General features: G+C 37.6%; 1 protein-coding gene and 1 long non-coding RNA gene across 5 annotated transcripts; both read left to right on the top strand.

The window, feature by feature from the left end:
- Window positions 1-13277: 13277 nt before the first annotated feature.
- LOC127814254 (protein TRIGALACTOSYLDIACYLGLYCEROL 2, chloroplastic) lies at window positions 13278-48671 on the top strand. Of its 4 annotated transcripts, XM_052355645.1 has the most exons (6): window positions 13278-13409; window positions 13561-14183; window positions 14277-14606; window positions 15432-15547; window positions 47961-48051; window positions 48248-48671. In XM_052355645.1, exons 2-6 carry the CDS (start codon window positions 13659-13661, stop codon window positions 48338-48340), a joined length of 1155 nt encoding a protein of 384 aa, XP_052211605.1. In that variant the 5' UTR covers window positions 13278-13409; window positions 13561-13658; the 3' UTR covers window positions 48341-48671. The 4 variants fall into 4 exon arrangements, with proteins under 4 accessions (XP_052211605.1, XP_052211606.1, XP_052211607.1 ...); XM_052355646.1 differs by lacking the exons at window positions 47961-48051; window positions 48248-48671 and adding an exon at window positions 18091-18571; XM_052355647.1 differs by lacking the exons at window positions 47961-48051; window positions 48248-48671 and adding an exon at window positions 16912-17002.
- Window positions 23654-46560, top strand: LOC127814256 (uncharacterized). Its single transcript, XR_008026322.1, has 2 exons — window positions 23654-32420; window positions 37251-46560. It is a non-coding gene; the product is annotated as an uncharacterized LOC127814256 (long non-coding RNA).
- Window positions 48672-72089: the final 23418 nt, after the last annotated feature.

Genomic DNA, 72089 nt, shown 5'->3' on the forward strand with positions numbered 1-72089 from the left:
GTAATTTTCCTTAATTTAATGTGTAATATATATTTTTATTATAGTATAAAATATATGTAATATATATATATACAAAATGTGTCTATGCGTGCGTGCTGTGTGTGTCATGCCCTGCAAAACTCCCCATGCCTTGAAAAACTCCCCATGCCTTGAAAAACTCCCCATGCCCTGCAAATCAGTCACGCCGCTATAAGATTTTGAAGGCTTTACACACAAAGAGGTATGGGAAAAAACAGTAAGGAGAGGGGTGGAGTTTGCCTATAAATAGATGGAGAATGGGGGCAAATGAAGCAAGTGAGAGAGGAGCAGAATTCGGCTATAGCAGTTTCAAGCTGATGTGGTAATGGTCGATCGAGAGAGAGAGAGAGAGAGCAAGATTGAGAGATCGTGAGAGAGCCGGAAGCAACTAGCTCACGGCAGCCATGGCCGCGAGCTTCCAGCAAGCTCGAGCAGCCATAGCCGACGGGCAGCAAGCAGAGCAGCAGTGGGGAAGGCGGTTGCGGAGGCTAGCGTGGTGTGGCAAGGAGGAGAGAGCTCGATGGAGGCTTGAGAAGCGGTCGGAGGAAGCTGTCGTGGCCATGGCAGCCATGGCCGCAACCAATTGCAGCAAAGCTGCAACTAGTCGCGACCAACGGTGGCCTCGTGCGGCTGCCAACAGCGGCTCGACGGGAGCGGCAGTGGCTGAGGAGGCCAACAGCAGGCAGTGAGGGCAGCGACAGGCCGGAATTCGCGCAGGCGACAGCTGCAGCATGGTTGGTCCGTTGCAGGCACAAGAAGAAGAAGAAGAAGAAGAAAAAAGAAAGGAAAAAAAGAAAAGGAAAAATGGAAAAAAAATCCCGAAAAATCTTAGAAAATAGGAAATTATATTTCGGTAATATCCCAGAAATTTTGACGAGAAAAACGGCTCGGCACGCGTTTTGAGGATGTGACACGCATACCGAGGAAGCCGGGGAGGCTAAGTCAAGGTAAGTAAAATTCTCTAAAAAATTTTAGAAATTCCAGAATATTATTTTATAAATTTTCATAGTGAAATATTTGAGAAAATATTTTAGAAATATTTAGTTTGGTTTTATTGAGGAAAAATAGGAAGAAATAGAGAGAAAATTAAAGAAAATGCAAGAAATTATGAAAAAATAGGTTTTAATGTTTATTTAAATAAATATGGTGATTAGGATGCTTTGAGGTTTAAGTTGAAGTGACTTGTGCAAAATTTTGAGGTTGACACGCAAATCGAGGCGATGCATGGCACGGACATCAAGGTAGCCCGATAAGCTTGAGAAGATAAGTGGTACTTCTCAATTAAAGTTAGTTTTATGGAAAATGCTTGGTTGTAAGTAATTTATATTTAAAAAACCCAATCCTCGGAAATGTTTTCATCATATTAACATGCCCTGATATGTATCTATCACGTAGACTGCATACATGACATGACTATGAAATGCATATGTACACGTTGGTATCATTGATCACGCGCATTGAGGCTGTAGGGAATATGAACTGGCACCGCTACCAAGGGTGCCCCCAGACACCTCGGCTTCAAAAGAAGTGGCCGTAAGAATGTAGATAGCATGAGGAGTGCAGTTGACACCTACGATGAAAAATATTGCATACACACATGATATAACATTATGTACCCTTACTTAGATGGTTCATCATCTAACTTGGGCTTTGCCCTTAGAATATTCAAACATTCTAGATGGAGATTGTAGCAGATACGAGAATAAATGAGACATGAATTGGCACTTAGCAGAGTGTAGGCGGAATGAAATGTATGTTATGTAGCCCATGTATTTAAGTTATGCTACTTTGAATTCTGAACGTTTTGAGGAATGTTGATGTATATCCTTATGGTTAATAAAGATGTAAGAATTGATTTATGATCAATGTTAAGATATCAGGTTTCGATCATTGCTTCCGCATTTGATGTGTATAATGATTCTCTTTCGAGATTAATGTATGGGAATTTTGGAACATATTCGAGGAATGGTGTGGTGTAGCATTAATGTTTGAAAGAAAAAAAAAATATTGTCCCAAAATTATCCCAAGTTATAACGCGCCTGAAAATGCGGGGCGTTACAGTTGGTATCAGAGCTTAAGTTTATTAGAAGCCTTAAGTGACTCTGATGTAGTAGATATCAGAGTTAAACCCTATTTGGAGATTAGGGAATAGCAATTTGGAGACTTAAGAGGATCCGATATTGATAGAACCAGTTAGTAGGAACCCCAAGTGGAGGCTTAGGGTTCGTAAGGCGAAATCCACATTTGGAGATTCGGGAATTATCGGTTGAAGGCTTAGAGGTTATTGGATTTAAATGTTGTGTAGTGGAAGTGCATGTCTAGGTAAGTTTTGGCTAAGGAAAGACTTGGTATTTAAGTGTGTCCATTTGTGACCCACCTCTCTTTCCTGGGAACTTACCTGGTGTACTATTCACGTACAGACACTATTCTAGTATACGATTACTATTCTCGGTGAATAGTAAAAGCCTGATAGAATCTAGTACAATGATCTAGCTATTAAAGTTAGAAACTGATGATATGATTTAGGTGTAAGGTTGACTTGGTAACCATGATTATGGGTTCAAGAGATTAGAGACTGTTGATTTAAGGTCATTAGTCGAAATCGTTGCGAGAAATGATAGGATAACTGTGGTTATTTAGGATGATCAAATCATGGATGATTACTCTGATGTGACATAACCTAGCTAAAGAGTTAGGATCAAATGATAAGTATTTTCGAGGATCATTTGGTGAGATGTAAGGAACGGGGATTCAACGAATTGGGTCAAGCAAGAGGTCAAAGAGGGCCAAATGATGGCATATGAGTTGCGTCAATTGATGAGGTAACGGTGGTACAACCGATGTGACTCACAGAAACGGGATAAAGAACCCTAGCAGCGTGACGGCACTACTGGTTCGGTGTTCGCAGTGACAGATCTAGATCTAGGGACTCACGTGCAGATGGCTAATAGATGGCGCGATAAGGTACGGGAAGCCCGTCGATCGAAGCATCATAGTAGACTACTTGGGAGACGATCAGATGCTAAAGATCTGGGACTGCCAATAGGGTTTGTGCCTTGTATGGGTCTAAGTCCCAATGATCTAGGGTGTGAGGTGTGCCACTAGTTAAGGTTGAAAGAGGCCAGAAGCCTAAGGAATCAACCCGAAATGAAAGGGATTGAATAGGGATTGAGTGTCCTATTTAAAGAATTGTATCGGGGTTCACGGTCATCTTGGGAGTGGTGACACGACGAACAATGCGAGGCTCGAGGAGTGAAATACCTCGGTATCTAGTATGGCAATGGGATCATGAATGGTCGTGTGCAGATAGTCAGCTAGATCTGAAGAGCGAAATGCAAGAGCTAGTGGATTCTCGACAAATGAGATTTCCGATAGTGGAGACGGCTAGTCTAAAAACCTTGACCATGAGTAGTGAGATAGCCACCTCGGTACGAAGTAGAGTTCGGGTATCGAAAAAAGAAAGAGTGCTTAATAGGTCATATCGACCCTAAAGGAATGATAAGGAGGTCTAGTCAATGGAGGCTGTGACTACGATTCAATATGCCAAATAGACCTGCAGAATCAGGTCAACCTGAGGAGAAGAATTCAGAAGCATCATGATGAATGGTGGATTGAGAGTAATCGTCACAAGAAAATAGAGTTCTCAGAAGATGATTGGAACCAGATATCATGATCTGATTCGAGATTTTTGGAGATAGATCGGTTGGGGATTCTTGAGAAATTTCTTGAAATAATTGATTGAGGAAACTATAGAGTTAAAAAAAAAAAAAATCCAGCAAGGATTGGGAGTACCGTGGGTAATGTAAGTACCTACCTGCTCTAGCTGACAGTATAGTTGTGGATTGTCGTCTGGAAGATTGTGTGAATCTTAGATGTCAAGTGATGGCAGATGTGCTAGGATTACAGGTCATAGTAGGAAAAGCTGCAGGCCTAGATCGATTAGAAATCCAAGATTTTCGATTTTGGAGAATGAAACTCTCGTATGGCTAGACAGTTAGTCTAGGTAGCCTAGTAGGTAAATTGAGAGATGTATAGCTAAATAACCATTAAAGTGATATTAGCAAGTTATGATTACAAGGAGCCTATTGATCTATTGTACAAGCACTTGCAGTTAGTGAAAAGTCGTAAAAAAAATGAAAAATACCTAGTGGTATTCTCGGAAGATTTATCAGAATTATTTTTAATGATGAAATTGTTAATAATAGCTTGAGGTTATTAGATGCTTAGCTATAATTGGCTTGATTGAAGACGTAAATTATTGGATTTTGGAAGAGGTGATAATTAAGAGTCGATGTCTTTTACCTTGGAATTGGTGAATTATAAAACAACTGCAAGAGCCTATGATATTTTCTAGGGTTGATGCGCGATCGAGGAGTAAAGTAGACCATTGCAATATTAAGGTTACATGTGGCGCTCTTCATTATGATGCTTGAGGGTAAATGGTCTCGAGATTTTGATTGGATGATAATGATGTCATAGATTGTGTGGACTAAGAGGCTAAAATAATACGAATAAAGTTAATAGCACTATTACCAAGACAAGTAGACAATAGAGTCAATGAGCAAGTCCGGAGATTGCGAGTTGGTTAGTGAACCTGTGCTACGATTGACTGGAAGTCAAAAGAGCTGATGGTCAAATACGAGGAAAGAAATTAGATGGTTTCCGTATGATAAAGTATGAATGGCATGAGATGGTGCCTTAAGGATCGAGCAAGACTAGAGTTAGTTGATATGAGGTGTTATTACTCGAGGATTAGTTTAAGCAAATTTGAGGATTAAATGGTTAATCTAATGATATAAAATGTTATTTGTGGATTACTTTGAAAAGGTACGAAGACTTATTCGAGTTATGGGTATGGATAAATAGATATTAGTATTGCTAGATTAGAAGATAACGTTAGGTTTCAAATTGATATTAAAAGTTAGATTACGAAAGGAAGATTTGGAGATAAATAAAATCTATTAATTGTAAAAATTTCTTGATGAGATAGTTATACGACATGATTAGAAGATGATTGTGGTCAATTGTCAGAAACTTGAGGTTATAGCAGGTGATGAATACCTACAAGAATGAGGAAACAATAATTTATAAGAAACCTCGAATAGATTTGCACAAGTAAGGATCGAGCAATGATTAAGTTTGAGATGACCTAAGGTGAGGCATAGCTAGTTTCAAGGATATGTGATGACATATATTTGTGATAGGATCCAAGGGTACGTGAAATAGTTGATGACATAAAAATATTTCTTTGAGGATCAATTTGATAAAAGTCAAGATGTATCGAGATCAGGGATTGTTGTGCTAAGGTTGGAAGATTATCAAAGCATGATTGATAGTTCAAGAGAATTGACGTCGTGAAAAATCGTTAATAGAGAAGTAATAAGAATAAGGATATCGATTGGATGACTTGGTGAAAAGTAAATTGAAAATTGAAGATGTGGATATGAGAGTCGTGGGCTCATTATAATGATGTGGGTACCGACTTAGAGGGGAGTTCAAGTTAAGACTCATGGCCCAAGGACCGAGTTATGTGGTTTTGATTCAAAAGGTATGCATGGTTGACAAGTGTACTTGTCTATGGGTTGATGAGCATGGTCAATCCAAGGGTTCGGTTTTGACATGTGCATCAGTATCCACAAGTTTCAAGTAGGATCTTCTCTAGTTATTTGATCAGCTAGGTGTTAATTTTAAGGATGAAAATTTGAGATTTTTAGGACATGTGGAAAATTTCGAGGACGAAATTTTTGTAAGGAGGGGAGAATGTAATACCCCATGTTCGTATGAGGTTGCCACGTAATTTCGATAAGTTTAGAATACCGAAAAATTGGCTTGATAGCAGTTATAAGTACCGAATTGACTGTAGGGAATACCTCGGAGTGAAATTATCTAAGGAAAATTATATGGTCTCAATGAGCGTTTCGAGATAAGAATTATGGTATTGAGAGAAATCTAATCAAGAATGATTTTCGGTACAGCTAAAATGCAGCTGCCATTTAGGCTGCAAAACCGAATCATTGTAGGAGACTCTCGAAAAATCAACGGAACCCTAGGGGGGCTCCAGTTTTTCGTAATAAGCAACCTTTCAGTGGTTTCGGGATGAAACAACAGCCCAGAAAGGACACTGGGGCGAATCGTCCTTTCTGACTAAGTTTTGAGTTATTAATTTTGGATTTTTGGTATCGTAATACAAATTAATTTGAGGTTTAAGGGCATAATTGCAATTAGGGAATTGCACAAGTGTAACAGGGATGAAATTTATAATTTAATGTGTAATATATATTTTTATTATAGTATAAAATATATGTAATATATATATATATACAGAATGCGTGTGTGCGTGCGTGCTGTGTGTGCCATGCCCTGCAAAACTCCCCATGCCCTGCAAATCAGTCACACTGCTACAAGATTTAGAAGGCTTTACACGCAAAGAGGTATGGGAAAAAGCAGTAAGGAGGGGGGTGGAGTTCGCCTATAAATAAATGGAGAATGGGGGAAAATGAAGCAAGGGAGAGAGGAGCAGAATTCGGCCATAGCAACTTCAAGCTGCTGTGGCAGTGGCCGATCCAGAGAGAGAGAGAGAGAGAGAGCAAGATTGAGAGATCGTGAGAGAGCCAGAAGCAACCAGCTCACGGCAGCCATGGCCGCGAGTTTCCAGCAAGCTTGAGCGGCTATGGCCGACGGGCAACGAGCAGAGCAGCAGTGGGGAAGGCGGTTGTGGAGGCTAGTGGCAATGTGGCAGCGAGAGGAGAGCTCGATGGAGGCTTGGGAAGCGGTTGCGGCTATGGCAACCATGGCCGCAACCAGTTGCAGCAAAGCTGCAACCAGTGGCGGCCGCGACAGTGGCTGAGGAGGCCGATGGCAGGCGGTGGGGGCAACGGCAGGCTGGAAGTCGCGCGAGTAGTGGTGGCTGCATGGCTGGTTCGTTGTAGGCGAGGGAAGAGGGAGAGGAAGAAGAAGAAGAAGAAAAAAAAAGAAAAAGAAGAAAAGAAAAGAAAAAGGAAAGGAAAAAAAGAAAAGGAAAAATGGAAAAAAAATCCTAGAAAATAGGAAATTATATTTCGGTAATATCCCGGAGATTTTGGCCAGAAAAACGGCCTGACACTCGTTTCGAGAATGTGACACACATACCGAGGAGGTCGGAGATGCTAAGTCAAGGTAAGTGAAATTCTCTAGAAAATTTTAGAAATTCAAGAATATTATTTTATGAATTTTCGTAGTGAAATATTTGAGAAAATATTTTAGAAATATTTAGTTTGGATTTATTGAGGAAAAATAGGAAGAAATAGAGAGAAAATTAAAGAAAATGCAAGAAATTATAGAAAAATAGGTTTTAATATTTATTTAAATAAATGTGGTGATTAGGATGCTTTATGACTTAAGTTGAAGTGAATTGTGCAAAATTTTGAGGTTGGCACACAAATTGAGGCGATGCACGACATGAACATCAAGGTAGCCCGATAAGCTTGAGAAGGTAAGTGGTACTTCTCAATTAAAGTTAGTTTTATGGAAAATGCTTGGTTGTAAGTAATTTATGTTTAAAAAACCCGATCCTCGTGAATATTTTCATCATATTGACATGCCTTGATATGTATTTTTCATGTAGACTGCATACATGACATGTCTATGAAATGCATATGTACACGTTGGTATCATTGATCACGTGCATTGAGGCCGTAAGGAGTACGAATTGGCATCGCTACCAAGGGTGCCCCTAGACACCTCGACTTCGAAAGAAGTGGCCGTAAGAATTGTAGATAGCATGAGGAGTGCAGTTGACACCTACAATAAAAGACATTGCATACACACATGATATAACATTATGTACCCTTACTTAGATGGTTCATCATCTAACTTGGGCTTTGCCCTTGGAATATTCAAATATTCCAGATGGAGATTGTAGTAGATACGATGATAAATGAGACATAAAATGGCACTTAGCAGAGTACATGAAGAATGAAATGTATGTTATGTAACCCATGTATTTAAGTTCTGCTACTTTGAATTCTGAACGTTTTGAGGAATGTTGATGTATATCCTTATGGTTAATAAAGATGTAAGAATTGATTTATGATCAATGTTAAGATATCAGGTTTCGATCATTGCTTTCGCATTTGATGTGTATAATGATTCTCTTTCGAGATTAATGTATGGGAATTATGGGACGTATTTGAGGAATGATGTGGTGTAGCATTAATGTTTGAAAGAAAAAAAAATCATTGTCCCAAGTTATAACGCGCTCGAAAAAGCGGGGCGTTACATTTACTCTCATCTAATAAAGGTTAATGGATCACATCAGCGAACATCTGCCTCCATACACCATTGTAAAGAGACCATATAGAGAGCGTCCCTACCTTTCAAATCGGATGGTTCCGCTCAATGCAAAATCCCTACCTCTAGTGCGCAAGACAACTCTATCGCTTTTGGTCAAAGGACTAGACACAATCTATAACTAACAATAGATCATTAATCCTTAAAGCCATATGATCTGTTGTAAGTGTCATATTTAGCTGATGTTCATTTAACACCCACATGTATGTCTATTATATGTATCTTATGCAATGTGGCATGTGACTCACCACCCCATCTCATTAGCATCTTATGCTAAACAAAGATAGTTGCCTATGTGCTGGTCTATAATTGATAAATCATATTCATCTTTTGATAAATCTAAATGTGGTGGCTGACGCCTTGAGTAGAAAGAAAATGGGCCAAGTAGCAGCTTTGACATCACAAGAGCCTTTGTGAAAGGAGTTCGACAGGTTAAGCCTCGAGATTGTCGCTACGCCATCTAATTCTAATGCTCGTATGGCAGCACTCTCTGTCCAACCGACTCTCCGTGATCGGATTAAGAGCTATCAGAAGGGAGACCAATTCTTTGAGTACATCAAGGCTGAGGTTAATAGTGAGAAGCGGAAGGACTTCACAATAGCTAGTGATGACACACTCTACTACCAAGGGAGACTGTGTGTGCCAAACTTTGAGGAAATAAGGCAAGAAATTCTAAAAGAAGCCCACTCCACTCCTTATTCTGTACATCCTGGAAGTACAAAGATGTATCGTGACCTGAAGGCAGTGTTTTGGTGGAGAAATATGAAAAAAGACATAGCTAAATTTGTTGAGAAGTGTTTGATATGTCAGCAAGTGAAAGCTGAGCACCAACGACCAGCAGGGTTACTGCAACCATTGGAGGTTCCAGAGTGGAAATGGGAACATGTGACGATGGACTTTGTTGTAGGATTTCCAAAATCAGTAACAGGACATGAGGCTATTTGGGTGATCGTGGATCGACTTACCAAATCAGCTCACTTCTTACCTATTCGGATGACATTTACAATGGATCAGCTTGCACGACTGTATGTTAAGGAAATAGTAAGACTACATGGTGTTCCAGTTTCCATTGTATCGGATAGGGACCTGAGATTCACATCTAACTTTTGGAAAAGCTTACACAGAGCCATGGGAACCAAATTGAGTTTTAGTACAGCTTTTCATCCTCAGACAGATGGACAATCTGAAAGGACAATACAAACTTTAGAGGATATGCTTCGTATTTGTACCCTAGAATTTGGTGGACATTGGGAGAAACATCTACCATTAATTGAATTCGCATACAACAATAGTCACCATGCATCTATTAGCATGGCACCCTATGAGGCGCTATATGGAAGGAAATGCAGATCACCTGTTCATTGGAATGAAGTAGGCGAGCGGAAGATTTTGGGTCCAGAGATTGTGGAACAAATTGTACAAGCTATTGAAAAGATCAAGGATAAAATGAAGAAGGCTCAGGATAGACAAAAAAGCTATGTAGATAAAAGAAGAAGGGATTTGGAGTTTTCCATTGGTGATAAGATATTCTTAAAAGTTACACCCATAAAAGGAGTTTTACGATTTGGGAAGAAAGGAAAGCTTAGACCTCGATTTATAGGCCCGTTTGAGATCTTAAAGCGGGTTGGGAACGTTGCTTATCAGCTAGCCTTACCACCAGATCTCTCAGCAGTACATGACGTTTTTCACGTATCAATGCTCAGAAAGTATGTCCCCGACCCAACCCATGTAATAAAGCATCAACCATTAGAGATACAGCAAGACTTGAAATATGAGGAGGCACCAATAAGCATTGTTACTCGAGAGATACGAAGGCTTCGCAATAAAGATATACCATTGGTCAAGGTGTTATGGCAACATCATTCAGTTGAAGAAGCAACATGGGAGCGTGAGGACGAGATGCGATCCAAATATCCCCAGCTGTTTAATGACGAGAAGTAAGGTAAATTTTCGAGGACGAATTTTTTTTTTTAGGAGGGTAGATTGTAATGCCCAAGATTTTAAAACTGAAATATAATGTAATACTTGGGATTTTTAGCTTCTAATACTTGAGGAAATATGTCCTTTCAAGGGATTATAGAAACCTTGAGACAAATGATCAGTTTTTAAGCCAGTGGCAAAATCGTAAATATTGAAATTCGGGTAAAAATGTAATTTACCTAAAATCTTGGGGTATTAGCGTAATTTATCTTTTCTTCGGGGGCTAAAATGCAATTAAAAAATAGCCTAGAGACTAAGTTGCAAGGGCCTAAGTGCAAATTATCCAAAAATTTTGGGCCAAGGTGCAATTCTTGAAACCTAAAAATATCTCATCAAAATATCTCAAACTAAATAGTTAAAGTAACCAAATATAGCTAACTAGTTAAAGGTGTAATGATGGGATATGTAGAAAATCAAATAACCATGTGGGTGTAATGATGGGAAATGTAGAAAATAAATTAACCATATGGAATAATGATGGGAAGTGTTGAAAATGTAATTAAGCATGTGAGGTTCAAAATATTAAGGACACATGGCAAGCTTCCATTGGTCATTACAAAGATAAGATAAGAACACATGGATATAAATGATTATATGGGACACATGGCACCATTTGATAAGAACACATGGATAGAAATGATTATATAGGATATTTGGCAATGTGAACACTTGGGAGTCATGATGAGTCCCAAATAATTACATGACACGTGGCAGGTTATGATTTGTTGGATAATTCTATAAATAGGACCTTTGGGTGAGTTTTGGGTATTCCAAATCAATCGAAGCTAAGTTTATGCCATATTGAGAGGTGTAAAGGTGAAGCCGTAAACATTCAAATCTCATCAAACCAAGTTGAGGTAAGTACATTATGAACTATTTATGATGTTTAAGCATGTCCATGAACTATGTTATGTGGTCCCTTATGTTATGTTATGTTCACGCAAGTTTCGGGATCGGAGCTCGGTAGCGCTACGCACGAGGGTTCTTGCCCCTGCAAGTTGGTGGAACCTCTCGTGTCTCCATATGATATGTTATGTTATGTCATGACTTGTTTAAATACATATGATGGTTCTCTTGTACTTACTGAGATTTGCATAATCTCACCCCTTAAATTTCCCCCCAGGTGATTATGAATGAGGAGATCGGGACGTGGAGCGTGGTGGATCAATGAAAAAGAATTTTTCAATAATTTAAGTTTTAGTTTCCTTTTGAAACAAAGTTCTTGGGGTTGAACTCTGATCTTTTCTTATATGTATGCTATAAAGCATGTCTTAGATTTTTATCTAATTTTAAGGAAGTATGAGTTTGGCTTTAAGCTCTGGATATTTTTATCTTCTGTTGAAATCATGTTTCCATGTCAAACTTTATATTTACACAAAACGTGCTTTGAATTTTTATTATGTTCTAAACTTTACTTAAGTTTATAGAAGTTTGGTTTCTCCAATTTTTCTGCGCTAAATCTTAAAGTTCGTTCGAATATTATTATTTATTGTTAAGCATGTAAGTAAGTTACGGGTGTCACACCTAATTTTGGCTGGCTTAGAATTACTGCATGCTTTACTATAAATAAGCAAATCCTCATTCCATAAAAGATACATCTCTGATACTAGTGAAATTTTTTTCTACAGTTTTCAGCATCCTTAATGTTTAATTTAAGCATTAGAGTGTTTGCGTGGGAACTTCCTCACGTGCTTTAACCTTTTTTTTCCTTGTAGAGTTAGACAACTCGACAACGTTTCTAGTTAAATAAATTTATTGTTATATTTTGACAACAATAATTGGTATTAACCATTTTACATGAAAAAAAAACTAAAAATATTCGAAACCAAAATGCCTTATGAAGTTTAAGCAATAATATGACAATCTATCTGTATAAAAATAGTAGGACACCATTGTGTAATAAGCAAAGCATTCAATTTTTCTTGATAATCTTTAGACAAACTAATGAATTGTAAGGTGATAATTGAAAAATGGAATAGCAAAAATGTTGGTTTTGTTTGAATTTTATTACCATTATTCAGGAGGGTTAAAAATGGGTTAGTTTTTTTATTTGTTATTTAAATTTTAACTTTATTCTAATCATTAATTTGTTTTTTAAAATTTTAAAAATTAATTATAATATTTTTCAATTTTAAATTTCATATTTTTTAGATTAATTGATTCTATAATTTTGTTTTCTTTAAGCAAAAATTGTGTGAAGGGCATTTTTGAAATAATAAATTAGTTTGATATATTTCAAATACTAAAGTAGTTATTTGCATGTCATAGTTTGAAATTCTTTAATCCAAACACAGACAAAAGTTATTACTCTTTTTCTGGTTTAGAGAAAATAAAATATAAAATAAAATAAAATACTTAAGATGTGTTTGATTGCATTATCTAGAATTTAATTATAGGTAATATTGCCTAGAAAACAAAAATCATCCTACCCCTTAGAAAATGAATTCCATGTAAAGAAGTTTTAAATGTTTGTATCATATATATTTTTTCATAGAAAAATTAAGAGTGTTTGATTGTTTTCTATAAAAAAATGTGTAATAATTACATATTTTTCATGAAAAATGTGTGCAATCGAACACACTCTATAGTGTGTTTGATTGCACACATTTACCATAGATCATTACATATTTTCTATAAAAAGCAATCAAACATTCTTAATTATTTTATAAAAAAATGTGTATGGTACAAGCATTTAAATTTTTTTTTCATGGAATTCATTTTTTAAGGGGTGTGATGGTTTTTATTTTCTAATCAATATTACTTGGAATTAAATTGTAGGTAATGCAATCAAATACACTTTTAATACGAAAAAAAAAAGAAAACAAAAGACGATAAAAAATTAAAAGAATAAGAAATTAAAATGAGAATTATATTCTTCAGCTTATTTGAGCAGATCTTTTGTTTTTAAAAAATTTGAGTTAAACAACAAAATATAATATACATTGTTAGAAAAGAAAATGGGTAAGGAAATGGTAAAGTTCGGTGGTGGATAGAAACTGGTTCGCAGACGAGATGAAGCAACAGAGCTAGGGTTCGAAGCTCAACTTTGCAAGCAGAAACCTCGACCCTCTCATCCTATCATGGTACTCTTTATCGGATGTCTCTGTTTTTTCTGTTTATCATTTGATCTTGATCCTTTTGCTATATCGATCATTTCTTATTTTATCTGCAGCTTAATGTAAAATATTGAAAATCTGACAATTTTGATTGTTTCCTTTGAAATGATTTTTCAAGCTTGGCCGCTCCTTTTTCATTTGAGGTGGGGGTCAAGAACATGTGAATTTTAAACAGGCACAACCATTTTCTGGGAGCTTGAACTTGGAATTCTAGAGATGATTGGAAATTCACTGGTTCAGATTTCTACTTGCCCCACTGTTTTATCTTCATCTTTGATTACTAGGAAACCTAGTTCTACAAATTTCTTGCCTTGTCTGCCCCCGAAATCACAAAAGAAACTTTTTAGCGTAAGAGCTACCCCATCTGCTGATACAGATTATACCCAATCGCCCTCTTCTTCTCCAGAAGAAAGGAACCCCTTTGCGGTTATTCTGGATGTTCCTAGAACCATTTGGAGGCAGGCATTTCGTCCCCTGAGTGATTTTGGCTTCGGTAGGAGAAGCATTTGGGAAGGTGGTGTTGGATTGTTTCTTGTGTCAGGCACTGTCCTCCTTGCCCTCAGTTTAGCTTGGCTGAGGGGATTTCAACTGCGGTCCAAGTTCAGGAAGTATTTGGTAGTGTTCGACTTTGCTCAGGCTTGTGGGATTTGTACTGGAACTCCTGTCAGGATTAGAGGGGTCACTGTTGGTAATGTCATTCGTGTTAATCCATCCTTGAAGAGTATTGAAGCAGTAGTTAAGGTTTAAACTAAAACCCTTTTTAATCTTTTGTTGATTACATATACAAAAGTGAGGACATTTGCTTATACCTGTGCTTCGCCATTCTGTTTTCAGGTTGAAGATGATAAGATTATCATACCACGTAATTCACTGATTGAGGTGAACCAGTCTGGTCTTCTCATGGAAACTCTAATTGATATTACACCTCGAGATCCCATCCCTATGCCTTCTGCAGGGCCACTTGACCCAGATTGTGTTAAAGAAGGTTTGATTGTATGCGATAGGCAAATCATAAAAGGATATCAGGGGGTAAGTTTGGATGCATTGGTTGGTATATTCACCCGTCTTGGACGTGAAGTTGAAGAGATTGGTGTTGCCAACACATATTCACTGGCTGAGCGAGTTTCATATGCTATTGAAGAGGCAAGGCCACTGCTTATAAAGGTATGATGTCCAGCTACTGTTTTTATCATTTAGCAGCTGTTATCCCTGATTTTAGTTTGTTTGAATCCGCAGTTTACTGGAAACTGTATTCTCTGCCTTGTGGTGTACGTGATCAGGGTCCTTACTGTTGTTGTGAATGAGTAGCTACTGGTTTGGTGTGGTTAGGTTTTGTGGAGCCAATGCAGATCAGTTTGGGTTCTGGGCCATGCATAAACCCAAGCCAAACTGGCACATGCAGACCTCATTTGCTGATTATTGTTATTAAAGAGAATTTATGTAAAGTTGCAAACCGGTATAGGAATTAATATATGACTTCTTTTTCTGTCCAAATTAGAGGTTGGGGATTTTAGGAAATGTCAATTCAGGTAATATGCATGCCAGTGCTTGTGCCCTATGCATTTTTGTTTACATTGAATTTCTAAACCTTGTCTAGAGATTGCATATGATGTAAGTAATTGGGAATAATACAATGGGTTTGAATGAATTTGGTGATACATTCATCTGCTAGTTTCACATAATATTCAATGTTATTGATATAGGGTATTTTGTTTGGGCAATTAATTGTTTTAGTGATGCGTAAAAATGATTTGAAGTCAAAATTGTTTCCAAGAGATCCAAGTCATGGCTGAACATATATCTTTTGGTGAAAAGGTCACACATTTATCACTTTTATAGTTGTGCCACCAATGGTTATATGCAAATAGCTTGTGTGCTTATCAGTGTGGCTGGCTGTTGCATGCTTTCTGGTCATGCTTCATGATTTCTGCATATGACGTTATATATCCTAATACACAAGAATTTGTCTTTGATGTAGTGATGTCTCAGATTAAAGCCATGGCTGAAGATGTTCAACCTTTACTATCTGAGGTTCGTGATAGTGGCTTACTGAGGGAAATTGAAAATTTAACAAAAAGCCTGACAGAAGCCTCTGAGGAATTGAGGTAAATACCCTATTCCTAATTCTCATCTGCTTTTGTAATTGTGGATGATTCTTGGGTATGATAATGAACGTGGAAGAAGTATGTGAGAATTTGTAGTTCTAAGCAATGTTGAATGCCATAATGTATTATGAGTTGGTAGACATGTTCAAAAAGATTTTCATTTTAGAGTAGTCAATTTAGCCATTTTAGTGATCCTACTGGATTTAGCTTTTTCTTTTTTAGGGAAAATTATCAAAAAAATACTGAACTTTTGGTATAGTTTCAATTTTAGACTGAAGTTTTTCAATTCTATAATGCCTTCACTATCTGTTAGGGTGCACTATTAAATGATGACATGGATGCTGACATGGACAAGTTGGACACTAACTGTCACGTCATTTCCTCAAAAGATAACTAAATTTCTTCCAAAAATTGAAACTAACAAACACAAGAACTTTGCCCTAGTGAGAAAAAATGAGGCCTTTCTCTCCAACATCGCAACTAATGGAGATTGATTGAGGGGCAAAATTTGTAGAAGGCAACTGAATCTGAAGGGAAAACGAGAAGGGGAGAGGAAGAGTGGTGGGTATTTGTTAAGAAAGTAGTCAGTGAAGGGGAAACGGCAAGTGATATTTGACAGTACACAGCCACAATATGAGTCACAAACCAAGTCATTCTGTTACAGTTTATTTACCTTTTTAATTAAATGAATATACATGGGTCCAATACATCCTTACTTTAGTTACTTGTTCAGATATTTTGTTGTGGACTGGTGTAGAATGGTACAGATTAGAATTTTTGTAAATGAAATGAAGTGCTCGTTGAATGAATTTTTTGGTTTGGCTGTAAACCGAGTATCGGACTGTTTTGAGTGAGATGGATTGTTGGTTCTTGTTGCTGGACAAGTTCAGTTTGGTGGAAATGAGATTTACTTTTTTGGATGTAAATGGACTGTTGGTTGTTTTTGCTGGACAGGTTCATCAGAGCTTAATGGTTTGATTTCCTCATTGATGTTGCTGTTGCTTGAAATGGCCAAGTTTCTAGTATTTTTTAGCTAGTGATTTTTGATTGATGTTCAGGTTATTGTTGCTTTTCTTAGTGAATTTTGCTGGAAGTGTTCACACAAAAATTGAGTGATTTTGCAATTGATGTTCAAGTTGTTTTTAAAAACATGAAAGTTCCGGTTTTCTGAGTATTTTTGCTAGAAAAGGTCAGGTTGCTTTACAGGTTCAGTTGTTTTTTGAGTGATTGCTTGAAATGTTAAGGTTGTTGCTGTTGCAATTTTCAAAAATTAAGATCAGTTGTAGTTTGCTTGTAGTTGCTCTAAATCTACATTATCAGCTCCCAAACTCAGAATGTTTTCTGCTCTACTCTGCTCATATCAGTTTGATGAGAATCATGGAGGGCAATCTAACAATGATGCAATCGGACAAGTCAACCATGTCGGAATTGGATGATTGACAAGATTTGCGCATAAAAAGGAATGGTTGTTGATTGACTGGTTGATTGCAAGATTTGGGCTCATGATTGATTAGTTAATTGATTGACAAGATTTGAGAGCATAAAAAGGAATGGATGATTGATTGATTGCCTGATTGATTGATTGAAAAGATCTGAGAATATAAAAGAAATGATTGATTGATTGACCAGATCTATTTATTTATTTATTTATTTTCTATGTAATTTAGGATTTTTATTAGTTTCCATGTAGAATTAGAATTTAATTATTCGCCTATTTAAAGGCTTTTCCATTGTAAACACTAGACAAAAATTATTATGAATTTTTGAATTTGAGAGATTTATCTCTTTTATCTTGTTCTTCAATGAACAAAACTTCGAACTTATCAATGGAGTGATTCTTTTGTGGCGTTCAAAACCCGAACTTATCAAAGATCTGGGCAGTCTTTGTGGCGTTCAACAATTCTTGGTTCTTGCTTCCGTATAATCAACGGGTCTAGATTTTAATATAGTCTAGGTTCTTGGTTCGTGAATCAACGGGTCGGGAATTCTTTGCCTTCTATCCAATTTTAGCTTTTCTGGGGTTCTTTTGGCCTTATCCCATCGCGGGTTCACATCAGTTGGTATCAGAGCTTTGGCTCTAAAATCGGGTATTTATCTATCCTTTTTTTTTTCATTCATATATCATTTAAAAACACCAAAAAAATATTCACATCCTAAAGTTTTGTTCTATTTTTTCATTCTACGTCACATTATCTTGAGTCTTATTATTTGAAATTCCTAGAGTCATCCATATTAGAAAGTTAAAAAAGTGATTTTTTTTTTTTCTCTTTTTGGTATCTTGTTCCGTCTTTTCATTCTACGTCACATTATCTTGAGTTTTGTTATTCGACATTCCTAGAGTCATCCATATTAGAAAGTTTTTTTAAAAAAAAGAGAGATTTTTTTTTTTCCTTTTGGTATCTGGTTCCGTTCTTTTTGTTATACATCAAATTTCGTTCTTGAGTCATTTTGTTTGATATTTATTAGAGTTATACAAAAAAAAAAAAGATGCTTGAAAGTTTGCAGGTTTTCAGGGATGTGACTATTTGTGACAATGCCTACAGGCTGATCCTTCCAGTTCACGATTCGAGGACAAATTGTCTTGAAGAGAGAGGGAATGATGAGAATCATGGAGGGCAATCTAACAATGATGCAATCGGACAAGTCAACCATGTCGGAATTGCATGATTGACAAGATTTGCGCATAAAAAGGAATGGTTGTTGATTGACTAGTTGATTGCAAGATTTGGGCTCATGATTGATTGATTGATTAGTTAATTGATTGACAAGATTTGAGAGCATAAAAAGGAATGGATGATTGATTGATTGCCTGATTGATTAATTGAAAAGATCTGAGAATATAAAAGAAATGATTGATTGATTGACCAGATCTAATTATTTATTTATTTTCTATGTAATTTAGGATTTTTATTAGTTTCCATGTAGAATTAGAATTTAATTATTCGCCTATTTAAAGGCTTTTCCATTGTAAACACTAGACATAAATTATTATGAATTTTTGAATTTGAGAGAGATTTATCTCTTTTATCTTGTTCTTCAATGAACAAAATTTCGAACTTATCAATGGAGTGATTCCTTTGTGGCGTTCAAAACCCGAACTTATCAAAGATCTGGGCAGTCTTTGTGGTGTTCAACAATTCTTGGTTTTTGCTTTCGTATAATCAACGGGTCTAGATTTTAATATAGTTTAGGTTCTTGGTTCGTGAATCAACGGGTTGAGAATTTTTTGCCTTCTATCCGATTTTAGCTTTTCTGGGGTTCTTTTCAATCTTTTGTGGGTTCTTTTGGCCTTATCCCATCGCGGGTTCACATCACAGTTGAACTGGTGCAAAAGATCCAAATTGGCTACAAATGTACCCTTTAAGAATGAAACTTTGTAAACTTCCTCATATTGAATCAATGGGACTAAGGAAGAAACAACCCACAACTAAAAAACACTTGATATTTCAAAAAAATAAAAAAAAAAGGAAGAAGAAAAGAACAAGATTTAAAAGACTCAAAAACAATAGTGGCCGCGTTTGAAGTTCATCCATATATCCATGGTCTGCTCATATCATGATGAAGAACATGTTCACCCTCTGTTTTTGCGTCTTGACCTGAATCTTTAGTTCTTGAACCTCTTTCATAGTCTGGTTTAGGTCATGTTCTAATTTCAGCAGTCTTCTTCCTCTTTGAAGCCTTCTTCTCAGCATGCTTTAACTGAGGAAGGCAGAAATAAAGACTGCACAGTCCATGAGAGTTCATATCTAATCTCAACCAAGAAGAACATAACAAATGGGAAAAAAAATAATAATAAAGAAAATTTGAAAATGAAATACTGAACATCTACTCCCTAGGTGAAAATTGGAGTAGATTCAAATTAGTAACAAGTTTATGGATTCAATAGAAAAAAACAACCCATAACTCCGAGTCGAACGCTATTTTGCGGTGATTGGGATGATTGATGAGGAGAAGTTAGATGCAACAACACTGTGTTTGGAAGGAGCTGCTCTGTCGTGGTTCCAATGGGAGGAAAAGCGACGAAGGGTGAGGGATTGGGAGAACTTCAAGTTTCCGTGGAGGAGTCGCTTTCGACCCACCCAAGAAGGCTCCGTCGAAAAGAGGTTTCTAGCTCTCCGGCAGAAGGGAACAATCATGGAGTACCGCTAATGCTTCGAGACATTGGCAGCGCCTCTTGAAAACTTGCTGGAAGCCATGCTGGAAGGGCATTTCATAAATGGATTAAAACCTGAAATCAAGGCAGAGTTGAGGGAGTTGAGGCCGAGGGGTTTGGAGCAAATGATGGACTTAGCTTAACGTATAGAGGAGCAGAATCATGTGGTTCGCGGAGGGGCGGTTGGAGCATGTTTGAATAAAGAACAGGCCAGCCAAACCCAATTTCAATGTATCAGCGAGGGGGAATTCTGCCACTGTCACAACAACCCCCAAAACTGACAACGGTGAGTCCTCCTAGCCCATATCGACCACATGCCAATGGGAGGGGGTACCCCACCCTTCAAACGGCTTAGTGAGGCTGAGTGGAAGGCAAAAAGGGATAAGGGTCTATGTTTCGATGTGATGAGAAGTATACTATAGGCCACAAGTGCAGAAACAAAGAGTTGCAAGTAATGATGATATATGATGAAGAGGTAGAAGAGGAGGTAAAGGGGGGAGAAAAGTTGGAAGAGTTAGTAGGAGAGCCGGGGCAAGATGGGGAGGTTATTGAGCTCTCCATGAATTATGTGGTTGGATTGACTACACCATAAACTATGAAGCTCAAGGGGGACATAGAGGGGCAGCCGATGGTGGTGCTTATCGATGGAAGGGCAACTCATAACTTCATAGCAACGGAGCTGGTGCAGCAGTTGGCTTTACCAAGGTAGGAGACATCAAGATATGGGGTAGTTATGGGGATTGGAATGGCAGTGCAAGGGGATGGGATTTGCAAAGGAGTGAAGCTTAATCTCCAAAATCTTGAAATCATAGAGGATTTTTTACCTCTGGACTTGGGAAGCTCTGATGTGATTTTGGGAATGAAATGGCTAGCAGCAGTTGGAAAAATGAATGGGGATTGGAAGGCCCTCATAATGAAATTTCAGATAGGAGGCATAACAATAACCTTGCAAGGGGACCCTAGCTTGAGTAAGACCTTGATGTCCTTGAAGGCGATGGTGAAGCCCTTTAGGGAGAATGGGGAAGGAATGCTGTTAGAGTTGGGAACTATGGCAACAGAGATCAAAGAAGCTCAAGAGGAAGCTCTAGTGATGTTGAGAGTGGTGTTGGCTGAGTTTGAGAGGGTTTTCTCTACACCGGAGGGGCTGCCACCTTGTAGGAGGAAGGATCACGTCATCAATTTGGTTCCGGGAACCACACCAGTGAGTGTAAGGCCCTATCGATACCCCTATTTGCAGAAAGATGAAATTGAGAAGCTGGTGGGGGAGATGCTGGCTGCTGGAATTATACAACCCAGTTCCAACCCATTCTCAAGTCCGATTTTGTTGTTTAAAAAGAAGGATGGAGGGTGACGTTTTTGGGTGGACTATAGAGCCTTGAATAAGGTCACTATACTGGATAAATTTTCTATTCCCGTGATAGAGGAGTTACTTGATGAGTTGCATGGTGCTAGGGTCTTCTCCAAGCTCAATCTGAAATCTGGTTACCATCATATTAGAGTCAAGTTGGAGGATGTTCCCAAGACAGCTTTCAGGACTCATGAAGGCATTATGAGTTCCTAGTAATGCCATTAAGGTTGACGAATGCGCCATCCACCTTCCAATCATTGATGAATGATGTTTTTAGAGAATATTTGTGGCGTTTTGCGTTGGTGTTCTTCGATGACATATTGGTGTATAGTAGGGATTTTGAATAGCACGCATAATATTTACGTTGTGTCTTAAAGGTACTAGCGGACAACCAGCTCCTTGCCAACAGGAAGAAGTGCGTGTTTGGACAGCTGGAAATCGAATACTTAGGCCATGTTATATCTCATCATGGGGTTTTAGCTGATCGAAGTAAGATACAAGCTATGTTAGAGTGGCCTACTCCTACATCGGTGAAGGAATTGAGGGGGTTCCTTGGCTTCATGGGGTATTATAGACGTTTTGTGAGGGATTATTGTAGGTTAGCAAGGCCTCTAACGGAGAGATTAAGGAAGAACAACTTCTTTTGGGATGTGGCAACCGAGCAGGCCTTCCAGCAACTTAAGGCCAAAATGGTATCTCTACCCGTTTTAGCCTTACTTGACTTTGGGAAGCCCTTCATCATTGAGACTGATGCATCAGGATAAGGTATGGGGGCTGTATTAATGCAAGAGCAAAGGCTTATTGTTTATTTTAGTCAGGCTTTCAGTTGGTTAGGGAGAAAAAAATCTGTTTATGAGAGGGAACTGATGGCCATAGTGTTTACTGTGCAAAAATGGAGACATTACTTGTTAGGCAGAAAGTTTGTGGTTCGAACAGACCAAAGGAGTCTCAAATACTTGATGGAATAGCGGGTGGTAAGTCCGGAATACTTGAAATGGATGTTGAAATTGATGGGGTTCCAATTTGAGATACAATATCGATCGGGTTTGGAAAATAAAGTTGTTGATGGGCTGTCACGAATCTACCACCTAGCGACAATAATGGCCTTAACAGTGCCTAAAGTGGTCCAAATGGATAAGTTAGGCAATGAGGTAAAGACAGATGCAAGATTGCAGGGAATTATCTAGGAGCTCCAAGTTGACCCCATTTCACACCCTAACTTCCAGCTGGTGGACAACTTTCTCCTTTACAAGGGCAGGTTGTTTTTACCCAAGGACTCCACGCTCATTCCGTTGTTACTTCATGAGGCGCATTGCGGGATCATAGGAGGACGCTTAGGATTCTTAAAAACCTACAAGAGGGTGGCAGCAAATGTCTGTTGGCAGGGAATGAAAAAGGATATATATAGGTATGTAAGTGATTGCTTAGTTTGCTAACGAAATAAATATATGACTTTAGCACCAGGGGGACTCTTGTAGCCTCTTCTTATCCCGACCCAAATTTGGGACGACATTGCTATGGACTTCATTGAGGGATTGCCAAAGTCGGGCAAGATGGATTCAATTTTGGTGGTGGTGGAAAGATTTAGTAAGTACGAGCATTTCATTGGCCTTAAGCACTTGTTTACAGTTGGGGAGGTGGCTGGAATTTTTATAAAGGAAGTGGTGAGATTTCATGGAATGCCAAGGTCTAACGTATCGGATAGAGACAAAATTTTCATGAGCAAATTTTGGGAGGAGATGTTCCGACTACAAGGTACCAAACTCAACAAAAGCACAGCCTATCACCCTCAAACGGATGGGCAAACTGAGGTACTTAATCGAACCTTAGAAACCTACCTTTCCTATTTTGCTTCCTCAAAACCAAAGGCATGGTACATATGGCTACCTTGGGTTGAATTATGGTATAATACCTCTTATCACACTGCTGCCAAGGTGATTCCATTTCAAGCAGTGTATGGGCGAGAACCACAGCCCTTATTGAGATTTGAGAAGGGAACTACCCCTGTTTCCATGGTGGAGTAGTAGCTGATGGAGAGAGACTTAATCCTTGAGGAATTAAAGGCCCAACTGATGAGAACACAAGCACTGATGAAGAAGAAAGTAGATCTGAAAAGAAGGGAGGTGAAGTACAAGGCAAGAGACTTAGTTTATTTGAAGTTAAGACCATATCGGCAAAAATCATTGGTTGCCCGTGCAAATGAAAAGTTGGCTACCCGTTATTTTGTCCATTTGAAATTGAGAAGGAAGGAGGTCCGGTGGCTTAAGCTGATACTACCATCTCATTGTCCAATCCATTCGGTATTTCACATGTCACAACTACGGGAGGCAAGAGGGACTTTGGAAGCTAATGTGGAGCTTCCTCGACAATTGAATGAAGACCTCGAGGTGGAATCGGAGGCAGTGTTGGGAGTTCGGCCAGGGACTGGGAAGAACTTATGGGATTTAGAAATTATCATACAATGGAAGGGGCTACCCCCATTGGAAACTACTTAGGAAACTTGCCACTTTATCTGGCAGCAGTTTCCATTTTTTCTCCTTGAGGACAAGGTGAAAGTTGGGGGGGGGGGGGGGGGGGGGGGGGGAAGTAATGTTAGGCCCTTGGTTCGCTTGACTTATCAAAGAAGGTCCAAGGGGGCAGGGGTGTAAATTGGCTGGTTGGCATAACAACTAGCCATGTGCGTAGGGGTAGAGTGGGGAAATCGTTGGGTTGTGTAACAACCCAACAAATGCATAACAAAATTCGGTTGAGGAGGAGGGTGGGGAATATGTAGAGGGTGAAGAAGTTAGCAGGGGGTGTAGAGAATTTTTGGTATTGAGTCTGAGGGAGAGTTAAGGGCCTCTTGAATGCCCAAAATTTTCCTTCTAACTTGATTGAAGTGAGCAAATTTGAATTTAGTCTTTGTGATTTTTCTTTGGGTTCCCATCAAAATGATGCACTTTGCCTTGCTATTAACTAGTAATAGCCTTTTCACTGACTCTTAGTGAAACCAAGGCCCTTAACTCTTAACGGTGTGCCCCATTAACACTTAGTGGTCTCCCATAAGATTGGATCTCTCTGGTTAACATTTAACTGAAACCATCAACATTAACTCTTTAATGAAGATGAACTCATTTATAGCAATGGATCACTAATCGGCACAACACTTGATATGCGTGTGACTTTCTAGGTCCATAGCCATGTAGCAATCAAAACATGTCAACTCTGAAGAAATCTCCTTTTGAAAGAATAATCCTTTGTATATAATTCCCTTGAGAATGCCACAAATATATGCACAGTGGATTCTAAGAATTCTCCTAAATTTTAGAAATTAGATTCCTACTTTTTTAGGACTAGATTACAATAACCTTAAATACAAACAAATCTAATAAAAGAGAAAGATAAGATATAACAACAAGATAAATCAAGATAAATTACAAAGAATAAATCAGATGATAAAGAGCTTAGTAGCTCGGCAACTCGACCATTAGCTCGACAGCTTGGCCTTCTCAGTTCGACCTTTTATTAGCTTGGCCTCATCAGCTCGGTAGCTCGGCCTTCCATTAGTTTGGCCTCGGCAGCTCGGCCTTCCAACAATTTCCACACTCCCCCTCAAGCTAGGTTGAATATGTTATTCAAGCCAAGCTTGCAACTCAATTCATCGAATATTCTTCTAGACAGAGCTTTAGTGAGAATGTCAGCCACTTGGTTACTAGTAGGAGTGTAGATCAGCTTGAATACTCCCTCTTCCAGTTTTTCTTTGATAAAGTGTCTGTCAATCTCCACATGTTTAGTCCGGTCATGATGAACCGGATTTTTAGCAATCCTGATGGCAGATTGGTTGTCACACACACAACACCTGTACTGGTTCTGTTGTATCTATTTTCAACTCTTAGAGTAGTATTTTCAGCCAAATCCATGAGCCATTGCTCTAAATTTGGCCTCTGCTGAAAGGAAAGCAAGATCGCTACGGGGCAAGCAGCGTAGTTCAAAAATTTTGAACCTTACCCCGATCTCAGCAATTGTTTCAACGTCGAAATCAAATCATTCACAAACAAATAAATAAATCTAACATTTAGATTATCGAGTCGTTCGCGGATTCGAGCCGTCCAAGCGTCCGGCCTCTAACTCTTGATACGTGGCACGCGTCCGTTGGCAAGGAGAGCGGAATATGAGTGCTAGCTCCTTCTTCTTTGCACGACTTGTGTATGGACGGAAAAAGAACACCCTCGTTTCGTATTGATGCCAAAAGAAACGGGAAAGAGTGAGCGGCAATACGTTTTTTTTCAACTCTTTAAAAATGACACAAAAAATCCCTGTAGTTTGGGCAACCCATAAATGGGTATTTATAAGGAGCTCTAGGGTTTCTTAAACCCTAATGGATATGGGCCGACCCATTTAATTTAGTCCAATTAGAAACTTAAATTAAATCGGTTTATTTTAGTCCAACTAGGATTATAATTAAATGGCTCAATCCTTTTATAGGTTTAAATATAATATTTTGGCCCAAATCTAATTCAAGCCCAAATATAATATTTAATATTTGGCCCAAATTCAATTTAGTCTAAATATAATATTTAATTTAATATTTGACCCAAATCCAATTTAGTCCAAATATTAACTTAAGCCCAAGTATATTTTATTTCCTATTTGCCACTCCAACAAATAGAAAATTATTAAATTAGAAATTCCTTCATAATTTAATCAATTGCCATTTTAGGAAACTCTTTCTATTATGACGACTCCTCGTCATATCGATGTCATTACGTCTATTTGTTTTTTTTTCGTGAGAACCTATGACGGCACAACTTATTGCCGAAGTGTCTCACTTAACCATACGTCCACTCTCCTGGTTTAAGCTAGGGACCGTGCCTATTGCGTATGACTCATTAGGCTTCCGAATATGTTGGCAATGTGTCGGTACGAACACATAAGACAAGATTAGCCTCTAGTAAGGCATCATGCCTATCCAATTATTCAGAAGGATTCATAATCTGCAAATAACCTTTCACGAGCATGGTTACTGTGTAATACGATCCTCTCGTCAATGTATCTTATGTGATCTCAAGTATGGCGATGTGTTGCTTGATAACGATCACATGAGTTTTTTTCGGTCTTCTGGATATCTTCACTTAATAGAAAGTGAATCAATAACTCCTTATTGATCTCTTTCACTATGGCCATGGATTTAAAGTGAATATCCACCGAAGGTGCTTTAGATACATCATCCTCTATCAAGGGATAGACGAGTCCCATCTTGGCTATGCACCCATCTCCATAAGCCTCACGATATACCCAACGATCGCCCACGTGCAGCCTTTGTCTAGGCCCATCAAAACGATGTCAAAGCATACCGGTTTTCTTATGAGATGACCGTGACAACCTCAGATCCAAGGATTAGTTACACCCATCTCGTATGAGAATTCCATCAACATATAACCAAAATGGATTCTCATGGCGAGTCATGTCCAGTAACATATTCTGTAACATTGGTCACCTATGTACTTGTCTAGACATCCTCATACCTATGGGTGTGAGACCCCCATTGCTATCACATAGCAAAAACATAGCACATACAAGTCTTATCGCAATTGTCAATGTCCATTCTTGACATTGCTACGACTTGGGACGTTTAATGATGTCTAGAAACTGTGATGTATCATCTCACATCTTTATAGATTAATCACAATATACATCATATGGATTTCTATCTAGTTTCATTTGGTTATTACAATAATAACAAGAAACTAATAGAATGAATTCTTGTGAATTTGAACAACTCCTTATTCAAATAATAAACATGATTACAATTGTCAGTGTACAACATGCCCAATCTGACTGGGTCTAGAGCACCTACACTAACATCTGCACTACTTCTAGATACAACCGACTGCTTCTTGCTGCGTCAGGTCACTAGATTTCCCCATACAAATGATCAATACCCTGAAGTTGACCTTCTATCAAGAATTGAACCAGCCCAATCAGCATCTGTATAGATTGTGATTCCTCGATTTGCTGTTTTTCTGAATATTAACCCCTTGCTTGGAGTTGATTTTAAGTACCTTAGGATGCGGTAAACTGCTTCCAAGTGTTCCTCTTTGGGATCATTCATGAATTGACTTACAACACTAACAGAGAATCCAATATCTGGTCTAGTATGTCTACTAACCTTTGATACCTTCCTTTGTCAACTGGATTATTTTCTTTGCCAATGTCCAATTTTGCTTTAGATTCCATAGGAGTTTCAGCTAGTTTACAACCCAACATTCCTGTTTCCTTAAGGAGATCCAAGATATACTTCATTTGTGTGACTGAAATTCCCTCTTTGGATCTTGCAACCTCCATGCCTAATAAGTATCTTAAATTCCCTAAGTCTTTGATCTCAAATTCTCTTGCAAGTACTTCTTTAAGGCTTTTGATTTCAGTAATGTCATCCCCTGTAACAATGATATCATCCACATATACAATGAGAATAGTCAATTTACCTTCCAAGGACCGTTTGATGAATAAAGTGTGGTCATTAAATCCATGCTTCTTAACTGCCCTTGTAAACCTCTCAAACCAGGCTCTTGTGGATTGTTTAAGTCCATAGAGTGATCTCCTTAGCTTGCAAACTTTGTTCTTTGTAAGTTTAGTCTCAAATCCATGAGAAATCTCCATGTAAACTTCCTCTTCTAGATCTCCATTTAAGAAAGCATTCTTCACATTTAACTGATGTAGAGGTCAATCCAAATTTGTTGTTAGGGACAGCAAAACTCTGATGGTATTCAACTTTGCTACAGGAGCAAATGTTTTTTGGTAGTCAATACCATAAGCTTGGGTGAAGCTCTTTGCCACTAACCGAGCCTTGAATATGTCGATCTCTCCATCTTCCTTATATTTTACTATGAAAACCCACTTGCAGCTCACAGGATTTTTCTCGAGAGGCAAGTCAGTGATATCCCACGTTTCATTTTTTCTCCAAGGAACAGCCTCCTTCCATCTAGGGTGCTGAAGAGCCTCTTGGATATTGTTAGGAATTTGCACTTTGTCTACATTTGAAACAAACTCACTGAATTTTGGTGAGAGACCCTTGTATGAGATATAATTTTGTAGAGGATGTTTTGTGCATGCTCTCACACCCTTCTTCAAGGCAATAGGCCAATGTAAATCCTCATCATCAATAGAAACAGTAACAGTATCCTCACCAGCTATATTTCTACCTCTTTCTACCGGTGATTTCGGCTCAGCCTCTTGAACAGTCCCGGGGGCATGTTGGAGCCTTATTCTCCTTAGGTTTGGACTGTCTTCTAGAGTAAACCTGCAGTTCAGTGACAGTAGAGGCAGGTGTCACGACCCCAAGGAACCCCAAGGATATATTAGTAATACATGTCATTTATTTTCCTTATTAGTTGCATTAGTTGCATTTTATGTTGTTGTTGTTAGCATCTTCACTTGTAAGCCTATAAATAGGCTTGAGTAGTTAGAGAAATGAGCTTAATGAATGATTTGAATCTCAATTCCCTCTCTCAATACTCTCCCACGACTTTTCTCTCTCTTTCCCTCAACAGACCCTTTCTGCTCTTCCTTTCTCTTAATTCTTATCCAAATTCCTTCCTAGACCCTAGCTAAACCCGAGGGTCCTGACATTTGGTATCAGAGCTCCTGTTCCTCGGCTACGCCTTTCTTTGTTGCTTCTCGGAATTAGAAGGCGACTTTAATAATTGAATTCAGAAACATAATAGTTGATCGAGCGGTGACTTGTGTGATTCCGTGTAGCAAAGGCGATTCCATACAGCGAATTCCGAAGGTTGATTTTTAGAATTGGAAGGTTGTTGTGATCGAAAGGAAAGCCTTCAACGATTGAGATCACTGTTCAGAGGTAATTTTCGCAAGTGGCAATTTAAGTGATCTTTTCTAGAAGCAAATTCCATAAGCGGTATCAGCAGAGCTCAGCGAATCGTAGAAGCAAGTTCCAAAGCTGACTCAGGAGATTTCCGAACGAATTGGATTTCAATTGTCAAAATTGATAGCGGTGAGTGTCAGCTCGGATTTGAAGGAGAAGTAGGCGGATTAGCTCGGCTAGGATTTTGGTGATTTTGTTCAGAATTGAGGATGAGCAAGCTAGGTGATTCAAGGAGCAATGAATTTCGAAGAATTGAAGTAGAGCATTGAGCGAATCAAGAATTGAGGACAATTCCTATCAGAGGTCGGTGATTGGGTAAGTGGACGCAGGCTTGGGCGATTACCATAAGAATCCAAGCAAAGTTGGAATCCGCAATGAATCTGATATAGAACAGGAGGATCATGATCTGCATGCGGCCATAGGCTATTGCTCTCAGTGACGAAATCAAATCAAGTAAGGAGGAGTTACGCAGCGGAAGTTGCTTCAAAAGCAAGACGGTGGATGGTGATTGGGTGCCGACTCCGCTGGGGCTAGCCTTAAATCAGTTTGATTCCAGCAAATTCGCTGCATGTGAGTGAGGCGAAATGCAGGAGTGGTCGGGAATGGAATTTCAGATTTAAGTTGTTGCATGTGAAGGGCGAGTCAACGAAATTGAGAGCCGGCGGCTTGAATTGTGAACTCGAACTCAGGGGGAAGTTGATTGTTCGTTGGCTAGAACTTAGACGGACATCTGTTGAGACAAAATTCTCAAGTGAACTGTAGAAGCCTGCCATTTCTTGAAAACTGATCGAAGCTGTTTAGGTCAGAGATTTTCGGAAGTAAGTGCGCAACAGAAGTTCGATTTTAGTGTTGCACCACAGAAGTAATTGCGAAGGGGAAGTGTGGGGTTCAAAAGTTGCATGGCAGGTTTCTGAAATGGCTTAGAACAGGTTGTCTGAAACCGTTCAGAGCTAGTAGATTGTTTGAAGTGGACTCGGCAATGGATTTGGAGGCTATTGATCATTTTAAGAAGTTGAAATTTGGAAGGTGACAGTCCTTAGCTACTCCATCGTAACTAAGGCGGTGGTTTAGGCTGAGTTGGAAGCTGATAGTAGGCTGACTTGAAGGCTGAACAACCTGATCAAATTTCGGAAATTGATTTGGAGGCCATTCAGCAGCAACTAAAAAGATGATTTAGATCTAGGCTACTGTTAGGGCAATGTCTAAAGCGGATTAAGGTTGCTGAATTGGAAGCATCAATTACATTGGCTTGGGTTGCTGATTTTTAGTCCCAGAATCAATTTCCGAAGAGATCCTTAGAAGCTGAGCAAGAGGTTGTTACAGCAGTGAATTTTCAAGGAATTGGATGGAGGAGATGGCTGATGGACTATGTGCTGCAACAAGGGAAGGGGAGGTCAGGTGGACTGACTTTGCTAAAGATCTATGTGACCAATTTGGGAAGAAGAACATGATTGATGTGATTGAGGAGTTTAACAAGCTTAAGCAGGAAGGATCAATGACTAAATATCAAAAGAGGTTTGAAGAATTAAGGGCATTGATGTGGAGCTTTCAGCTAGCCTTGTCAGAACATTACTTTGTATCAAGATTCATTAATGGTCTTGACGATGCTTTAAAACTCAGTGTGAAAATGTTTTGCCCTACTAGGGTGGAACAAGCTGCGAAGAAAGCGAGGCTGCAAGAATTGGCACTAGAAGCCATTTGTAGAAAGCATGGACTGCCACCGGAAAGTTATCGTAAGAGCAGCTCGCAAGTTTGTAAAGGACCATATGTAGCTAAAGGAGCTTAAACGGAAAAATCCGAGCTGGAACTACTTAACGACAGTTCTAAGGAAGCTGATATTGAAGTTGTTGAAGGAAAAAATGCAATCGATGAAGACTTAGACCAAAGGAAAAAGCAGAAGGCTGAGGACTTGCATAGTACTGCAGTTGTTGAGAACAACCATGTGGTTCAAAAGATGAGGAAAAAGGAGGTTGCTGTCACACGATTTATAAGTTCGAATATTGGAGAAGGGATAGTTGACATGGAGGTCCAGGAAGTCTCTATTAAAGATAAGGAAGGAGAAGAGGTTGTGAAGAAGGGAGAGGATATGACTACATCAACCTCGAAGTTTGAAGATTACAATGAAAATTTTGTTGAGGGGAACATAACTCTTGCTGTTTTGTTTATTCCTCTTTCAATTGGAGCGCTGCAACGCCGAATCAGATTTTGGCCTACAACAAAGTTGGAATTCCTTTCTATGATTGGAAATGATATGGTTGCAGCTATAACGGATCAATTGGAACCATTCTCAATGGAAATCAGAATGAGGGGGATGGCTGGACTTGCTGTTGCAGCAAGTCATAGTACTGATGTTTTGGAAGAAAAAGACACAAAAAGGCAACAGAAAAGGAAGATATGAGATAAGCACAAAAAAAGGCGAAGAAGAAACCAGATTGCTAAGGTTGGAATCGGCTAAGGAATGGGGCTAATAACTATCAATTCTTGGGGACAAGAATTGTTTGAAGGGGTGGGAATTGTCACGACCCCAAGGAACCCCAAGGATATATTAGTAATACATGTCATGTATTTTCCTTATTAGTTGCATTTTATGTTGTTGTTGTTAGCATCTTCACTTGTAAGCCTATAAATAGGTTTGAGTAGTTAGAGAAAGAAGCTTAATGAATGATTTGAATCTTAATACTCTCCCACAGCTTTTCTCTCTCTTTCCCTCAGTTCTGTTATGTTATTCCTTTCCCTCCCTTTCTGCTCTTCCTTCCTCTTAATTCTTATCTAAATTCCTTCCTAGACCCTAGTTAAACCCGAGGGTCATGACAGTAGGAAATTCCTTGGTAGGAGAAGGAGAATGGCTGGTAGAGGTGTTAGATTCAGGTTCCTCGGTCTCCTCAGGTTCTTAACAGTCAATAGAATCCCAAAACTGATATTCTAAGGAAGTATCTTGCTCCCCTGAATATCAGTTTTGTGATAATAGGGCTGATTTTTAATAAATGTGACATCCATGGAGGTGAAGAATTTTTGAAGTTCAGGAGAGTAGCATTTATACCCTTTTTGATGAAGAGAGTAGCCTAGAAATATGCATTTGAGAGACCGAGGCTCAAGCTTGCTTCTCATATGATTATGCACATGAACAAATGCACAACAATTGAAAATTTTGAGGGGAAGATGTGAAAGGATCCGTGTGTGAGGAAAGGAAGTAAGAAGAAGGTGACGAGGGGTTTGATGCTTTAGGATTCGTGAGGGCATTCTATTGATTAGATAGGTGGCCATTAGAATAGCCTCACCCCAAAAATGAGAAGGAACATGTTAGAATTTGTTTAGTATAGCTGTAAGTTTCTGTAAAATGGCAGATATGTTTGTAAGGAAATGTTTCCCTCTTATGTTTTATGTGTTTAAAATGTAACGGAAATGCCTCTTGGGTTATTTCCGGTTAAGTCATGTATTTTCCTTATATTTACATATTAGTCATTTTAAGTTGTAACCGCCTCTATCTTTTATAAATAGAGGCGGGTAGGTTTTGTGAGGGATAGCAGCAAGAGAGAGAATTCATATGTTGTATTCGCACATAGGAGTTGGAGAATAGAGAGAGAGCTAGTGCTCGGTCCTTTGTTTTCTTGAGAGAGGCTATAGATTAATAGCCTAAGTGTGTGCGAGGAAGAGATCAAGGAAGAAGTGTTGTAATCTTGTTCTTTGATAGTGGATTCTGTCGGCATCATCTGGCAGTCTGGATGTAGGGCAATTTCTTGCCTGAACCAGGATAAATCTTCTTGTTCTTCATTGTTTTTGTTTTGCATTTTAATCTGTTTTACTTTTCTTTTAGTTTCTATCTCTATCGGGTGAGAATTTGGGTGAGAGAGAGGTTTTAATTGTGTGAGGATTAGATCCAAAACTCAACAATTTGGTATCAGAGCCTAGGATTTCACATAATTTTTTTCAAGAATCATCCAAGAACCCCTTAGATCAGTCTTAGAAACCATTAAGAAATGGCGATGTCCGGTTCCGCATCAAGATATGATATTGAAAAATTCAATGGCACAAACGATTTTTCTTTATGGAAAATTAAGATGCAAGCCCTTCTCGGAAATCTAGGTTTAAAGGAGGCGTTAAGAGAGGAACCAAGGGATAAAGAACAGATAGGGGTTAGTGCTAAAATCCTCTCAGCAGAACAGAAAGCTGACATAGAAGAGAAGGCATTAATACTTTAATCCTTAGTTTAGGAGATAAGGTATTAAGGGAAGTGTCTAAGATGACCACTGCTTTAGAAATCTGGAAAAGATTGGAAAATCTGTACTTAACAAAAACCTTGTCTAGCAGGTTATATCTAAAGACTAAATTCTTTACATTTAAAATGAAAGAAAAACAAAAGCTGCAAGATCATATAGACGAATTTAATAAACTATGCCTAGATCTAGAAAACATCAATGTTAAATATGATGATGAAGATAGAGCATTAGTTTTGTTACATTCTTTGCCTCGGTCATATGAGCATTTTGTTGATATTTTGTAGCATGGCAGAGATAAGTTGTCTTTAGAAGATGTTATAGGAGTCCTAAATTCAAAAGATTTAAGGTATAACCAAGAAGAAAGACTCTAGTGGAGATGTTCTGACTGCAAGATCTAGGGGTACAAAAAAGGATTCCAAAGGGAAAAATAAATCTAGATCTAATTCTAAGAATGGGAGGGGTCTAGTAAAGTGTTATCACTGTCAAGAAGAAGGGCACTTTAAGAGAGATTGTCCAAAAAGGAAGAAAGATTTCAAGGATAAGAAAACCTCAGATGGTGGAGTTTCAGTGTGTGAATTTAGGTATGATAGTTCTGATGCATTAACAGTTTCTCAGAACATTGTGAAAGATATGTGGATCCTGGATTTAGGCTGCTCTTTCCACATGTCTCCCAATAGACACTGGTTTGAAAATTTTCAGGAAGCTGAGGGGGGTAAGGTTCTTCTTGGAAATGATCATGAGTGTAAGGTCCTAGGTGTAGGAGATGTTAGGCTTAAGATGCCTAACAATACCTACTGGACTCTTAAAGGGGTGAGGTATATCCCAGAATTAAAAAGAAATTTAATCTCCCTAGGAGCTTTAACTAAATCTGGCCATAGTTTTAAAGGAGAGGGAGAAATTCTTAAGGTTTTTTGAGGATCCCTATTATGCATGAAAGCAAACCAGCAGAATGGAATTTATATTCTGCAAACATCAGGTATAAATGGGGAAGCAGCTGTGTCTAGCAGTAAGAATGTCTCAATTTCGAGATTATGGCACCTTAGGATGGCTCACATCAGTGAGCTTGGCCTTAAAGAATTATCAAACCAAGGGATTTTACAAGAAACCCAAGTGGTAGGTTTAGATAAGTGTGAATCATGTATCTATGGAAAGACCACTAAGGTAAAATTTAATAAAACTGCAATTCACTCTTCTAAGGGTCCTCTAGATTACATTCATAGTGACTTATGGGGGCCTGCCCAAACTGTTACTTATGGTGGAGCTAGGTATTTTTTGTCCATAATAGATGATTTTTCTAGAATGGTTTGGATATATGTTTTGAAAACAAAAGAACATACTTTTGAGGCTTTTAGAACATGGAAGACCATGATAGAAAATCAAAAGGGAAGAAAGATAAAAACCATTAGGACTGATAATGGTCTTGAATTCTGCAACAAGGAGTTTACCGATTTATGCAAAGGAAGTGGGATAGTTAGGCATTTGACTGCCCCAGGAAACCCAAGGCAAAATGGGCTTGCCGAGAGGATGAATAGGACTCTCCTAGAGAGAGTCAGGTGTATGTTGTTTTATGCAAACCTCTCAAAGGCATTTTGGGGAGAAGCAGTGAATACTGCAGCATATGTGTTAAATAGATCTCTTTCAGCTGCAATAGAATTTAAAACTCCTTATGAAATGTGGACAGGTCACAAACCTAGCTTAAAACACCTAAGGGTATTTGGGTGCATATCATATGCCCATATAAAACAAGGAAAGCTGGATCCTAGAGCTCAAAAATGCATTTTTATAGGATATCCAACTGGTGTAAAAGGGTACAAACTATGGAGTCTAGAATCTGATAACCAAAAGATCTTAGTTACTAGGGATGTCATCTTTGATGAGAATTCAGTAGCTAAGGGTCTGCATGATAATGGTAGAAATGAGCCATCAACTATAATAGAGAATGTAGAATTAGGTTGGCGTGAAGATTCTCCCAATGCAGAGACATCTGGCTCCCAAAGCCAGGACTTGGAACATCAGGAAAACATAGAAGAACCCATAGCTGACCAAGATTTTGACCCTCATGGAGAAAGTAAAGAGGGTTCAGATGCAGAAGATGAGCCTAACCATTATAGATATAATGTTGCTAGGGATAGACAGAAAAGACAATCAAAACCTCCTAAGCGATATGGCTTTGCAGATCTGGTTTCATATGCACTTACGAGTGCATTTGAGGTTGCAGGTGATGAACCTCAAACTTATGAGGAAGCAATATCCTCTAAAGACTCTAGTAAGTGGATTAAGGCTATGGAATCAGAAATAAACTCCCTAAGGAAAAATCAAACCTGGACTTTAGTTTTGATAGACCGGAGAAGCAAAGAATAGTGGGCTGTAAATGGCTTTATAAAATAAAGGAAGGAGCTGGAAATGAGCTTAAGCCTAGGTATAAAGCCAGGCTGGTTGCAAGAGGGTTTACTCAGGTTGAGGGAATTGATTATAATGAGGTATTTTCTCCTGTTGTAAGGCACACCTCAATAAGAATGCTTCTAGCCATAACTGCTCACATGGATTTGTGTTTGGAACAAATGGATGTTACTATTGCTTTCTTGCATGGAGATTTAGAAGAAAAAATTCTCATGGAGCAGCCAAAGGGATTCAAATCAAAAGGGAAAATAGAGCAAGTTTGCCTTCTTAAGAAATCACTATATGGGCTTAAACAATCCCCACGCCAATGGTATAAAAGATTTGATACTTTTATGATTGATCATGGGTTTGTAAGAAGTTCATATGATTGCTGTGTATATTTTAAGAAAATATCTAACAGCATTTTCTTGTATCTTTTATTATATGTTGATGATATGTTGATTGCAAGTCAATCAAAGGAAGAAATCCAGCAGTTAAAACTGGAATTAAAATCAGCATTTGAAATGAAAGATCTAGGAGAAGCAAGAAAGATATTGGGAATTGAAATAAAGAGGGATAGAAAGGTTAGAACCCTAGGTCTATCGCAAGAGAATTACTTAAGAAAATTAATTCAAAGATTTGGTATGGTTGAATCAAAGGCTGTTAGTACTCCTTTTACTCAGCATTTTAAGCTTTCAGCAAGCCAATCTCCTATAAATGAGGATGATAAGGCAGAAATGAGGAATGTCCCATACTCTAGTGCAGTAGGGAGTCTGATGTATAGCATGGTTTGTACTCGGCCAAATCTTGCTCATGCCATGAGTGTAGTTAGCCGATTTATGGCAAACCCGGGGAAGTCTCATTGGAGTGCTGTCAAGTGGATGTTTAAATACCTAAGAGGATCATTAGGTATTGGTTTGGTTTATGGTGGAGCAGGGAAAGAATTAGAAGCTAAGATCTTAGGATTCTCCAATGCAGATTATGCAGCGGATCTGGATAGGAGGAGGTCAACCACTGGCTATGTTTTTAAGGTTTGAAATGCCACAGTTAGCTGGAAGGCTGGTCTATGACATGTTGTAGCATTATCCACTACCGAGGCAGAGTATATTGCTCTAGCAGAAGCAATAAAGGAGGCCATGTGGTTGAAAGGGCTTCTAGGGGAATTACTAGGAGGGGAGATAGATACAACCCTAAGATGTGATAGCCAAAGTGCCATTCACCTAGCTAAAAACCAAGCTCATCATGAACGTACTAAACATATTGATGTTTGTCTGCATTTTATTAGAGAAATTCTTGACAGGAAATTGCTGAAGCTAGAAAAGGTTGCTGGAGAGGAAAACGCAGCGGATATGTTCACCAAGGCTGTCCCCGCAGCCAAGATGAAACACTGCATGGAGCTACTCAATGTAGCTTGAAGGAGTCTAAGCTCTTAAGCTTAGAAGGAAGCCAGAAGATGGGATGAAAAGGTTGCTGTAGTAGAATCTGGAAGTTGTTGAAGACTTAAAGCTATCTAATCAAATTGGTGGAGAAATTGTTAGAATTTGTTTAGCATAGCTGTAAGTTTCTGTAAAATGGCAGATATGTTTGTAAGGAAATGTTTCCCTCTTATGTTTTATGTGTTTAAAATGTAACGGAAATGCCTCTTGGGTTATTTCCGGTTAAGTCATGTAAATTCCTTATATTTACATATTAGTCCTTTTAAGTTGTAACCGCCTCTATCTTTTATAAATAGAGGCGGGTAGGTTCTGTGAGGGATAGCAGCAAGAGAGAGAATTCATATGTTGTATTCGCACATAAGAGTTGGAGAATAGAGAGAGAGCCAGTGCTCGGTCCTTTGTTTTCTTGAGAGAGGCTATAGATTAATAGCCTAAGTGTGTGCGAGGAAGAGACCAAGGAAGAAGTGTTGTAATCTTGTTCTTTGATAGTGGATTCTGTCGGCATCATCTGGTAGTCTGGATGTAGGGCAATTTCTTGCCTGAACCAGGATAAGTCTTCTTGTTCTTCATTGTTTTTATTTTGCATTTTAATCTATTTTACTTTTCTTTTAGTTTCTATCTCTATCGGGTGAGAATTTGGGTGAGAGAGAGGTTTTAATTGTGTGAGGATTAGATCCAAAACTCAACAGAACATTAGTAGAGAACAATAGGGATCTCGCAACTTCCAATAAGTGTCGGTTCTTTCGTTCTGCAACCCCATTTTGTTGGGGGTATCAACACAAGTGCTTTGGTGTATTATGCCTTGTTGGGAAAGATAATGACCAAGGATAGAATTGAAGTATTCTTTGCCATTATCTGTTCTCAAGATCTGAATTTTGGCATTGAATTGTCTTTGCACCATTGAATGAAAAGTTTGAAAGATAGAACCAGTTTCATATTTTTCTTTCATAAGAAATACCCACGTTAAGCGTTAAGCGAGTATGATTATCAATAAATGATATGAACCAACGAGCCCCAATAATGTTTCTAACATCGCTATGAATCAAGGAGAAAGGCGAAGATGGAGTATAAACTTGGCTGGGATAAGTGTTTCGTATATGTTTAGAGAATTGATAGATTTCACATTGTAACAAATGGGGATCTTTATTCTTGAACAATGAGGGAAACAATTTCTGAAGATAAACAAAATTAGGATGACCCAATCCATAGTGCCATAACATGATAGCACCATCATTGGAATGAAAATTAGATAAATAAACAACTGGTTTAAGAGAAGAATAGTTGCTGGATTGAACAACTTTATTGCTAGAAGAAGTCTTTTTAAGGATGTAGAGGCCCGAACATGCTTCAGCACTGCCAATCGTCCTCCTCGAACTTTGGTCCTGAAATTCACACAAATTTTGTGAGAATTTAACCATACAATTACAATCAGTAGATAATTTGCTTACTGATATTAAGTTGCAGTCTAAATTTGGCACCAAGAGAATTGATTTTAGGGTTAAATCATTTGAAATTGCCACCATTCCAATTCCAGCTACCTTTGATAGTGAACTATGAAGAAATCTCCTTTTGAAAGAATAATCCTTAGTATATAATTCCCTTGAGAATGCCACAAATATATACACAGTGGATTCTAAGAATTCTCATAAATTTTAGAGATTAGATTTCTACTTTTTAGGACTAGATTACAACAATCTTAAATACAAACAAATCTAATAAAAGGGAAAGATAAGATATAACAGCAAGATAAATCAAGATAAATCACAGATAATAAATCAGGTGATAAAGAGCTTAATAGCTCGGCAACTCGGCCATTAGCTTGACAGCTTGGCCTTCCATTAGCTCGGCAGCTCGGCCTTCCATCTGCTTGGTAGCTCGGCCTCAGCAGCTCGGCCTTCCATCAGCTCGGCAGCTCAGCCTTCCAACAATTTCCACAAACTCCTTGATGCCAGTCGAACACTTCAACCTACTAAAAGGATCTCTCCAAATCCCCAGAGCATCTTAAAAGATCTTGAGTATTCCCTAGTTAAGACTCAGGACGATCCCAATGGCAATGAAGTGTGAACTTCAGATGAACCCATTAAGGTTCTTTGATTACTGTGCACTTTAATCTTTCCACTGATTAAGATCCCAACTAAGTGAGTCATGGATTGACTAAACTCACAAGACTCGATAACTATGACAGATCTAGTACGATATGGTCAAGGTAGCATTTCGGAACAACTTTCGACATCGGGAACACATTTCCGATCATGCTCTCCTTGGCTAGGGGTTTACCAACCACAACTAACTTAGACCACATGGGATGTTCACCCCCATTTGATGGAGGGCAATGGATTCCATCAGCGAACATCTGCCTCTACACAACTATGCACAAGACAACTATGTCGTCTGGACAGTTTCGTTCAACGGCAAATCTCCGACACCGATGCGCAAGACAACTATGTCGTCTTTGGTTAGAGGACCAAATACACAATCAAAAACCAGTAACAGATCATCAATCACAAAGCCATGTGATATGTCGCAGGCGTCACATTCAATATATGTTCAACTAGCATCTACCCACATGTCTACTATCTACATTTCATGCAAGATGGTATATGACTTACCACCGTACTCATTAGCATCTCATGCTAAATATTAGTAGTAGCACACATGCTGGTCTGTAATAGATAAATTATATTCCCCTTTTGATAAATCTTAGGGCCATAAATTCCTTTAAGAAATCTTAAGCTAGAAATCTGTGTCATATCATTCTTAACACTTAAAAATTAGATCTCTACTAGGAATTCTAGGGACTCATTCATAAATAAAAACGGAGAGTATGAATGAAGATATGACTTTATATATATGAAACATATATTATACAAGATAACATTATTAGTGCCATTCACATACATCAGATGTAGTGCAAATCTAGCATTTAGGGCACTGACACTAACACAACTGAGACTGTAGTATTCGTCTGCTACAGTTGTGACTTGAAGTGTGTCATGTGTGTTCTGTTAGCCATGGCCAAAATCTCACGAGTAGGAGAAGTCGTCAAGGAACTACTCGATAACCTCCTATGACTCAATTAGTACTGTTATAGCCTCCAGAAATTGCATTACAAGAACTGCCTTTGAACTGATTCTAGTCTAATCGAACTTGAATTTTATTTTTAGTAAACCTAATCTACCTTGTTTGAAATTGCTTCCAGAAATTACTTAGATCTAACCTCAACAATCCTGAATTCACCTGTCATAGTTGGAATTGAGAAATCGGTAGCCTGACTCTACGCCCTAAATTGCCTCTTGCGTCTCGATCAATTTCGAGATTGCTTGCTCTGATTTTCCATCAAAGAATCAGCTACTCTGCTCAATTATGATGTCAGATTGGAATTATGGTATTGCCTAAATCACCATGTAGTGGCCAATAATTGTTGACTCTGAGTTGTCTTCAAATTTAAGCTGAAAATGAGCAGAAGTTGAAGGTCATGTAACAAGAGTTTTGTGAAGTCGGATCGAAATTACTGCAAGGAATCGCCTATCAACAGTCGTGATCAACTGGTTCTGCTTTGCCTTCAATTCTGAGCTGAGAATCACAATCGGAATTGTCGAACCAGCTTTGCCTTCAAAATTTGTAAAGGAGCTTTGGGTTGTTGCTGAGATCACCTGGCTCGTTTCATTTGATCTACTACTGGAATCCACAGCCGGAAATCGTTGGCTCGGTTCGTTGGATCTACTACTGGAATCCACAGTTGGCAATCGTCGAAATCACATCCTCAACAATTGAGAACCATTGGAATCACAACCAGAAATAGTTGAAATCACATCCAAGAATTGTTGGTTCTGATACCAATTTGTCATGAACGTAGGGTTTATCTAGGGTTTTGATAGGAAGATGGAAGAATCCGAGGGAAATAGAACAGGAAGTAAGGGGGAAAATCAGAAGAAATAAGGGAGATATCAGAAGAATAGGAGGAAGATATTTGGACAGAACAGCAAAAGAGGGAGAGATTAGAGAGAAATCAAAGGGAGATTGGGTGAGAATTGATGAGAGAGAAATCAGAAATTCTATTTATCATTCAACTATATGATTTCTCTAACTAATACAAGGCTATTTGTTGGCTGTTATTTATAGTCTGTTAACTGTAAGGTACAAGCATGAACAACTACCTAGAGTATAATATAGTAAATGCATTTAAACTAACTACTATTATATCCTTGGGGTCTTGACACAATTTTAAGTCTTATCACCTTGATTCTAGTTGGTTTTTCTATTGTTGCAACATGGTGAAGAACAACCCCTTTCAATGCTACAGAAGCCAGCAGTGCAAAAACAAGGGGATAATAGAGATGAACCACATGCAATACGAAGTAAATAAACAGCTTTGAATCTTTGAACAATAGTTTTCTCACAAGTGTTGGAGCAGCTGGAACTCAAACTAAATGACAGTTTGGTAAAATTTCAACTGCACTTCACAAGAACAAAAGACACATTTAACTCCATAAAAAATTAAAGCCATGTGAAGGTCATGTTAAAAGGAAGGTAACCATGCGCAATGTGGCTCTGCTATATGATTCAACAATTCACAAACACTAATCAATTGTAACAGATTTTCAGAATAAAAATGTTAAAAAAATGGCAAAAACTAATTGAGGAAGTAGAAGAAAGTGGTGGGGTCTTCTTGGCATCCAATTTCGTCCCCTTACAAACCGTAATTTCCCCTCAATTTTTTGCGTTGAATACCTCCTTCTCTTCCTCTCCCTTATTCATTTCCCCTTCAGATTGTCATGTGATTTTTAATTTTGCTTTAATTTTGCTGTGATATGTTTGTTACATCTAAGGGGTAGTCATGTGCAAGTGGTTATAACAATAGAAGGGTGTAGAAGTTGAGTAGTTATACCCATAGAAGGGTGTAAAAGATGCCTTGGCAGGAATCCTCCCTTCCGGTAGCTTGTATAAAACCCCATTGATCCTCTCGGATTGGGGCATTGAGGAATTAATGAGAATTTCATCTCCTCCTTACTAATCTCTCTCTCGCCTTCTCGCTATTTCTCTGTTTTGCTTCTTGTATCTTCCTAATTCACATTGAATTAGGAGGAATTCATTGTTAGGCTTAAGTTGTGACAATTTTGGTATTAGAGCTCGATTCTCGGTCGTAATCCTTGAATATCAAGATCGATGACAGAGCAAGTTCGTATGAAAAACTTCGAGTCATAGCTGCAACAATTCAACTCGACTATAACTGAATTCTAGAACAAAATCAACTTGTTGGAGATCGTATCTACTCGAAATCATGAGGTGATCATGGTGATAGATCGCAAGTTGGATAGTTCCATGGAAGGATTGGAACGGAGGTTGGATGGGGCCATTTAATAGATTTAGGAGGAGATGGGGGTACAATTTAGGGACCAGATCTTCAACAGTTCATGGTGATGTTCACTCACTAGAACTCGGTAAGAATCTCTCCTGACTTTCCTCCTAGGGAGAGAACAGATCCTATCTTACTTGGACATAGGATGAACTATTGGATGACAAAGACCTTTGAAATTGAGGTGGATCTGGGAGAGGAAGTAATGGATAGGGGACGGGAGGGCCATGCCACCCACAATCAATTGGGGTTTCCTATGCCCCTGAAGGAGATCGCAGTGGTTGAAGGGATTAAATCCTAGATGGTGGTTAAGAAAATGTGAACAATTATTTAATTGGTACAACATACCAAAGGGGTAGAGGGTAGCCTTGGCCACATCATACTTTAACGATATAGGGGATGTTTGGTTTCAAGGGTGGTCTAGAGTAAGAGGAGATTGTATATGGGGGGAGTTTGCTAAAAAGCTTTGTGAAAGGTTTGGTGAGAGGACCATGATGGATGTGATAGAGGAATTCAACAAACTCAGGTAGTGTGGGGAAGTGAGATTTTATTGGCTTAGGTTTGAGAAACTGAGATCACTCATGATCAATCACAATCCTCATCTATCAGAGGCTTATTTTATGTTCAACTTTATGAGCGGTTTGAGCAATGAGCTTTGACCAATGGTCAAAATGTTGCAGCCCTGTACGGTGGAGCAGGCAGCCGAGAGTGCCAGGTTGCAGGAGATGGTGGTGGAGGCTTTGGTGAGGAAGCAAAGGCAACAACTGAGGGGAGTGATTATGGGAACAACATCATAGGGAGGTAAGGGTTATAATAAGGAGTTGGTTAAAGGGAGTTCAGGGGTAAAGAGTTTGGGTGGTCCAAGCTTTGGTCACACCATGCCACCACAAGGGGGGAGGCTAATTGAGCAGAGGAGGCAGGTTGGGTTATGCTTTAGGTGTGGGGATAAGTATTATTATGGTCACCAATGCAAATGGCAATTGCTACTTCTAGAAGGTGAGGATGGAGAGTTGATTGAGGAAAGGGAAACTAGTGAGCTTGGTGAATATAGATGAATACAATGGGGGAGATTTCCATACATGCCTTGAAGGGATTAACAAATAACAAGATTATCAAGGTGGAAGGGTAAAGGACTGCAGCCTCATGATCTTGATAGACAGTGGGAGTACCCACAATTTCCTAAATGATGGAACAGCCAGGAGATTGAAATGTCAACTCATGGGTACACAACCCTTGAGTGTGACATTGGCCTATGGAAACAGGGTAGTGAGCAAATCGGCATGTACGGGCTTCTGTTGGGAAATGTAGGGGGAGGAATTTAAAGTTGATTTGAGACTCCTACAGTTGGGAGGTTGTGACATTGTGTTGGGAGTAGATTGGATGAAAGGAGTGAACTCCATACGTTTTGACTTTAATAGAATGGAGGTTTCCATTGAGAAAGAAGGGAGGAAAATGACCCTTACAGGGGGAAACGAGGCTGGGGTTTGTAAGATAATTACGGGAAGGAAACTACATAAGGTGTTCAGGAAACTACATAAGGTGTTCTGGAGTAAGTGGGCTTAGATTACATAGTTGTTCTCTATTGAAGCAGTAGAGGAAGCTAGTGACTGCAATGCAGTGCAAGGAGAATTCCTCCTAACTGTTAGTACACCTATGGGAAGACAAGATGAGGTACACAATCTAGAATTACTTGATAAATTGTCGGTTGAATTTGAGGATCTTTTGTGGAACCTACAACCCTACTGCCTACTCGAATGTTTGACCATTCCATCAATCTCAAACCTAATGCTGAACCCATTAACATTAGATCATACCATTATCCCCCAAACCAAAAGACAGAAATTGAAAGAATGGTTCAGGAGATGCTACACCGAGCCATAATTAGACCTAGCCAAAGTCCTTTTGCTTCACCCTTTTGCTTGTCAAGGAAAAGGACAGATTATGGCATTTTTGTGTGGATTATCGCCAACTTAATGCCATGACCGTTAAAGGCAAATTCCCTATACCCCTTGCTGAAGACCTTCTAGATGAATTACATCATGCTAGCTTCTTCTCTAAACTTGACCTACGCTCGGGATATAACCAGATTAGAATGAAACTTGAGGATATTCCTAAAATCGCTTTTTGAACACACCAAGGCTACTATGAATTCTTGGTGATGTCATTTGGGCTCACCAATACACCAACCACCTTTCATGCTCTTATGAATCATGTCTTTGAGCCTTATGAAAATTTATATTGGTTTTCTTTGATGATATACTTGTTTATAACCTTACATTTGATCAACACCTGATTCACCTAAGAACTACCTTCGAGGTCCTCAGGTCTAACTAACTCTATATCAAAAGGTCTAAGTATGCTTTTGGCATGGGCAAGTGGAGTATTTGGGGCACATAATATCGGTGGAAGGGGTGAGTACAAATCCAAGATAGGTGGAAGCCATGATTGTTGGGCCTAAGCCTATTATGGTGAAGGCATTGAAAGGGTTCCTTGGGTTAACCAGTATTACTACTGGTTTGTGAAGAATTATGGGGTGATCAGTAGACCCTTAACAGAGCTTTTAAAGAAGAATGGGTTCAGTTTGGGGGGGGGGGGGGCAAGAAGCAGAGGATGCCTTTGAGAAACTAAAGGAGGCTATGAGTAAGGTTCTTGTCCTTGGTTTGCCAAACTTTAGCAAACCTTTCATTCTGGAGACAGACGCGTGTGGGATAGGGATTGAGGCAGTTTTGATGCAAGAGGGAAGGCCATTGGCATTTTTAAGCCAAGCCCTAGGCCCTAGACCCTAGACCCTAGACATATGGGGTTAAGTATTTATGAGAAGGAATTCCTAGTTGTATTGATGGCAATTGAGAAGTGAAGACATTATTTGGAGAGGGGCTGATTCATAATTAGAATTGATCACGGGAGTTTGAAATTTATGTTGCAACAGAAATTGCATACTCAATTGCAAAAGAAAGGGATGGCCAAACTAATGGTTCTAGACTATATTATACAATACAAGAAGGGTAGGGAAAATGTAATAGCAGATTTCCTTTCAAGGTGTCATGAAGAAGGAAGCTTAGCAGCTATAACCACTATAGTTCCTGAGTTGTGTCAAGACGTAATGGCTAGCTATGAGGGGGATGAGAAGGTGAAGGAGTTGGAGCAATTGGTAGTGGGTTCAAATGGGAAGGAAGGGTATGCTTTGGTGGGAGGATTGATAAGGTATCAAGGAAGAATTGTGATTGGGAACAATGAGGCACTCGAAAGGAAGATCCTATAGGCCCTACACGAATCACTCTTGGGGGGACATTCTAGAATCCAGAATACCTACCATCGAGTGAGGCAACTCTTCTATTGACCTAGGCTTAAGACCAAGGTGAAAGAGTTTGTATTGGCTTGTGACAACTGTAAAAGGTGTAAGTATGAAACCGTGGCCTACATAAGACTCTTACAACCCCTACCCATTCTTGCCCAAGCACCGTGGCCTACCCAGGACTTTACAACCCCTATCCATTCCTGCCCAAGCAGTGGTCAGTATATCTATGGACTTCATTGAGGGATTGCCTAAGTCAGAAGAGAAGGACAGTGTATTGGAGGTGGTTGATCGATTTACAAAGTTTGCCCATTTCATAGGGCTCACACATCCCTATATTGCCCAAGAGGTGGCTAGGATCTTCCTAGATCAAGTGGTTAAATTAGTCTATAGTGTTAGATTGTGACAAAATATTGACTAGCTTATTGTGGTAGGAGTTAATGAAGGCCTTAGGCACCAACATGAACATGTCCACAGCCTATCGCCTACAATCAGATGGGCAAACAGAAAGGGTAAATCAAAGTTTGGAGACTTTCTTAAGTTGTCTTTGTTTCTTACAACCCAAGGGGTGGCATAGGTCCCTCTAACTGTCACATTTTGAGGCCTTATTTGGATACAAACCACCTATCTTGCTAGCTATTGGACAGTACACTACTGTCGCAACATTGGAGGAGTATTTATGGCAGAGGAAGAAGGTGTTGCAACGACTGAAGGAGTTAGCTTCAACCAAATATAGAATGAAACAATTTGCTGATCGAAAAAGGAGTGAAAGGGAGTTTTCAGTAGGGGAGAAGTGTATTTGAGCCTGAGGTATCCTCATCTTAAGTCCATCACACAAGGACCGGTGTCTAAACTAAGCCCACGGTATTATGGGCCATTTCCAATAGTTGCCAAGATTGGGAGGGTGGCTTATCATTTACAGTTGCCTGAGAGTTCACAAGTCCACCCTATGTTCTGCATTTCTCTTTTGAAGAAATCTATGGGGACACAATCAGTGAGTCCTACATTACCTGTACTTCCTAAGGAGGCTAGCAAAGCTATGGAGCCTGAAGCCATATTAGATAGGCATGCAGTGTATAAACAAGGGGCACCACTCATACAGGAATTGGTGAAATAAGAGAATAACCATTCAGATAACAACACCTGGGAGTACTTACTTGACTTGCTCAGGCAGTTTCCTGGGTTTGCAAGCCTTCTCAGCATTTCTTGAGGATAAGAAATTTGTAAGAGGGGGGTTGGAATTGTCATGTGATTTTTAATTTTGCTGTTATATGTTTTGTTTCATCTAAGGGGTAGTCATGTGCAAGTGGTTATAACAATAGAAGGGTGTAGAAGCTGAGTAGTTATAACAACAGAAGGGTGTAGAAGATGCCTTGGCAGGAATCCTCCCTTCCAGCAGCTTGTATAAAACCCCATTGCCTCTCGGATTGGGGCATCGAGGAATTAATGAGAATTTCATCTCTTCCTCCTTACTAATCTCTCTCTCTCTCTCTCTATTTCTCTGTTCTGCTTCTTGTATCTTCCTAATTCACATCGAATTACGAGGAATTTATTGTCAGGCTTAAGCCGTGAAACAGATTTAGTTTCCTTCTGCAAATTTCGCCCCTCAACTGATCTCTGCTAGCTGCGATTTTGTTGGAGATAAAGCCCTAGTTTCTTCTCACTAGGGCAAAGTGGGCAAAGTTCTTTTGGTTATTAGTAATAATTTTTGGAGGAGATTTAGTTATCTTTTGTGCAAATGACATGGAAGTTAGTGTTCAACTCGTTGTCCACACCATTGCTGTGTCAGCATCGATGTCATTGTTTAACAGTGCAACCTAATAGAGAGTGATGTCATTATAGAGTTGAAACGAAACACAAAGTTCAGTGCTGCTATTGAAAAATTTAAGAGTTTGTTTTAGAATTGAAACAAAATCAAAAGTTGAGTACTTTTTAGTAATTTGCCCTTTTTTTAATCTTATTTATTTTTTGAAATGTTATATGGTGAGTAAAAACTCGTGGATAATAGAGTTTTGGCTTGAGAAATGTTACGTGGTAAGTAAAAACCCATGGATAACAGAGATCTGGCTTGAAGAAATGTAAGAAGGTTGACTGTCATGTTTTGAGAACCATATTCTTGTATAAATTGATTTGAACAGAAGAAAAAAAGATTTTGTTATTTATTTCATTGAATAACTTCAAAGAAGTTTAAAAATATTTTAATTTCTAGTACTAAGATATCTAAATTCACTGTACTCTATTATATTTTAGAGCATGTGATGTACTAGTGTTTGCATTTCATTTACCAGAGAAGAATGCATGTTTCCTTATAGTTTTAGGTGCTTGTAATGCTTTGTTATCATTCTTTTTCCTGTTTTCTCTGCAGAAGGGTGCATTCATCCATTATGACACCAGAAAACACTGAACTGATTCGGAAGTCCGTCTATACCCTTATTTTCACTTTGAAGAATATTGAGGTGTGTTCTTGCTTGTTGCCTACATTATAATAAGCCAACTACATCATAATGATTTATCATTCTCTTGTGTTATTGGGTCTTTGGCACCACCCACTTTTCCTTTTCCTTTTTTTTTTTTTTTTTTTTTAAATTATGCCATTGCTGTTCTTGTTTTCTCTAAAGTCTGAAGTCTGAACCATCTTTCCATGATCTACAGAGCATAAGCTCTGATATTCTAGGATTTACGGGCGATGAAGCCACCAGACGGAATTTAAAGTTGCTTATTAAGTCTCTCAGCAGGTTATTGTGAAGACAGTGAGAAGTGGGGGATATAAAGTAAATTTTCACACTGGATAGGCTTGTATGGTTCCTGGATGGGCTTTATCGGGTGTGTTAGGCCACCTGTCCTGTTGCATCCTCTTCATGTTTCTTATAAATGAAGTTTGTGTGTGTGTGTCCTTTGTTACAGAAACTGTGTTTTTTAGGCTCAAATTTGCAGTCTTTGACTGTTTAGCCCTTGAGAGCCTCTAGTCGTTATACGCTTTGATTCTGTAGGGTCTTCTTTGTAAGCCTACTCAAGACAGCCGTCCTTGTCGTAATTTTTACTTTAGTTATTGATATGAATTGTGAAGTTTAGTTGATGGATAGAAGGGTAGTTTTATTTTTATTTTATTTTTTATATGATTTAGTTTTTAGTGGTAAGGTTTGAATTCAAATCCTTTATATATATGCAATGATATTATTATATATAAGTCATCTCATCTCATCTACAAGTTAAATTTACACTAATAAATAAAGAGTTAAATTTTTATCTTTTTATGTTAGTAGCCCATCAATCAAACACGCGCACATATGATCATGATGCATTGTAATTTGACACTTCCCACCTTATTTGAAAATTTGTGTAATAACTATTTAGACACATAATAATTTGGCTATATAAATTTTGTACTTTTATTTATCTCCATTGATGGTTAATTTAAAAAAGTATCATCATATTTATTATACAAAATTAATTAATACTCTATAATGTAAGGTAGAGGGGACACCAAAGGAAACACACACTGGAGTGTCAGCTACGTTTATATATAGTTAATTATTATTATTATGAAGGATAAAACAAAACATGATAAATAAAAAAAATAAAGGAAGAAATATTGAGTGAGTTAAATGTAGTTAGTTGCTGTGTGAAGTTTTCTTAAATGAATAAGCAGCTTTGTTATTTGAATGTTTGAAAAAAATATAGATGTGGATCCTTTTATTTATTTATTTTAAGTTCGTTTCGATATTATTGCTTTTCTTAAAACAAACTACCTTCTAAAATAATCAAAACTAAATGCACAATTTTTAAAATATGGATAAGCTTCGTTATTTCAAATCCTTAAAAAAATAGAGATGCCATGATTTTTAAAGTTTTTAAAATATGTATAAATTTGATTGTTTCAAATTGTGAAGAAATAGGATTCCAATTATTTATTTATTTATTTTATTCTCATCTATTCTGGTTTTAATTTTTTTTTACAAGATCTCAAATGTGAGGTTTTTTTGGATTATTTTTTTTATTTAAAATTAAAAAGAGTTGTTTCGAACATTTATTTTAAAATAAAATTATCTCATATTCAAACTTTTTTGAACATGGGATATTTTTAATTTCAAAATAGGTTTTTGTTTGACTTGTAAATTTGACTTTTAAATGATTTATGGGTGATTTAAAAAATAATTATTAGGGACATGTTTGGAATATAAATGTTGCAAAGGGGTATCATGGGAATTGAAAAAAACTTTAGTACTCTATAAGGGATGTTTGTTTATAGAATAAAATAAAATAAAATATTGTTATTATCACATCTTCTCATAATGCCTCTAAAAAAAAAAAAAAAAAGAATATAGATTAAAATCTTTGAGATATCAAAATAGCTTTTCTGGTAAGTAAAGGCAAAATTCTATACCAAAGGACTCTCCCTAAACGCTTCACAAAGAAGTTTAAACATAGGGAACACCCTGTTTTACTAGAAGCCAAATATTATTTCAACATGGGAACCATCTTATCTTCCTTACGGATAGCTTGTTATTTGCCCAACATTGCTCTCTTACAGGAATAACTTAGAGACCAATTGTTATTTGCCCAACAATTGTTAACTGCAAGTAACAATTGTTGTTCATTTCAAGTTTTCATAGGAGGTTTCGGTAATGTAATCGTATTAGATATACATGTATATAGTTTAGTATTTTGCATTAAGAAATACCTCATTCTTGTTTTTTCAGTAGGTATAGTTCGAACCATCAAAGTAAGGTGACATTGAGACGTTTTGTCCTTCCAACTTGAAATCTGTGTTGAATGCTATTTGGATCTTTGCTCTTGGGTGGTTAGACCTACAAAATACTTAGAGACCTTGCACTCTGATACCAATTGTTAGTTTTATATAATGGCAAGTATATCCCAAAGGGGGGGTGAATTGGGATTTGGGTAAATTTTAGATAAATTAAAAAACTTATAGCATGCAGTATACTATGTTTCGAAACATGAGGAAGTATGTTTTGAAATAAACCTTTTTGTTAAATACGTTTTGAAACTTACTATGATCTGTTTTGAAACCTTTCTTTCTGTTTTGCTAATTTCGAAACTCCTTTAGCTTTTGAAAAATAATTATTTTGAAAGCACGAACAAAGATAATAACAAGTAAGAATGAGAAATCAAGTGCACACAAAATTTATAGTGGTTCGACACCCGTTTACTCCATTACCTTCAAGGTTACCCACTTGAAGGATTTGGAAACACAATCACTTTCACTAACGATCAACGACATCAAGGGTTTTACCACGGTTCACCCTAAAACCTTATACAATGAGTATTTACTGGCTCAACTCAAACCTTACACAATGAGATAAATAACACTTATCTTTTACAATCCAACAATTTGAATGTATTTAAATATCTTACCAAATAGTTATTACAAACCTATTGGTATGGAGTGATGAGAGCTTGAAAAGATGAGAGCTTCGGTTTCAGTTTACTTTTCCTTTTCACACTACAATGCACACCAAAGATTAATTGAATGGATCTTCTTTGGGAACTTGTTGAAAGAGTTTCATTTGCTTGTGCTTGTGGTAAAATATCTCTTATAGATGTGTAAACTTGTGTATGCTTGTAAGAGGTGCTTTTTATCTTCAAGGAATTGATATATATATATATATATATCAAAGAGGTAGAGTTTTGGCTAATTATAACCGTTAGAGACAAGATGAAAAAGTAGGTTTCGAAACACACGTTATAGGTTTCGAAACATCACATTTTTACACAGAGGTTTCGAAACATACATACCATGTTTTGAAACATCCAGCCTTTACAGCTGGTTATGCACCAAGAGACAGAATGAGTGGAAGACTTCTTTTAAAAATAAAATGATTTTTTTTTATTCTCTACTTAAAAAAAGATTTGAAATTAAAACATCAGGGTATGGAGATTATTTCAAAAAGTAAGCTTTTAAATAGCTTTTGAAAGAAAGTGCAAAAGCATAACAGTTTTTCAAAATATTCTGCTGACATAGTTAGCTGTTTCGAAACATGATATGAAGGTTTCAAAACATACTTCAGAAACATGTTTCAAAACATGTTAAACATAGATTTTAAATACTCTACTGTCAGAGATGACAGAGGTTTTGAAACATACTATATAGGTTTCGAAACATATGCTTGTTTTTCAAACAGGTTTCGAAATACAACATATAAACTTAGCAAACATTGAAACCTTAACAAAAAACATTTTGAAACATATATAGAAACATGGAAAGTTAGTTTTGAAACATGATGCATGAATCTTGGATTTTTCTAACATTTGAACTTTCAGGCCAAAACACTAATCATGCATGTTTCGAAATATAAAAAAACTTATTTCGAAATATTAGTTTTTCAAAAAGATTTTTCATTTTAAGGTTGGTTTTTCATCAAACACATTTTCTCATATATCAAAAAATATGATATAACAATTCTCCCTCTATTTTTTGATAATGATGAAAACCTTTTGAAAAACCAATATGCACTTAATATACACATAACTCCCTCTTAAACTAATATCGGAGATAGAAGAACAAACCTTTGAAGTGGCACATCCTCTTTTGTATTTTTTTGAAACTACATAACACAAAGGTTTTCTTGATACAAGAGTTAGTGTTTTAGAGATAAGTTCTCAATACCAATTCTTAACTTGGACATAGGAGAACATGCTTGATACCAATTTATACTAAGCAAACATTGCATACATCATACATTTTCTCAATTTTCTCCCCCTTTTTATCATAAGCAAAAAATATGATAATCAAGTTAAACAAAGTATTTTCTTCCCTTGAAGAGATAGTATAACATCCATGAAAGTAGGTAAATGTAAACAGATGGGAATTCATTTCCACAAACATCAAATAGTTAGTACTTGCAAAAAGTATCCAAAACAGCGATACATGGATAGTTAATTACAAAACATATAAATCAGCAAAAATCTAGGGGTTTGGGGAACTAAGCCTCGGATGGCTTGCTAACAACTCTTCTAAATTCCCTATCTAATCCCTAAGACTGTCAAGATACTCTTTTGTTTGGCGATGATTTTCGTTGACCTTGTCGTTTAAAGATTGCAATTGAGTCCCGAAAGAAGCTTGTATAGCCAAAACATCATCAAATCTCCAAGTCATGGAGGCAAAGTCTTCAGCCATAGTGGACTGAAGCGATACTAACATATCAGGCTTGACTCAAGTGGATGACCCAGCTTTGGAGGCGACTAGGCATGAGCTTTTTCGTCTTCTGCTTCTTCTTCATTATCATCTTCTTCTTCGTCTTCTTGCTCAGCTTGTGAGTCCGTTTCATACCTATAGCGTTGATGGCGATGGACTAATTTGGTGTATTTTTGATTGGTTTCATCATAAACGCATCCTATTTTGTGAAGGGAAGAATGGTTGAAGACAGAAATTTGTTTTTCGGATTGAATAGATGAGGATATGAGGTTAGGAAATTTAGTTTGAAGGAATGCTGTGATGAGACATCCATAGGGAAGAGATTTTTTCTTTTGAGAGTCGGAATTGACCATTTTAGCACAAATGATAGAAGGAAGGTTGATTTCCTTCTTAGTGATTATTTTCTCTAAAAACCATAGGTTTTCAGGATATAGCATTGCAAAATTTTCGGTTCGAGGGTTTAAAACTTGATAGATTATGAGATGAAGGATGCGAAAGTCAATCGATAGGTTTTTCAGAGATTTAAATTTCTTAGGAAGGTTTGGGTTATTAGAAATAACTCGACAAGCATTTAAGGAACTGAAATTGTAAGGGGTATATATTTCTCCTTTGTTAGGTAGATCTAAAAAATCAGCTAGGGTTTGGGGGTTGATTTTGAATTCAGTATTTTTAATGAAAGTTTTGAAGCGATTGGGGTATTCATGGCCATCGAATGAATTGTAAGCATTTGAATAAAAAAATTTGCTGCTCCTAGGAGTTCTAAATCAAAGATATAACCAAGGTTTACCTTGTGTGTTTTGAATGAGAAGTTGTAGATATTGAGGGCTTGAGTGGAAGGGAAGTCCTCGTTGAACTCTTGGGGAGGAGGAGACGGCGAATGTTCGGTGTGTTGACGTTTGCTGGCGGATCTCTTTGTCCATACCATGATTGATTTGAGAGATTAAGATGAGAGATTGAGAGAGATTTCAAGTGGGTATGCAAGAAAAAAAGGTTTCGGAACTTAGGGTTTCGAAACAAGGAAGAGATTTTGGAAGAAATGAATAGTCGAAATGCATCGGGTATTTATAATCCTGACTTTATGTTTCGAAACATGCTATGCATATGTTTCGAAACAAACCTCTTTGGAAAAGATTTTTCGAAACATAGAACAATATGTTTCGAAATAAAACTCTTTGGAAAACATGTTTCGAAACATGGGACAACATGTTTCGAAATACAACTCTCTAGAATTTTGATTTCGAAACAGAATTTTATAAGGTTTCGAAACATGATACTTTTGAATAGGGGATGTTTCGAAACATGATACTAATGTTTCAAAACTTTTGCTAAAAAAAAACACTTAGATTCAAATTTTGATAGAGATTTAACTTGGGCTTTGATTTCCAACAAACTTAGATATGATCTAAAGCGTTCAAACTTTTTGCTATCCAATGGCTTGGTAAAGATATCGGCAATTTGATTATTTGTACCTACAAATTCTAAAATAATATCTTCTTTTTGAACATGATCCCTTAATAGATGATGTTTGATTTCAATATGCTTGGTTTTTGCATGAAAAACGGGATTTTTGGATAGGGTAGTACTTGTGTTGTCACACTTGATTGGTATTCTTTCTAAATGAATGCCATAATCTTCTAGTTGATGCTTAATCCAAAGAACTTGTGTGCAACATAAACTAGTTGCTACATATTCAGCTTCGGTTGAGGATAATGCAACGATGTTTTGTTTCTTGCTAGCCCAAGTCACTAACGATTTCCACTTGTACTTTTTCTATCAATTTTACATCCACTATAGTCAGCATCGGTATAGGCCGTAAGTTCAAATATTTTTGATTTTGGATAGATGACTGCAATGACAAGCCTCTGCCGAGTCGACTTAACCCATAGATAAGTCGACTCCACGTAACTAAAAACATACGAAATGAATACCAAACACACCAAAACCCTATCATTTAGCTTCTTAACCCACAATTGTCATTCCATGAATGAAAAATATGGGATGAAATATACCCCATGGAGAATTTCAAAAAGACCCAAAATCATCTCAAATGGAAAACCCACAAGCTAAGAAATTAATACAACATTTACAACCAAAGGAGAGAAGCCATTTTACCGAAAATGATTTCAACACAATGGAGAAGACATCATTTTGCATCAAATGGAAAAAGAGAGAAAAAGAAACTTGCACAAAATAAAATTTAAGTGCAAGTAGAACTTGTCTTAAATAGTGTTACTTCAAAGAGATGCAAAACACTCACAAAATCTGCAACTCTCCACTTGAACTCCAACCAAGAGCAAGAAATGAAAAGTATAAAAGGGGAAGAAGAAGAGATGAACGAGAGGGAGAGCAAGAGAGAATGGAGAGGGAGAACAAGAGATCACGCTAACCATAAAATAAAATTATTCAATCTAAAATTATTTTTATGCCATCAAAGCAATTTATCATTAAATTTTTAAATACTTAAACCCACATTTAAAATGTCATTAAGCTGAAATTAAGTAATAAAACACTTAGACCCATCTTAGGGTTGTTACATGCCGAGTCGATCCACTTGAAACCATTTTGACCCAAGAGTCTTGAGAGAAGAAGACAATTTTTTTTTAAAAAATTTCTAACTGAATCTGAATTCACTTTCTTTTGATTCAGGGTTTATGGTCTTATTTATAGAGTGTCATTGAAAACCCTAGGTGCCATTGGGCCGGGTTTAATGTGCTAGCAAAAAGTCTGATCCAATTAATAACTAAATAATTATATTCTCCATATAATCATTTAATTATTCTTATTTATCTAATAAATAAATACACCATAATTAGTAATTACATAATTACTAATTTATTTTTCTTCTCTTTAAAAGTGATTTATTATTGGGTAAGACTTTATGGGTTCATAATTAAATTGGCAACAAAAATTAATCAATTATTAATTCTTATAAATCATGAGTGACATCTAACAATATGTCATAATTACCCAATTTAATGTGAAGTGGGTATTGTAAACCTTTTATTACGATACCATATAATACGATCCCTCTATCATCCTATATCCCGACAAGATATGAGATCATGATCAACAGGTTAAATCTCTTAATCTCGTCATATGATCAAATCCAAAAACAATCTTGACTAATATGACACAACCATTATGGAACACACATTCCATCATCATATTACATTGGCCAATGATTTATCGTCAAGTGATTATTAGATAGCATAAGATATCCTCATCATAAATCTCAAGGTGATAAATTCCATATATGATGCATACATACCTCATGCATCTTTGAACTAGGCACATAGATATGTATAATCGTCCCTTATTAGAACGACCATATAGTATTTATGATAACCTAATCCACCAATGCACAGATATCCATGTCATCTCAAGTCTAAGGACTAGTTTCACATCTATAGTTAACATTGAATCATTAACCCGTGAGATAAAATCTATGTGATTCAATGTTAATAATCTCGTTCAGTAAACTCATTCCTATAACCAGCACCCACTTATCTTTCTTCTATATCTCATATAGAATGGAATGAGACTCACCAACTTTATCTTTTAGTATCTCATACTGAACAAGGAGGAAGACAATGTGATAGTCTTTGAAAGTTGCCAATATTCAGGCTAGGAACTTTATGGCCAGGAACATGTTTATAGTATAACAAATTGTAGATTATCTATTATGCATATTCTTAACACTTAATAATGGTATCCACTCCTTATTATACTAAAGGATATATATATATATATGTTTAATTTAAACTATATTACAATTTAAATAAAACATAAACTTGTCATTTAAATAACATTTAAAGAATTACAAGATCGAGCACCTTTGTGTCACTAGAATTTGTCTTAAGGGTTTATATCTAACGCACAGTCCCTACCTAAGGTGAAGGCACGCCTCTAATGGTATTTGGGTACCATTTTTCATACTTAATCATTTTATATTCCTGCATCAATCTTATTTGTAACACCCGAGATTTTTGGACTCCAATATGATGTAATACTCGAGATTCTTAAATTGAGATACTTGAGGAAATAGGACATTTCAAGGGATTGTGGAAGTCTTGAGACAAAAGTTTAGTTTCTGAATGCAAGGCAAAATCGTAAATATTGAAGTTCGGGTAAAAGTGTAATTTACCTAAAATCTTGGGGTATTAGCATAATTTTTCCTTTCTCTAGGCATTAAAATGCAATTAAAAATGGCCCGAGAATCAAGTTACAAGAGGTCTAAATGTAATTACTCAAGTTGCAAGGGAGTCTAAATGCAATTACCCGAAAAGTTCAGGCCAAGGTGCAGTTCTCAGAACTTCGCAATTGGATCGTTAGGGTAATGAACTAAGCCAACTAAACCATTTGAGAGTCATGATTACGGATCTCAAATAACGAACCCATGATGTAAGCAATGACATCATTTTTCTCTAAGATAAGATAAAACTTTTTAACCCCCCCTAAGATGGCAGATGAGGCTTCATGATGACCCCCTAAGGTGGCGACGTGTGATTGGCCCGGGAGGTCTATAAATAGGGCCATAGGTTTGCTTACAAATCATTTCAAGTAGTCTTGAGGTGATTTCATGCCAAATTGAGAGGATCAAATGGAAGGATCTATCTTTTCTTCCAACCAAGTTTGAAGGTAAGTACAATATGATATGAACTATCTACATGTTTAACTCATGGAAATCATGTTTATGTGGTCCTTCATGTCATGTTTCAAGCAAGTTACGGGACTGGGATTTAGTAGCGCTACACACGTAGGTTCTTACCACGACAAGTTGGTAGATCATATCATGTCTCCTCATGTTCATGTTACAAGTTCATGTTATGCCATGTTTTAAAACACATTTGTGGTTCATATGTACTTACTGAGATTTGCGTAATCTCAGCCTCTTATGTTTTTTCCCTAAGATAATCATGAATGAGGAGATCGAAGTATGGACGTGAAGCGTGGTGGCTCGTTAAAAGGAATTCTCAAGAATTGAAATCTTATTTTCTCTCTTTTGTCAAAAGAAAGACTTTCAGTATTGACCTCTTATGTTATATGTACACAATCGTGGTATTGTATGTCCTTAAAGCTTATATAAGTTTATAAAATCTTGTTTCTCAAGTATTTATGCACTAAACCTTGAAGTTTGTATGAATATTATTATTATTAAGCATATTTTTAAGTTCTGGGTGTCTCATTATTTGTGTTACATACATACACAAGATTCATGCATATGTTAGGTCCATGCATTTAGCAAATCAAATGTCATTACATCCCCCCAAAAGAATGCCCATTCTATTAATATGTGTGTAACTTTCAGAGTATAAAAAATAAGATGAGCAAAAAAATGTCAAAAGAGGTAAAAGAAACCTAGGCTAAAGCAATGCCCCAAGGAAGCCGCCATTAGGGTGTTTACCTCAAAGTCTTTGATTTTTGGAAAGAAAAAAGTAGTCTTCAGGAGCACAAGTCTTCTAGAGACTGATAGTTTTCGGGGCTAAAAGCAGCATATGTTTCTGAGAGAATTGAAAGACTCTTCGGGTGCTCCGGATGACTCTAGCTCTTCGGGAGAAAGACGTAAGGTTGGCCCATTCGAGACAACTGCCTATTTATAGTCCAAGTCTTCGAAAGCCCAAAAGTCGCCAAGAGTCCCTTGGAGATTCTGCCTCAGTGACTCATATTCAACATCAATTTAGGTCAGCCCATATCCTAGTTCCCGAGTATCGAGAACCCATATTATGCTATTCTCTTTGCCTTTGTTGTGAGATGCCCTAAGAAAATCCAAAAAATCCCAAAATCGAAGAAGTATTTTGCATAAACCCAAATGACCTCGGAGGGTCTCCCAAAAAAAAAGTCCATTGGAGCCTCCAAGGCAGTCGAGCCTTATCTTGCTTAGCCCAAAGACTCACCCAGAGTCTTCCGGGCCCAAATCACCTGATGGCTCCGAAGAGTTTTCGGACCTACTCGGAGGATACTCATTGGGGTGCTTTTACCCTGAAGATAGTTCTAGGCCCTCTAGCATCATCGGTGTGTAATACCCAAAAATAAAAATAAAAATTAATTCTGAAAGTTTTTAGGAATTTTTGAGCTGAAAAGATTCAGATGATAAGATTTTACAGGTAACTCTTGAGTGGTTCGAAGAACTAGAATCGATATAAGAACTGAATTAATAAGTGATCGAATCAACTGCAAGGAATTTCCTGAAACTTAGATATCTAAGAAAAATGATATGAGATTGATAAGTGCCTCGAGACAAGATATGACGCTGAAAGTAATCGAAACAGGGACAGTTTTTGGTACAACTAAAATATCGCTTGAAAAATTGAATGATCAAAAGATGGTCGAAAGGGACTTTTAAAAAAATGATGGAACCCTAAGGGGGCTCCGGTTTTATGTAAGGATCAATCCTTAGGTGGTTTTGGGATGAAACAAATGTCCTATGAGGACACTAGGGCAAAAACATACTTATCGAGTAACTTTGAGTTATTAATTTTGGATTTTAAGTATCCCAATGAATATTAATTCAATGTTTAAGGATGTAGTACCAATTAAGGAAATACCCAAGCGAGATGAAGAAGAAATTTGGGATTTCATGTGTAAATTTTCCTTATTAGTATATTATATTACATAATACAATATATATATATATATAGATATACATGCGTGATGGCCAAGAATGATTCAGTAATGGCTTAGGTAGTGAGGTTGTGGAAGGGCTATAAATTGGAAGAAATATGAAGCAATTTGAGGCAATTGGAAGGAGAAATTAAGAAGAGAGAAGAGTGGAATCGGAGTGAAGAGGGAGGAGGAAGCAAGCGACGACCATGGCTATGTGCGCATGGTCGTTCAAACGGCAGCAAAAGCAACGGCAGTGGCCACGATGGTGGTCGTGATGGCTTGCGGCGACGGTCCAACAGGTGCGTGGAGGTGGTTGACAGTGTTGTGTGCGGCGTGGCAGTGCGTGCCATGGAAGAAGGAGGAAGGAGAAGATGGGGGAAGAAGAAATAAAGAAAAAGAAATGAAATGAAAGAAATGAGGAAAAATAGGGGGAAATGAGAAGGAAAAAAAAAGGGAAGAAAATGTGAAAAAAATCTTAAAAAATTTGGAAAAAAATAGAAAAAAAATATTTTATTAATATTCTAGATATTTTGGCTAAGTAATTATTTGGACATGCGTTTCGATGTCAAGGCACGCATACCGATGAAGCCTGAGAGGCTAAGTCAAGGTGAGTGGTTTTCCCCTAAAACCCATGTGTTTTATATGCATATCTCGATTCATGTGCACGTTTATTTTGAAATAATATGCATATTATTATATTATGATGCATCGACAATTGTGATATTTCACTTGGCATGATATTGTTAGCATATCGATACTTGTGTTGGGGTGGGATGTTGTCCAGCTAGTGTAGCCGCATTTCACCAAGGGTGTTTGCTAGATACAGCAAGAATCTCCTGTGCCTTAAGAATTGCTGGGATGAAACCACAGGAGTCTCCTGTGTCGTAAGAATTGCCAGGATGAGTGCCTAGAGTTTATTGTCGGGGTTAGAATGCCGATGAAAGCTACACTAGGGTGTCTATTTATTCATGACTATGCACCATTCATTCATGAAATTTATTTTAACCCTCACTTAGAATATTTATCTTCTAATATTGGACTTTTGTCCCTGGAACATTCAACTTTCAAAGCGAGACAAGTAAGCAAAAAGGTAAAGGGGTTACTGAAGTCTAATCGTGTTGGTAGTCGTGTGATAGGTCCTACGTCAGGGCTAGGACAAATTGTTTCCATCATTTTATGTTTAATATGTTGGACAAATATTATAATATCGTGATTGTTGAACAATATTGTATGAATTTACTTCCTTTGAAATTACAATATTCCGTTAGGTTTCAATTCTGCTTTCGCAAGTGATTAGTTATTATTCCTTAGTTTATCATTGAGAATGTTAAATGTGTATATGTTAGGGATTTTCAAATACGATGCTCATGGCATTAAGAGATGGTTTTTGTATTGAGGAAATTGTGATGTGTTTATGGAGATTTTTATATTGAAGAAATCATTTGTGATAAAAGAAAAAGAAAATCCCAGCATAGCAACACATCTTTGAAAGAGTGAGGTGTTACACGGTGCATCTTCCCCTAAGAGTCAGGAGACTCTTGTTTGTGGACCCCACCAAGTGTCTATAAATACCCTCCTATTCCATGGTGAAAAGACCTTTTTGGCCTAGCCTCTTTGAGACCATAATCTCGAAGACTTAAAACTCTTGACCCTATACGACCCATTAGGAGCGTCTTTTCTTGAAGACCTACATTGGACATACTGGATATACCACATACATGAATGTTGGGATCTCGAGTCTCTGCCCTTGAGGTTCGGGACACACCCGGCTCGGACAACGGCTTGGGGGTTGGCGCAACTAGCAAAAGTTCTCGGCAACCCGATAGCAAAGAGAAACATGCTACGCCAAGTGAGGCCCCACCTGACATACTAGTGGACCAGCTAGGCCAACATGAGCCATTTTAGGCCTTAGCCCACAACTAGCCTGCAAGATCAGCCCACAGCTCAGCCATAAGGGGCCAGCCTAGCCTAAAAGGATGAAGCCCATCATCACAGGCCCAGTCCAGCAGGCCCATCAGCCCAAGTTTATCCAGCCCATCAGATGGAGACTAAGAGCCAAGTCAGTTCACTTGATCTGGCTTCCTTTATTAGATACATAATTGCCTTCTTTAAGTATTTCCCTTAATTGTTCTCTTAATTTCCAGCATTGATGTATCTCTTTATTTCCAGCATTCATGTAGATGTTTAAGTTACATTTTTTGCATTCATGTACTTAACATCTAAGGGGTCATTGCCAGCCACTATATAAGGCTTTGATCTCATTTCATTTGAGACTATTGAATAATCAAAAAACGTAACTAGTGAAGTGTTCTTCACAATTTTGATTTCTACTTTTTATCTTGTGATAGTTAGGCGAAAATCAACCTTCCGGGATCTAGGGCATCCATCATTGCCTATAGTGAATTTTTCGTTGCAGTTGAAGCAAAGGCCTTGCTCTTGCTTCTTTTGCATCTCTGCATATGAAAGCCTTCGGACTCCAGGCAGTATTTTCTTGCTACCTGCGGCTTGTGGCATGATGAGAGGTCAATATTTCCTAAATCTTAATGAATTATATCCCCATTTTGGCTCTATATTTATGCTTAAAATAAATAATTATTTGCATTACATATTATTACAGGATGAAGCAAGGAAGTTGACTTCTATAATTAATTAGGGGCATAAATCGAAGACGTTGGATTACCCATTATTGTTGCTCAAATTCATGGGCAAACTATGGAGTCTAGAGGATGTTTCAAGTGCACTTGGCCCAACTATCAAATAGAATCCAACATATGAAAGGCCCAAAACCAATCAAAGGCCCAACAAAGCCCAATTTGTAGAAGACTTTTCTTTGTTTTGTATTTTTTTATAAGTGATTTACCACCTAAAGTTTTTTGTATTCTTATAAGTAGTCCACCACCTAAAGTCTTTGGTATTTTTTGTCTTTTACCTAATTTTCTTCCATTAGTTAGGTGAATGTTTTGTGAGTGCCCATTAGTTATAATTATGTTTAGTTGAATAATTGTGTGGTTTGTATTGCATCTTGTGGGCTATAAATAGCTCACTTGGGTGCATTTGTGAGGAGATTGTCATTACTTGAATCAAAGTTTAGTTTTGTTCTTAGAGTTTCTCTTAGAGAATTGCTCTTATTCTCTCTCTTATTTTCTCTTATAATCTTACTTCCTTTCTTTCTTCTTTTAAATTCTTATGTCATTTATTGTTACTTTATTATCCACCGCCTAAATGGCCGGTTAATTTCTGTCTTTAAATTTCTGCAATTTTAATTCTTGTCTTTTAATTATCCACTTCCTAAATGGCCAGTTAGTTTCTGCTATTTTAATTCTTGTCATTTAAATTCTGTTATTTAAATTACGCCATTTAAATTCATGTCAATTAAATTTTAAATGAAAATGAGTAGCTAAATCTAATCTTGGGTTAAGGCAAGAATAGTGTCCAACACCAATGATTCCCTAAGAAAGTTGCGCTTTAAATGAGTAACATTAATTTAAATTTCAGTATGAGTGTGTTTTAATTATTAGAAAATCACTAGGTTTGGATTGGAGCGTAAACCTAACTTAGAGCTTTCATGTCATGCATGGGAGTTACTAGAACTGGAAACGTTATCATACCCAAACCCGGATAATTAATTTAGTTGTTTTGTATATTAATTGTAATTGGATTTATGGTAGTTGCTTAAATCAGAATTCCGCATATCATGTATGAGGATTGCTTAAACTAGAACTATCATCATCTCTAATTGCATTTAGTAACAAACCCTCATATTTGAAATTAAATTAATGTTACTAATCTTGTCTGCTAAAATTTAGGAATCAACAGGTTGGTGCTGAAATTGTCTCAACTCAAGTGCTATCCAATTTTATATCCTCACATTAAGCATTTATTTCAACTTCTACCTTGCTTTATTTTCTAGTATTTGTTATCTAAAAAATTATAAAAAAATCTTGTTACCAATCCATCTAAATACGTGTGAGTGTGTGACATTCTTTTTCTTTTGCCATAAATAAATCTCTAAGTGGACGACTTGAACTCATCTAGAAAGTATAAATTTAAATTTGGACTACAATTGCACTCGTACACTGACGAGTATAAACCTCTCACCTAAATAAACAAAACAATATAAAATTTTTATTGTGTTTTGTTTTGTGTTTTAATTGCAGGGTGAGAGTGCAGTCATGGCACAGGCAATGGCTTTGCCTCATGCACGCTCGAACTAGATTTGGCCGTGGCCGACCCTTTGCGTGTAGTCGCCTTGCGTATGGCATGCAACTGCATCCCATTCTTAGACATCAGAGTCGACTCAAGCATCGGAAGGTGTAACACCCCACTCCCATCTACGGGTGCTATTGGTGAATAATCAACCAGATTGTTCACCCATCAACCATATTCGAAAAGGTTAGACTATGTTTCAACAAGAAACACCTTAGGTGGGCACTAGGTTTCATCCTTCTCTTCGCTCCACTCGAGGAGTCAGTTCTAAGATCTCGAAAAATATTACAGCGGAAGGAACCTGAAACCTCAAGTGAGCACTGTCCTTCTTCAGCTTGACTGACTTGAGCCAAGGATGACTAACCCAGGCTTGGGTGATATTTAGGTTGTGCTGCTTAAACCGACTTTTACTCTTGAGTGAAATTTTATCTTTATTTACCCAAAATTCCCTAGCTTGCACGTTTTTTGAGAAAAACCCATTTATTCATTTTCTCTTCAGAAAAATATCCAAGTTCTCCTGGGTTTCCAAAATATTAGCTATTTTCCCATGCCTTATTCCTCACATATATATATTTTTTCAAAAAAATTAAAATTTTTGTCGAAATTGTCCAAAAATCCCTTTATTTCAAAATTTTCTATGGGGCTCAAAAATTATTTCAAAGTGGCTAAAACCTCAATAATTTCAAAATTTTAAGAAAAAATTGGCTGACGGGGCCTGCTAGCACACCCGAGGCCCTCACAGGGCCCAAATGTGCACTGGTAGTGCGAGTTAGCATCAGGTCGCGCACGCCCGCAAGCCTGTTGCACGCCTGGCTGCTACCTACTGCCTTCCTTCACCTATGTTTTTTTTCTTTTTTTTTTTTTTTCCTCTTGGGCTCTTTAGCCCAAATTTTCCAAAAATTAAGTACATTAAATATACATCATAAATATCAATAACCCCTTTACCTCATGAAATGTAAAAGGGTAAATGTAAGCATAAATAATCATGAAATGTAAGATGCATGCATGGTATGGATAGCCTTCCTTATCCTCACAACCCTCCAAGGTTGAGGTAACAACCTATCATTTCCCAATCTCTTAGTTCTCCTTATAGCCAAAGGTCCACTAATGCACACAAATTGCATATGCTTGCAACCATATGAGAACTTATATGAAATCTCATCCACACAAACAAACACAATCCATATCATTATGTAGCATTTAATCTCCACTCTTGGATTCTTTTTCCTTTTCCAAGATTCAATCCCCACCACATAGAGAAAACACAATCCATGTGCTTAAAAGAAGATTAAATCTCATCCATGGATTTCTTTGGAGATTAAATCTCCACCATCCACCTCATACTTCCTTTGGTTTACTAGACCCTTGTCTAATCCATGACCATGTGAAGACTCAAATCTCCACCATTGGATTTTTTCCAATTCCAAGACTTAATTTCCACCCTTGGATCAAGTCTCACTTTCCCATAAAATATTCAATTTCTCAATTAATTAATTATTGACTAATTTCAAAAATAACTTTTGAAAGACCATTTTCAATAATTTTTAATTTAAATAAATCTCCACATTTTCAAGAGACTAATTTATATTTTCATTTTGATTTTTTTTTATTCTAACATAATCATGCCTCTCATAAATGCTAGAATGACTACTTTGTTTTTCTTTTTGCATTATTTTAACTCTTCCATTCTCTTGGAATAAGAGTTTACCAAGTGTCACTCTTAGACATTAATCTTGGCTTTCAATATTCCATCTTGACTATCCATTATTCCTCATTAATTCTTCATTTTAGGGAAGAACAAATTACCATCAAGACACCCCAAGACTCAATTTCTCAAAAAATTAATAACTAACCCTTACTCGAAAAAAATTGATTTCATCCTTGCGCCTGCACATGATCTTTATTTATCCCCAAAACACTTCAGCATTGTCCCACTTGCAAAATCGGACAACCCTCAAGGTCCCGTTGACTTCTCGGATGTCCCTTACTAACATTCAATTTTGGCCATAATTCGAGCTTGTATAGAAAAGATTTCCTGGTCTAACTGCTTTCAGTGTCATTAGCCTCTCCTTGAGATGCTTGCCAATTTCATACCATCTTCCCTAGACATCCAAGTCCCGGGGCATTCCCTGCCATCAATTTGATAATTTTATTAATTAATTTCTCGAAACTCACTTTATGGGCTCTCTGGAACACTCAAGATCCTTAAAAAATAATTGAAAATCTTATATTTTCCAACACCATGTAATACCAGGTATTACATCCAATTTCTTTTAAATGAATTTCGTCCTCAAAATTCTCTTCACCTTACTCTACCCAAGACAATCACATTCTCGAGCTATTTCTCGAATTCCCCTACTCGAGAATTTCCTACCTTAACCATTGCTCACTTTTTCCTCGAGCTATCCCCATCTTGAGGTTTTGCTTAGACTACTAATCCCTCTCACTTTTGAGGATATTCATCAACTGATGCCACTTTGTGTTCCTGCCAAATTCCACAACTAATCGCTGGTCAGATCTCATGACTACCGCAATGATGTCCATCCTCTTGATGGATCTCAACTGCCTCTAAGCATGACTTTGCAGTCAACTTCCTATTTTTCACATTAAACCAAGACCAAAATATGATAATGCTAATCACGCTAGACAACATTGCATCATTGATCAGTCAACAACGATTTTACGTCGATCACACATGACAACATTTCTTTGGTCGATCACACACGACCACGATTTTTACACCGATCAACATAGCAACGTCTTAGCACTGATCAATCGCAACAATATCACATCCAGTGCCCATTAGACACGCCTACACCCATTCATCCATGGTATTTCATCATCAATCACCTACATCCACAGCTTGAGTCGATCTACATGATAACATCTCATTACTGATCAACTATAACCATGCTATCAGTATATGTGAAGAAATCATCTGACTCATTTAGCCATAATCGACCGTTCATCACATGGTTTGCAACCTTGACCAACCGACCTTCACTTATCACTATATGTAATACCCCATGTTCGTATGAGGTTGTCACGTAATTTCGATGAGTTTAGAATACCGAAAAAATTAGCTTAATAGCAGTTATAAGTACTAAATCGACTGCAGGGAATGTCTCAGAGTGAAATTATCTAAAGAAAATGATACGACATTGATGAGCATCCCAAGATAGGATTTATGGTGTCAAGAGAAATCGAATCAGGAATAGTTTTCAGTACAACTAAAATACAGCTGTCATTTAGGCTGTAAAATCGAATCGTTGTAGAAGACTCTCAAAAAATTAACGGAACCCTAGAGAGGCTTTGATTTTTCATATTAAGCAACCCTTCAGTGGTTTCGGGATGAAACAATAGCCCGGTGAGGACACTGGGGTGAAATCGTCCAAATTGAGCAACTTTAAAGATATTAATTTTGCATTTTCGGTATTATAATATCAATTAATTCAGAATTTGAGGATATTATTGCAATTAGAGGATTATTCTAATAAATTTATGATAAAATTTGAAGTTTAAATGCATAAAATTGTTATTAATATAGTATAATATATATAACATTATATATATATATTGATATGTATGCGTAGCAGGCGCCCTGCAAATCCACCCATGCCCTGTAAATCAGCCATGCTTTTTGCATCCGCGAATTGCGCAAACCCCACGTCTCTGGAAATCCGCAGCAAGTTGAGTGTGTCAGACGCAAGTGGGCAGGGGCATGGCAATGAGGGAGCGCCAGGCAGTGAGGAGAGTCTGCGTTTGCCAATAAATAACAAGCAAATGAAGAAGGAAATGGTAGTGAGCCATAGAGCTTCGGCCGAGAGAGAGGCAGTGAAGGCTCGTGGGATTGAGAGAGAAAGAGAGATAGATCGCGAGAGAGAGTGAGAGTAAGATCGAGAGATCGAAAGGGAGAGTTGGAAGCAACTGGAGCAAGCCGTGAAAGCTCGCGACAGCCATGGCCGCAAGTTTCCAGCAAGCTCAAGCGGCCAAGGCCGTGAGCATCAAGCCACGCAGCAGCTTCAAGCGGCAACTAGGGGGCTGGGCGGAGGTGTGTGGTGGTTTCGAGGCTGTCGGTCGTGGCCAGGAGCTTCGGCAATGGCTATGGCAGCATGGCGAGGGCGAGCAGCTGCTGGTTCACGCAAGGAAGCTAGTTGCGACGATGATGGCTGCAAGCGGCGGAGCTAGGCGACAGTCGCGGGGCTCACGACAATGCTGGCTGCCCGAGTGGAGGCGCACGGTGGCGTGGGCAAGTGGCGGCAGGTGGCAGGTGGCAGGTGCTTAGGCGGCGGTGGGTGGAGGCTGGATCGCGCGCAGGTCGTGAAGAAGAAGAAGAAGAAGAAGAAGAAGAAGAAGAAGAAGAAGAAGAGAAAAAGAAAAAAGAAGAAAGAAATAAAGAAAAGAAATGAAAAGAGGAAGGAAGCTGGGCAGGTGGTACGCGCACAGGGCAGAGGAGGGAGATGATGAATAGTAGAAGAAGAAAAGAACAAAATAGAGAAAAATCCTAGAAAAATAGGAAATTATGTTTTGGTGATATTTCAGAGATTTTGGGTGAAAAAATAGTTCAGACACGCGTTTCGGAAATATGACACGCATACCGAGGAAGCCGGAGATGCTAAGTTAAGGTAAGTAAAATTTCTTAGAAAATTCCAGAAATTCAAGAATATTATTTTATGAATTTTTGTAGTGAAATATTTGAGAAAATATTTTAGAAATATTTAGTTTGGATTTATTGAGGAAAATTAGGAAAAAATAGAAAGAAAATTAAAGAAAATGCCAAAAATTATGGAAAAATAGGTTTTAATGCTTATTTAAATAATTATGGTGATTAGGATGCTTTGAGGCTTAAGTTGAAGTGACTTGTCAAATTTTGAGATTGACACGCAAATCGAGGCGATGCATGAGGCAAAGCACGAATATCGAGGTAGCCCGATAAGATTGAGAAGGTAAGTGGTACTTCCCAATTAAAGTTAGTTTTATAGAAAATGCTTGGTTTGTAAGTGGTTTATGTTCCCTGAAAATGTTTTCATCATATTGACATGCCCTGATATGTATCCATCACGTAGACTGCATACATGACATGACTATGAAATGCAGAATACACGTTGATATCATTGATCACTCACATTTGAGACTGTAAGGAATACGAACTGGCACCGCTGCTTTACCAAGGGTGCACCCATACACCTCGGCTTTGAAAGAGAAGGCTGCAAAAATGGTAGGTAACATGAGGGGTGCAGTTGACACCTAAGGAAAGACATTGCATTCATGCACGAAATATGTTTTCTGTACCCTTACTTAGATGATTCATCATCTAACTTGGGTTTTGCCCTTAGAATATTCAAACGTTCCAGATGGAGATTATAGCAGATTCGAGGATAAAAGATGCATGAAATGGCACTTAGCAGAGTGCATGAAGATGAAATGTATGTTACGTAGCCCCTATATTTAAGTTCTGCTATTTTAGATTCTGAACATTTTGAGGAATGTTGAAGATGTAAGAATTTATGATTAATGTTAAGATATCAGGTTTCGATCTTTGCTTCCGCATTTGATGTGTATAATGATTCTCTTTCGAGATTAATGTATGGGAATTCTGGAACGGATTTGAGAAATGATGAGGTTTAGCTTTAGTGTTTGAAAGAAAAAAAAAATTTATTGTCCCGGAATTGTCCCAAGTTATAACGCGCCCGGAAAAGCGGGGCGTTACACTATAACTTAAGCATAACTCACATACACATACATCATAGTGGGTAGATTCATGTTTTAGCAAGTAACATGCACTACCTGAGTCCACACCTCGACCTTAACGATGCATGCACCATAACATTTTTCCCAACTAGTTCCCTGAAAACTTTCAAGATTATTCCCTGAAGACCCCCCAGGGATAATATCCCCTGAAGACTTTGAAGACCCTTCGGGGCCCCCGAAGCCACAGTTCTCCTAGCCCACAGATCATGCCCCAGTCTTTGTTGACCTTTTAGCAGCATCTTAGACCTTTCCGTTTTCCCAACGGACTCTGTCTTGCTTGTTTGCAAGACAAATAAATTTAATTGTTATAGTTTGATAACAATATATATAAATGAATAATTAATAATTTGCAATTTGAAGTTTCATTATTTTTAATTTAATTCATATGTAATTGATTTAAAATGTAAATTTCTACTCAAGATCAATTTCCCAGACAAAGAGGGAAGCGAAGTTGGGAAAATAAATATGTAGAAGGTGTTTAGAGATTACGGGGGAAGTGCTTAGGTTGCTGAGGCATCTATTGGTAAACATAAGGCTGTATTACGCCAAGTATGCCCGAGAAAACTTCGTCAAATATAGAGACATCGACCCAACGATTTCGATGCTCTCCATGAATTATTGAATTGCATTTACACCTATTTCATTTGGGTTCTCGACAAGGTCCCCTCACCTCTTTTCACCTCTCTCTCTCTTTCTCGTTAACTCTTGTTATCTTATCATCATTAAATTTATGGATACATAATTAGTTAGAACTTTATTTTACAAAAAAAGAAAAGAAAAAAAGAAGAAGAAACAAAAGTAATTAGAGGAAACTCGCTATCTACCATTGTGGTCTTAAATTATTTTATAGATTTGAAATTAAGTGAATTTTAAGAGAAACAATTTAGTAACTTGGTTTTTATTTTTGAAACTGAATAAGAAAATTTATCTTAAGATGTTATAGTATAAATAAATAAGTAATAATGTTTTTACTGATTTAAATATTATTATTAAATGTGGATGAGAATTATATAAAGGTAGATCTTTTTATTTTTTTATTTTATTTTATATGGGGGGCACAAAAGTAGATTTGATATTATAATTATTACAATTTTAATTCTAAAAAAATAGAATGATAAATTTTTTAATTCCATAAAATATACAATCCCTCAAATTATTAGATATTTTTAAGTTTGAAATTAGGAAATAAATGAAGAAAGACTATGTTTTATTTTGTGATGTATTTAATTATTTATATATTTGGTTGAGAGTGTTTATATTTCTTACACATCAGCAGCAGCAACAAATTTCAAAGCTAATAATAATGTAATGACTAATACATTGCACAATAAGAAATGAGAGCAAGCAAAGCAAGCCCATGGGCCACGGTGGCGGTGGGTGCCCGAAGTGAGGAAATTAAAAAGTCCATGGGCCATGGTGGCGGCGAGTGCCCCCCAAATTGAGTATTTGTATGTGCAGTATCAAAGCGGTCCTCAGTTTGCTGCTTCATTTAAATCGCGACTTCTTCTTCTTCGTCGAATTGCAATCTTCGCAAGCATGTTTCCTACCTATCTCTAACCCTAACGGTTGAAAATCTTCGAGATCTCCTCTCGATCCCAATTTGTTCGTTCAAATTGACCTAGACATTGAGCTTCAACTCCACTCGCTCTGCCCAAATTTGGATTGAAAATCTTCGAGATCACCTCTCGATCTCAATTTGTTCGTTCAAATTGACCTAGACATTGAGCTTCAACTCCACTCGCTCTGCCCAAATCTGGATTGAAAATCTTCGAAATCTTCTCTCCATCCCAATTTGTTCGTTCAAATTGACCTAGACATTGAGCTTCAACTCCACTCGCTCTGCCCAAATCTGGGTTCCACATCGAAGCGACCCTTCGAGTAACGACAACAATAAGAAGAAGACTACTCAGAAAACCCTAGGCATGGCTTCTCGTTCTTCCTCCCACTCCTCCTTTCGCAATACGCCTTTCTCCGATTTCGACAGGTTATCTCTCTCTCTCTCTCTCTCTCTCTCTCTCTCTCTCTGTACTTTGATTGCTTTTGTTGATGGTTTTCGCATGCTGGTATAGCCACATTAGACAAACATTCGAGTACAGACAGAATAATTGGAAAAAAATTTAGGAAAATAAATAAATAATTTCTGTTGTAAATTTACGAGTAATTCTAAAGTTTCCCACTGTATTTGAAAGTTTTTTGGTTTTGAAAGTTGAATTCTGGAACTTACCAATGCCGAAATAGAAGAGTGTAATATGTGTAAATCATTTAAAACTGTATATTTTTACTTGCGAGGAAAAAGATTTTACTTTGAATGGTGTGTGGTGTCTCAAGGATTCTGCATTCTGGTTCCAACAAGCTATATGGTTGAGACCAATTTCATTTCATCATCTTAGTTATTACCATGACTCTTCAACAAAAATATTTGATTATAGGCTTTATGTCTTCTTGTTCTTGTTCTTGTTCTTCTTCTTCTTCAAAAATATTTGATTACAGGCTTTATTTTTTCACACCAAGATGTGAAAATTTTAAAAATATTGATTTCTTTCACTTTTCACTTCCAACGTTGATTTACGTTGTTCTGCAAATGTTTGGACTAGCACCATCCTTTTACTTTATAAGTTTTTGTGGTATGTTAATTTTGTTGTGCGTTCTGTTCTATTATTTTCTTAAACCTGGCAAAATTGATGGAATGAGCATTTTGGACTGAGGTAATGCTGCACTTTTTTTTTTCTTTTTTGGTTCCCTATTTTTTACATGTACCTAATTTGCTTTTTGGTTCTC

The sequence above is a fragment of the Diospyros lotus genome, chromosome 12 (assembly GCF_014633365.1).
Source record: "Diospyros lotus cultivar Yz01 chromosome 12, ASM1463336v1, whole genome shotgun sequence".
NCBI classification, from domain to species: domain Eukaryota; kingdom Viridiplantae; phylum Streptophyta; class Magnoliopsida; order Ericales; family Ebenaceae; genus Diospyros; species Diospyros lotus.

Bases quoted from the DNA above. Each gene is read 5' to 3' on its own strand.
- LOC127814254 (XM_052355645.1), top strand. From the start codon at position 13,659: ATGATTGGAAATTCACTGGTTCAGATTTCTACTTGCCCCACTGTTTTA. The intron at 14,184-14,276 runs GTTTAAACTAAA...TTCTGTTTTCAG, and splicing joins GTATTGAAGCAGTAGTTAAG to GTTGAAGATGATAAGATTAT. The intron at 15,548-47,960 runs GTAAATACCCTA...TTTTCTCTGCAG, and splicing joins GAAGCCTCTGAGGAATTGAG to AAGGGTGCATTCATCCATTA.